The sequence below is a fragment of the Bombina bombina genome, chromosome 2, assembly GCF_027579735.1.
Source record: "Bombina bombina isolate aBomBom1 chromosome 2, aBomBom1.pri, whole genome shotgun sequence".
Classification (NCBI taxonomy): domain Eukaryota; kingdom Metazoa; phylum Chordata; class Amphibia; order Anura; family Bombinatoridae; genus Bombina; species Bombina bombina.
The window spans coordinates 469,369,812-469,441,900 of record NC_069500.1 but is presented as its reverse complement, the minus strand read 5'-3'; the positions used below and the strand labels follow the sequence as shown (position 1 = coordinate 469,441,900).

General features: G+C 37.9%; 1 protein-coding gene across 1 annotated transcript; it reads right to left on the bottom strand.

The window, feature by feature from the left end:
• Window positions 1-42,256: 42,256 nt before the first annotated feature.
• On the bottom strand, window positions 42,257-47,804 carry C2H12orf76 (chromosome 2 C12orf76 homolog). Its single transcript, XM_053700545.1, has 2 exons — window positions 47,646-47,804; window positions 42,257-44,407 (listed from the first exon to the last, which is right to left on the bottom strand). Exons 1-2 carry the CDS (start codon window positions 47,794-47,796, stop codon window positions 44,322-44,324), a joined length of 237 nt encoding a protein of 78 aa, XP_053556520.1. The 5' UTR covers window positions 47,797-47,804; the 3' UTR covers window positions 42,257-44,321.
• Between the last annotated feature and the right edge of the window lie 24,285 nt (window positions 47,805-72,089).

Here is a 72,089-nt window from a genome sequence, read left to right as displayed (position 1 = left end):
TGTATTTTCAAGCATCTCTCTCCTGTTACACCTCACTATGGCCTTCATACCATATGCATTGTATCCACAAGAGCCCATATGATATGGGATTCCTGCTTTAGAATATGCTCCATAGTTTCATAGCTTCATAATCTAAAATAACAGGTATCTGCTGCTATTAGTACTCCCTTATCTTATTATCATTGTTCTAATGGTGACATTGTGTATATCTAAAGGTCAGAGGGAGGCCTGCTATAAAGCTTTCTAGAACATAGTCACCCCAGTCACTAACTCACTTGTATGTATGTATTACTTATATAATCTTCTATAAACATATGACCTTTTATATATTCTATTTATATCAGTTACTAATTTTATTTAAATGTTTGCACTAGGGTCCAAAAGGGACCAATATAAATGTCTGATTACCTCTCCTTTGAGACATAAGCTCAACCTGGTCCGAGAGTGACCCCCTATGTGTTGAGAGGTATACTCTCTAGAAAAAATGAGGTTCAATATATGTATGTTTCACTGTACAGGGAGTGCAGAATTATTAGGCAAGTTGTATTTTTGAGGATTAATTTTATTATTGAACAACAACTATGTTCTCAATGAACCCAAAAAACTCATTAATATCAAAGCTGAATAGTTTTGGAAGTAGTTTTTAGTTTGTTTTTAGTTATAGCTATTTTAGGGGGATATCTGTGTGTGCAGGTGACTATTACTGTGCATAATTATTAGGCAACTTAACAAAAAACAAATATATACCCATTTCAATTATTTATTTTTACCAGTGAAACCAATATAACATCTCAACATTCACAAATATACATTTCTGACATTCAAAAACAAATCAGTGACCAATATAGCCACCTTTCTTTGCAAGGACACTCAAAAGCCTGCCATCCATGGATTCTGTCAGTGTTTTGATCTGTTCACCATCAACATTGCGTGCAGCAGCAACCACAGCCTCCCAGACACTGTTCAGAGAGGTGTACTGTTTTCCCTCCTTGTAAATCTCACATTTGATGATGGACCACAGGTTCTCAATGGGGTTCAGATCAGGTGAACAAGGAGGCCATGTCATTAGATTTTCTTCTTTTATACCTTTTCTTGCCAGCCACGCTGTGGAGTACTTGGACGCGTGTGATGGAGCATTGTCCTGCATGAAAATCATGTTTTTCTTGAAGGATGCAGACTTCTTCCTGTACCACTGCTTGAAGAAGGTGTCTTCCAGAAACTGGCAGTAGGACTGGGAGTTGAGCTTGACTCCATCCTCAACCTGAAAAGGCCCCACAAGCTCATCTTTGATGATACCAGCCCAAACCAGTACTCCACCTCCACCTTGCTGGCGTCTGAGTCGGACTGGAGCTCTCTGCCCTTTACCAATCCAGCCACGGGCCCATCCATCTGGCCCATCAAGACTCACTCTCATTTCATCAGTCCATAAAACCTTAGAAAAAGTCTTGAGATATTTCTTGGCCCAGTCTTGACGTTTCAGCTTGTGTGTCTTGTTCAGTGGTTGTCGTCTTTCAGCCTTTCTTACCTTGGCCATGTCTCTGAGTATTGCACACCTTGTGCTTTTGGGCACTCCAGTGATGTTGCAGCTCTGAAATATGGCCAAACTGGTGGCAAGTGGCATCTTGGCAGCTGCACGCTTGACTTTTCTCAGTTCATGGGCAGTTATTTTGCGCCTTGGTTTTTCCACACGCTTCTTGCGACCCTGTTGACTATTTTGAATGAAACGCTTGATTGTTCGATGATCACGCTTCAGAAGCTTTGCAATTTTAAGAGTGCTGCATCCCTCTGCAATATATCTCACTATTTTTGACTTTTCTGAGCCTGTCAAGTTCTTCTTTTGACCCATTTTGCCAAAGGAAAGGAAGTTGCCTAATAATTATGCACACCTGATATAGGGTGTTGATGTCATTAGACCACACCCCTTTTCATTACAGAGATGCACATTACCTAATATGCTTAATTGGTAGTAGGCTTTCGAGCCTATACAGCTTGGAGTAAGACAACATGCATAAAGAGGATGATGTGGTCAAAATACTAATTTGCCTAATAATTCTGCACACAGTGTATTCCTGACATAATTATCACTTTGTTATTGCACATATTCCTTTGTGTATCTACTGTTATGCATACATGCTTAGTTGTAAACAGTTATGTATTGTCTTATTCCATCTATTAACACCTCAATAGAAAAAAACAACTATGATTTAAAATGTTTGGCCAAAGCTGAATATGGATTGCCGTTTTCAGTACATGAGAGATGTTCACAAATACGTGTTCTGACATGTGTCATTGTCCTAATGTATTGTCTTCTAAATTGTAAACACTCAAATAAATGATTAATAAATGAATGAGTAGCATAGTTGACACAAACTCTGTCATGCTCATGATAGCAGGTTCAGGAGTTTGGAGCTCATGTGTGGAGGTGTCAGACTTAGGGCTTTCTTAGATGGACTTCTTAATGGGATTACCCCTTTTAGGCATAGCTAAAGAAACAGATAGTCAATGCAAGTTTATTGTACAGGACACTGAAGGATCGGATACTGGAAGCAGGATAGGTGAGCAGGTGCGCCCACTCCTGAGCTTGATAGGGTCAGGAACAGGAATGCCCACTCTAAGGCCAAGACAGGAATGCCCACTCTATGGCTGAGACTGTAGTGCCCACTTAAGGCCAAAGACAGGTATGCCTACTTGAGGACGAACAGGATACCGAAGCTGGGTGGACACCCACTGCAGAGTTTGAATACAATAAAAGGATACTGGTATGTGGCAGATACCCTCTGCAGAACTTGGAAGCAGGACCCGGAGACTGGCACTTGGCAGATACCTTCTAGAGTTAGGACACAAAAACTTGACAGACACCCTCTGCAGAGCTTGGGTGCAGTAGCTGAAGACTGGCACTTGGCAGATACCCTCTGCAGAGCTTGAGTGCAGTAGCTGTTGACAGGCACTTGTGCTAGTGTACAGGAACTGACAGACACCCTCTGCAGAGCTTGGGTACAGGAACTTGACAGACACTCTCTGCAGAGCTTGGATGCAGTAGCTGGAGACTAGCACTTGGTAGGTAGCCTCTATAGAGCTAGAGAACAGGAACTGGATACCGTAAATTGACAGACATCCTCTGCAGAGCTTAGGTGCAGTAGCTTGAGACTGGCACTTGGTAGATAACATCTGCAGAGCTTGAAGTCAGTAGATGGAGACTAGCACTTGCCAGATACCCTCTGCAGAATTGAGTGACAGGCAGGTGGAGCTAAAGAGCACAACCAGTGCAGGCAACAGGTCTCCCAAAGCATCAGCACAAGTTAAAGCCCTAGAGAAAGGACTACAGGCTGTAAATCAGAAATTCCAGGTTCTATCCCAGGCAGGGCCGTGACAACCTCTTAATTAAATATTTATCCTGTAATGTGATTTAAATGTTGTGACAAGGGTTGCTGCATCTGTAAGTACCTTTAAAGGGACAGTCAAGTCCAAAATAAACTTTCATGATTCAAATAGGGTATGTAATTTTAAAGAACTTTCCAATTTACTTTTATCACCAATTTTGCTTTGTTCTCTTGGTATTGTTAGTTGAAAGCTAACTCTAGGTAGGCTCATATGCTAATTTCTTAGACCTTGAAGGTCGCCTCTTATTTAAATGCATTTTGACAGTTTTTCACCACTAGAGGGTGTTAGTTCATGTGTGTCATATAGATAACACTGTGCTCCCACATTTGGAGTTCAGGTGAGCCAGCTCTGATTGGCTAAAATGCAAGTCTGTCAAAAGAACAGAAATAAAGGGGAAATTTGCAGAGGCATAGGTACAAGGTAATTACAGAGGTAAAACGTGTAATAAGATAACTGTGTTGGTTATGCAAAACTGGGGAATGGGTAATAAAGGGATTATTTATCTTTTTAAACAACAACAATTCTGGTGTTGACGGTTCCTTTAAGATTTAACCAGGCACTCCCCAAATTTTTAACCTTGAGTGTACGTGGAGATAGTATATCACCTAGTGTCTTGCCCTTACGGTATACAAACTTATATCCTTTTTTAATTACATTCTTTAGGCAGTTATCTCTATATTCTATAGGGAGATATTTCCTTATGATGTTACAAATCTTGACTGACTTTCTTAATTATTTTTTTAGAATAACTCAACATTCAAAAAACATATTTTTTTCTTTATGTCATTCATGCGTGAATTGAATTCCATACTTACTCTCATTCAGATATGCCAGAACTTATTTAGCAATATCTTCTGCTCTCCAAACAAACTTCAGATTGTCTATAAACCTTTTATATAAAATAATAGTAGTTTGCCCAGTGTACTGTAGTACCTACGTTCAGCACAGAGACGCATTTTGTAATCCCCGCTGTCAGCTTAGACAGCTAGAGCCGCAACCAGGGGGCAGAAGGCATCTGCCTTCATATGGTAAGTGAGCACTGATCATGCCTCCTTACAGTATGAAGCCAGATTGCTGATCGTTGCAGAGAGTGACAGTTTTTGTCACTCTCTGTAATGATCTTCTATTGGTGCCAGTGTGAGGGAAGTAGGGAGATGTGTGGGAAGCCAAGCACTGGAGGTGGAGGGAGGGGCAGGGTTCCCTACACTACACCAAATGCTTTGAAAGGGAGAGGGAGGGATGGGTCGCTAAACTTTAGAAAAATATTGGTTGGAGGGGGGACCCTACACTACAGAAAAAAGTAATCACTTATAAAGGGGAAGAGGGGATGGTAAGGGTGATCCCTACACTGCAGGAAAAACAAATATAATGAATAAATATATATATATATAAAAAATTGTTACTGGCAGACTGGCTGCCAGTAGCAAACACGGAGGGGAACAGGGAAGTGGGAATGTGAGGAGGGATCCCTACATTATAGAAATTAAAAAAATACATAAATATACATGCATACTGACAGACTGTCTGCCAGTACCTACCATAGTGACAATTGAGGGAAAAGAGAGAGCTCTTTGGGAGGGATCAGGTAGGGATTAGTGGATGGAAGTTGGGGGGTTAATCCCTATAGTACAGCAAAAATTAACCTTACAAACTGATTAATTTGCTGCCAGGAATTTCAGAAGTGTGGTGCTGAGCTGCAATTAGTGGCCTTCCAATGGCTAAAAAACAATGGCAAAGCCGTGCATGTCTGCTGTTTCTGAACAAAGGGGATCCCATAGAAACTTTTACAACCATTATGACTGCTGTAGTTATGTGTAAATAATTTCAGTGAGTAACCCAAGTCTGCGATTCTTTTTATATGATCGTATTTGGTGGCCAAATAGTGGCATCAAATATACCAAAATGGGCCTAGATTCGTTTTTTCTAACCAGTTCTCACTCCTCTTTAACAGATTTTTAGTAAACATGGTTATTAACCTGCTCACATCCAAGGTAATCCTGAAAATCTGTCCTGTTCAATACCTTGAGTTGTCTACTTTAATATATATAGTTTTCATAGGTGATTTAAAAAAAATAAATAAAAAAAAGGCTCTATTTCTGTGAAGTGATGACAAAAATGCTAATAATTCTCTGGTACTTTGGGAAAGGTTTTCTCTCAAATTCCCGGGTTAAAGGACAAATAATTTACTGATATTATTGAAAACAAGGGTTATTAGCACACATTCATATTTGTCCAACATTTCAGCATTTGTATTTCCTTTTGCCTGCTTAAAGGGGTGTAAACCCCCAAAAATTGTCTTTCATGATTCAGACTGAGCATACAATTTTAAATAACTTTCCAATTTACTTCTATTATCTAATTAGTTTTGTCCTCTTAGTATTCTTTGTTGAAAAGCATAACTAGGTAGGCTCAGGAGCTGGGAGCTAGCTGCTGATTGAGGGCTGCACCTATATACCTCTTATCATTGGCTTACTGACATGTTTAGCTAGCTTCCAGTAGTGCATTGCTGCTCCTTCAATAAAGGATACCAAGAGAATGAAGCAAAATTTATAATAGAAGTATAATGGAAAGTTGTTGAAAAATGTATGCTCTAACCGAATCAAATGACATGATAAAATCATGATCTTTTGGCATGCATAAAGACATACAAAGATTTTAAAGGGATACTAAAGTCAAAATTCAACTTTTATGACTCAGAGATTGCAACTAAAAAAATCTTTCCAATTTACTGCTATTATCAAATTTGCTTTGTTTTGTTGGTATCCTTTGTTTAAGAGTAAACTTACATCAGGAGTTTCCTCAAGCTCAAGTCTTTAGCATTCTATAGCTGCAGTGTTTGCAACAATTTAAAAAAAAAAATTGTAACACTGCAGCTATTGAGTGCTAAAGACATGTGAGCTCCTATGAGACAACTTATTTATAAATATATACATTTAAACGTTTTTAGCATTTCACGTGTTTGAATCATGAAAGTTTAATTTTGACTTTAGTGTGCCTTTAACAAAAAAGTATTTTTTCCTATTCTGTTTTATAGATGTGCTTTTTCAAAAGTATGTTATTTATAATTATTACTTTTGTAGATAAAATACCAAAGCTAAGATTCTTACAGATCTCTGTTATTAAAGACCAAGTGGATTTAAAAGCCTTAAAGGCTGACATTTTCCAATATAAAGCTCTTTAAAAAATGAGTGATTAAATAAAGTTTAATCTCTCTCTCTCTCTCTATATATATATAGACATGTACTGACATTTTTAAGCAGTTACCTGTTACATAACCCTTTAGATATACAAGTACTTATATTGGCTGCAATTGTATTACTGAAATATGAACATTTTGCTACTAACATTTTGTTACCGACCGACATCCAAAATAGAGATATTTCTATTGTCTTCTACAAGATAGTTCTATTAGATGGTATCACACATAAGTGCCAACGTGAACTTTAAGCTTTGCATTTCAATATATTGTTTTTAGAAAGAAAAAATATATAAATTAGCTTTTTAACATCTTTTATCCACAGCTTTAATAGCTGTAATTTTGATATTTAGTTAGTGTTGATAATAATTATAATTTTTCTTTCACATAGATCCATATTAGTATTGGTGGTGAATATACTCTAACCACCAGAATAGGTACCCCCCGTTGGTATGAAGCGCTTTATATAACTTTAAGGAAAAGCAATTTATACCATAAACGTGTTTGGCTGCTTAAGCAGGTGAATTAGGATATTCATTGTTTCTTAGATGCTCCAATATCCTGTATGTGTTTTTCAAAGACATTTTGTATGCCTTGTGTACTAATTCTTCCAGGTATGAATTGTATTAAAACGTTCCAAAAACAAAGCCATATGTATGAAAAACTAGAATCACTTTATTCCATAATAAAAATGTATGTACAGGAACATGTAGTTTAGTCTTAAAGGCAAAGCAAATTGTGACCGGTTTCGATCGTATTGACTGTAATCATATGATTCTCTGATTGGTTGGATCGAGCCACGTGGTAAGCCACACGAAAGCGAGCTGGAGGAGAAGGGGAAACCGCCTCTTTGTGAAAGCTGAACTTCGTCAAGACACCTACGATCACTGGCTACATGAAAAAGCTCTACCCTTCAAACAGACATCTGGTGATTGTTGATCTGCTGGCTCTTGTGTTGCATTTGTTCTCAGACTGACAGGTTGGGATTAACTGACAATACGGCAATCTTAAAACCGGATCATGTCATTTGGCATAATAGGCATTGATTCACTATAATAGTCACCCGTACTATCCGGTTTCCCAAACAATAGTTATTGCTTGCCAGTCTTTGGTTACTAATATGCACAGGTTTCTAAGTGCATTTATCAAGTGATTCTGCTTACAACACAGTATTGATGTATGGAAGTTTGGCCTTTTACACTACTCGTTCCACTATGACTTGTAAGTATATCACTTTTTTGACAACTAATGACTAAAATCATGAGTTTTGAATGTATATACTTTGTAAATGCAGCTCCACCATTAAGTTAAAAATAGCTGTCTTATACAACCAGTGGGGTCGTGGACTCACCATATCCGAAAATCAGATAAGCATAATTTTTGTTTTCTTTCCTAAGATATGGTGAGTTAACGACATCATCATATATTGTTGGGAATCAATACCCAAGCTAGAGGACACAGATGACTAGGGAGGGACAAGACAGGTAGACCTAAACAGAAGGCACCACCGATTGAAGAACCCTTCTCCCAAAAGAAACCTCAGCAGAGACAAAAGTATCACATTTTTAAAATTTGGAAAATTTATGTAGAGAGGACCAAATTGCAGCCTTGCAAATCTGATCCACGGAAGCTTCATTCTTGAAAGCCCAAGAAGAGGAAACAGCCCTTGAGAAAAGAGCCGTAATTCTCTCAGGAGGCTGCTAACCAGCAGTCTCATAAGCAAAATAATAATACTTCTCAACCAGATAAAAAGAGAAGTAGCAGAAGACTCTTGACCTTTACGTTTCCCAGAGAAACAAACAAGACAGAGGACTGGCGAAAATCCTTAGTCGCCTATAGGTAGAATTCTAGAGCACGCACAACATCTAGATTGTGCAACAAACGTTCCTTATGACAAAAAAGGATTAGGACATAGAGAAGGAACTATTTCCTGATTAATATTTCTGAATATTTTCAGTATATCAGAAACCACTTTAGGTAGAAAACCCAACTTCGTACGAAGAACCACCGTATCAGCATGAACAATAAGATAAGGCGAATCACAATGCAAAGCCGAGAGTTCCGAGACTCTCCGAGCAGAAAAAATTGCAATAAGAAACAAAACCTTCCGCCAGGATTCTTAGATAGAATCCAAACCCTCCTGGAACAATATATCTAGAAAGGTATTAAGCCAAGAGTGGCTAGGAGGTCCATCTATCTCCCAAGGGACAGAGGTGGGCTGGGGGTTCCTAATATCCCGGTGTATAAGCAGGCTATTACCTTACACAGGCTGCTAGACTGGTGCCAGAACGAACCCCACAAAGACTGGATCCACTTAGACTGCAACATCCTACACACTAACAACGCTGGCCCGACTGCATGGTTAGAAGCAAGACATAGGCCAGAGGCCGCAACGACTTACCCCATACTCTCTGACTTCTTCCACACATGGGATAAGATAATCAACACCTCCACAAACATATCTACCAGAATCTCCCCGCTTATACCTATACACAACAATCCCTCGCTCCCCTGGGATCTCAGGGACAAGAGATCACCTGGACATATACACATGTCAGACAGGATATGGTACATGCTGGTCGAGGGACACAAGCTGAAGGATCTGGCCAGGCTTGAGGAGGACACACCGCACATCCCCTTAACATGGTTCTCACACAACCAATTAAACCATTTCCACTCCACCCACCAACACAAACAACAACTCACAAGATCTCAGACCCCTTTCGAGACTCTGTGTATACAAAAATCCCCCACAAGACATGCAACATCTAGACTTTAAAAACTCCTGTTACTAGCCGACGCGCAAACACTCCCCTCCTACACTAAGGCGTGGGAGCAGGAATTAGATTCTGACATTTCCTACAAAGAGTGGCATAAGGCCTTCGCTTACACCAAACACTCCTCAATCTCAGCTAGGGTGCAAGAATCCAACTACAAGTTCCTATTCCGATGGTATCTTACACCAAACAGACTGCAGACCATATACAAGACTGCCTCTCAGAAATGCTGGAGGGAATGTGGAGGTGAGGATTCACTTTCCCACATCTGGTGGGGGTACCCCAAACTTGACTTGTACTGGGCAGGGATACTCACCCACATAAAAGACACAACAGGGTACACATTAACTAACGACCCTAAATCCTTACTTTATATATCCTTACCCAAAATGAGGAATAAAACGTCTAAGGCCCTGCTGATGATCATGCTGAAGAGCGCCAAGATGTTAGTCCCTAGGCACTGGAAATCCCAGAATGTCCCGAATTTAGAAGAGTGGAAGCAACAGGTTTCTACGCTTCTCCACCTGAAAAGATACCACCACCTCACACAGGGCACACTAGATGCACACGAGCATATGCTAGCCATGTGGCCGACGGCGAGGCCACCCGGACCGAATAGACAGGAACAATGATCCCGACCTCTCACAGAATCACTTAGGATCTGAACTGACAGAGCGGAGTAGACAACACAGGGAACCTGGAGTGGGGGCCTCCTTACCGACCGGGGGATCCCCACTACCTCCCTCCCCTTTATCCCTCCCTGCCCCCTCGGGGCTCAACATTATCTGTATTGTCTACACTATCTGTATTGTCACCATGTGTCCTACTGTTGTAACCTAAAGGGGTACACCCCATATGCATGTATACATCTCTGTCACATCTCAATCTGTTGTGCTGCCAAAGCGGCAGAATGCAAAGACATTCCATATCCCTCTCCCCCACTTATTTGACGTGGGTTGATTTAGCTATGGCCATCCTGAGGACAATGGGGCGTATTGCCACTATGAGACTGTGTAACGCAAATACTCCGGGTCTGGTGGACCAGTCACCCGTTGGGGACTTTTCCTCCTTTCTTTTCCCTTTTTCGTGCAGCCACTGGAGGCCGAGAGAGTGTACCTTTGCCATCCATTGTTCATCCCGTGATGCTTTAAGATGTTGTATTTTCTTTATTTCTTAATAAAGCTTTTGAAAACAAAAAATAAAAGAAACAAAAAAAAAAAAAAAGAAACAAAACCTTCCAAGATAACAATTTAATATCTATGGAATGCAATGGCTCAAACGGAGCCTGCTGCAAAACTATAAGAACAAAGTTAAGGCTCCAAGGTGGAGCAACAGACTGAAACACAGGCCTGATTCTGACCAAGGCCTGACAAAAGGATTGCACATCTGGCACGTCCACCAGACACTTGTGTAACAAAATAGAAAATGCAGAAAGCTGACTCTTCAGAGTACTGACTGACAAACCCTTCTCCAGACCTTCCTGGAGAAAAGACAAAATCCTAAGAATCCTGACCCTACTCCTAGAGTAGCCTTCGGATTCACACCACTAAAAGCATTTACGCCATATCATATGGTAATTCTTCTAGTAACAGGCTTGCGAGTCTGAATCATGGTCTCAATGACGACTCAGAAAAACCACGCTTAGACGGAACTGAGCGTTCAATCTCTAAGCAGTCAGCTTGTCCACCCCTGGAAAGTGGATGACAGACAGCAATTGTGAGCTTCCGCCCACTGACAATCCAAGTCACCTCCTCCATGGCTAAGGAATTCCAAGTTCCTCCCTGGTGGTTGATGTAAGCCATTGAGGTGATCTTGTCCGACTGGAACCAAGCTAAGGACGACTGACGCCAAGCCATCAGAGCATTGTAAATCGCTCTCAACTCCAAGATGTTAAAGAGGAGAGCAGATACTTCTGTGCCTCAAAAAAGTCCCAGACTGCTTCCTAGCCCAGCAGGCTGGCATCTGTGGTCACATCCCCCAGGAATGAAAGGAAAAACCACCACGTGAGAGTCTCTTGTTGACCGATCTAGATCTATCCTCTGAGACAGATCCGAACGTTCTCCATTTTATGGAAAAAAGCAAAGGGAATGATGTCCATGGTAACCATCAGATCAATTCCCTCCATACATTGAGTCACTGAAAAGTGAAGAAAAATCAACTGCAGCTATATGCAAACTCCCAACCCTCTGGTTGCAAGATGACAAATCTATCTACCAGACCACTAGAACTTGCTGTTGGCCGGACAGTAGACTTCAGAGAGAGGAAAATGAATAAATCCTGGATTATCTGAACTCTGTTAGAACTCTTCTCCTAGATAGAGAATCTATATTAAGGTCCCCCAAAAAAAGAAAAGTAGATTGGACAAGATCTCTTGAAAGAGAATTTGCTTGAAGGAAGGATGACACCTGAACCATATATTGTCCAGAAAAGCACCCTTGCAATACCTCAAGACCTAAAAGTCTTTCTAGGATGATGAAACTCAGAAACTTGAGATCCCGAATCATGGGAACAATAAATACACATCCTTCAGGTCTATGTTTGTTATGAACAGGCCCTCTTGAACCAAAGGAGAATGGATACTATTTTGAAGGTCAGAACCTGAGAAACTTGAGGTAAATACCTAGATCCCGTTTCCAGACTGGGACTGGAACTATCACTTCCAAAGAGGAAGGTCCTGAACCCGGTTCAAGGAATGCCTCTCATCATACCTGGATTGCAGATACTCTAGAAGGAGAAATCTGACCCTGGGAGGAAATCTTAGATTGAACTAAGTTTGGTTGGATTCCAAAAGACATGACTGACCCTGCAGAAAGAGGAAAAGGAAAACTTTCCTTTAGTCTTACTCTCTTGACGTGTGGTAGAAAAACCTTTTTTCTTAAAGTCAGAGGATAATTCTGCAAGACCAAGTCCAAACAAGGTCTCATCCTTAAAAGGAAACCTATTGAACCTGCAACTGCAGAACTATAAAGCCTAGGCTGTACCACTAAGCCACAGGTAGGTTTAATTTCCAAGATTTCAGCCACAATGAACGGCAGGCTAGCACAGCAAGTCTAATAAGACAAGGCATTGCACTAAAAGAACAACTAAAGCTCCAGCTTCTTATCCATGGATCCGTAAAGGAGCAGCTACCCTCCATAAGGATCGAAGTTCTCTGAGCCATAGTTGAAAAGCTCCCTTCTACTTAAGGCACCGTGCATTTTAATAAAGTCAGCGACAGGAAAATCCTTTAAAGGACAGGAGACAGGGAAAAAGGTATCCATAGCTTCTCCTGTTCCTGTGAAAATATCCAAGGCACGTCTAGAAAAACACTTCCTCATAGAACATTATAGAAATGATAACGTTTACAAAACTTCCAAGGGTTGACAATGACAGGGGTATTAATGTCGTCCAAGTAGCTAAAACCTCCTTTAACAGTACACGAGATGTGCAAGCATACATCTGAAGTAGATCACTTCAGCATCAGATGAAGGAATTATACTGTCCGAGTCTGAGATTTCACCTTCAAAAGCTACCGGCGAATCCTCACCAGATTTAGGAGAAAAGGCAACCTATGTAGCAGAAAGTGGAGCAGAAACCTTACTACCTGAATCTTTAAGTGTCCTCTTGCGCTTTCCATGTAGGATAGAAAAGGCAGATAAAGCCGCAGATATCGCAGAGTATACCTGAGCTTTAAAATCTGCAAGTAAATGCACTCCTTCAGGAGATTGAGAGGAACGCCAGGGCACTGTGACGCTATTAAGGCTTGGGACGTATAGGAGAAAGCTGTGGCAATATCTGAACAGCATCATCCTGGGAGACATGAGGCTCAGAGGGCAACAGCCTATCTGTACACACAATAGCTTCACATTTTGCCCATCCAGTATAGGGAATCAGACCAGTAACTCTCAGTTACTAAACTGCTTACTTAGCCATCTATGCTATTCAAGCAGAACGAAATGAATATACAATAATTCTCTAAAATGTATCTAAATTTTATCCAGAGAAAACGAGACATTTCAAAGAAAATCTTTATTATATAAAAATTCATATTAATTTATACTTAGGAACAGACCCTTGTTCCGTCAAGTACATTTGCCCCAACATTCAGTCTTGTTTAAAGACGAGATTAATCATACAGTTTGCTTACCACAACAGTGGTATGTACCTTTAATAGAGGATTTAAAATATTGACTCCCCTCCATTTGTGCATTCACATAATTCTTTGTATGTTTATTGTGACATAAATTTTTTATGTTCTAAATAAGAGTAATAATAGATCCATAGTAAAATGTCTCCTAGTCGCTATGACTTTTCAAGCTATTGAACGAGGCGAGGCTACAAGCTGAATCTACTATAGCCCAAAATGGCGCTGCTTCGCTTTCTGAGAAGAAGGAGGCGGGAACATGTAAACATGTAGACATGAAGATGAAGCTTGCATACATTGCGCTTCATCCTGCCGTGAATACAATATGCAATACTCGCACTGAGTTCCCTGCAATTGTCTCTACAGGATGAGGAATTAAAATATTGCACCTCTCCGCTTAAACTAAAAGAAAAACGACACCTACTCTCATAGAAAAGGCATAAAAAAGGAAGAGCTCGCTCTCCTACTAGTCACTAATGGCACAATAATATGCGTTGGCATAACATCAAATATGTATTTCCGTGAATATAATATGCAATACTCGCACTGAGTTCCCTGCAATTGCCTCTACAGGATGAGGAATTAAAATATTGCACCTCTCCGCTAAAACTAAAAGCGGAAGAAAAACAACACCTACTCTCATAGAAAAGGCATAAAAAAGGAAGAGCACGCTCTCCTACTAGTCACTAATGGCACAATAATTTGCGTTGGCATAACAACAAATATGTATTTCCAAAATTTTTCCTGTCCTTTCTAATAAACAGATCCTGTTGAAGTATTAGTATATAGCCAAGAGAGGGATACAAATAATTCTGAGCCCCAAATTAGGATTAACACCTTCTACCATGAAAGAGATTAACCCTTAAGTCTCCACAATCGCATCAGAAGTGCCAGCCCACTGCCAGAAAATATGGTTTATAAGGATTTTTTGTCCCAAAATAAGTAGAGAGAGGCCTGAACTCCTTTAGGGCCAGCCTCCTAGCCCCAGAAGACATAAGGCACTTATCTGCACATCCAGCTGTCCGTCAGGACAGCACACCCAGTATGAGAGGACGCCACTCCTCACAGAGACCTGTAGAAAAAAAGAAAGAACAGAGTAAACCTACACTGGCTTTCTACATTTAAGGCAGCAAATATGTTAGGAAAATGCAGGACGGCCCACCTCACAAGTTCCTAACTGCTTTAAAGCCATCACTGAATTACTGAAGAGACTAACGTTGAGTACGGCTAGACGCAATCTTGAAAGGAAAGATCAGAGTATCCCAGGTTGAACGCTTCTCTTTTTGTTTATGCAAATTATGACACTTTGGGAAGTCTCCCTAAGTGTGATGCGGGAATCCAGATGTGGACCCGTTGCTCAGTGTGCCTAGAGGGATATAGCTGCACCTCAGTGACAAGGCCCACAATAGGCCGAAACTTACGTCTGGGGTTTTGCTGTTTCTCTCGTTCAGAGAGGGATTGCCTAGTATTTCGGCACTGGACTGTACTGTGAAGTCAGGATCAGACTGATATGCTTCTGGAAAGTTCTATGTGAAAGGCACATGTTGAGCAAAAAGAGGCTGCTTCTTGGGTGGTAACTAGCCCTAGAACAAGCTATTATGCCATTGTTCATTCCCAGGTTGAACGCTTCTCTCTTTTTATTTATGCAAAGATCAGAGTAAACCTACTCTGGTTTTCAAACTAATAAAATCTTGCTTGAAGTAAAAGAACTCCAATTATCTTCATTAAAAATGAAATGGTAAAAAACAAGTCAATCTGCAGCTCATCCTATAAGGAACTAGTAGACATATGAATAGACATTGATAGAAAATCTAAGAGCATTTCAAAATGGCACACGACTACTAACCAATCACTATTCATTTTTAGTCCGGTCATGAAACCTGTTTAGAACCAATAAGATTCCTTAAAAAAAGAAAGTTGAAACTTTCATATAAGTTACAGGGCAAATACAAAACTTGTGCATTTCAGATATTTTTAGCAAGATTCATGCATGTAATTAAGATAAAATAATACTATATATTGTATTTTTTAATCACTTTTTTTAATTAATGCCTTGTATTAGCAACTGACTATGTATAAACAATGTGTACAAATGTCACCATAGTAACCACATGATTATATGTATATATGGTGCCATATTTTCACTGTTTTTAGATGCCTGAGGAAACAGCTTGAAGCTGAGAAACCCATTGCATATATTAATCTGTTTTTATTGTTATACTTTGTATTTTATTATTACATTTATTCTAGTAGTATCTGCCTTGTACTAATTTGGTTTCTACATTGCTATTGGAAACATTGGAACCTAGGAATCGCAGTATACCATCCTGGGAGATCAAATAAGTCTAGTCAGCTGGTGACTACAATACCCAGCCTGCCTTTACAGTACTACCTGACAGTGCTTTCTCACATGTGAGTACCACATTTATACTTTACATCCTTTTGGCATTAAGAAGTTTATCTGCACCATTGGGTGGTCTCTTTATTTTTTATTTACAAGTATCCAAATCATCTGTCAATACTGACTAAAAAGCACACAGAATATTTACAGCGCTATCTAAACTTGAACTAGGGGGAATAGAGGATATATCTGTAACATTAAATATTGAAAAGTGGTATAACTCAAAGACAAGGGATAATTTGAGTCACAAGCATCCAATGGGATATTACATTTGATTACTAGTGCCCAAATCTTTACTCGATGTAAACACAGTCAATACAAGAGAGTTGTAACGAAGCCAGTCTCCAGTTGATATACTCTTTTGCCTAATGGATTCCCTTCAGCATTAAAAAGTTCCCACTGTTGTAATCCAACATGTGTTGTTAACTGTGTCCTGGGTCACCGTGTGCCGCTCCTCTAACCGAGGTTCCCTTTGTTCGGATAAAAGGTCAATCTGTAGTAGAAGAAAAAGAACAGAGTGCAAACTCCAACTCAAATGTAATTTATTAAAACACACGGTAAGCGCTACAACATATGCACTTACTAAAATCAATTTGATTAAAAGCGTGTCCAACAGACTCCTGCAGATTCCCTTAGATGCCTCTTTTGGTTCTGTGATCATCACTATTTAGTCTCAGTGATCTTGCGACAACATCGTGGCTCGGGTTAATCTCACCGCTATCGGGGTCAGGACATGTATTCCCTTAACGCGTTTCCCCCGACTCTGTCGGGCTTTCTCAAGAGGATAATCGGATTACTGGTAGTGAAGGAATATGTACAGCGCCAATAAAGGCTAAGGGATAAATATAAACAATAAAAAACTAAAAAACGAAATATATACCTGCTAAGGCTGAAAAAGGATTTATTACAATTAAATAGTAATGGTACCAATGGATAAAATGAGTAAAAACAGTTAATAAAAACAATGGTAAGGTAGAGTGATGTGCTAATACACTCACAAAGTGCAAATGGCAATTGGATCCAAGGGTTGGAAAACTAAAATGGTGAAATCCACGTGTGGGTGTGGACACACAAATAAACCAAAATGTGTATGCAACATAAATGTGTATACAACTTAAATGTGCAACATAATAGTGCAAATGTTTTACAACATGAGTGAGAGTAATTTGGTCACTGGGTATATAATAAAAAGAAAAATCGATTCACATCAAAAATTCACAAAAAATCACAATAAAATATATTGAAAAGTTCTGATGACACTGCAGTGCAAAAAATGAATCACAGGTGAGTTAATGCCATTGAGTGGCAAATGTGGAAGAAGGGTGGTTTGACACAAAGCAAAAAAAAAAGGAAATCCAGTGAAAAAACAAAAATAAAAATCAAAAAACAAAAATGATGTTCAACAAAAGATCAAAAAAGAACAAAAAGAAGTGTTGTAATCCAAATAACAGTAAATTGAAAGGCAATCATATGAAGGAACCCTGAATCCTGAGGGGAAGAGTTCCCAGGCGAATCCTAACAACGGTCAGCTCTTTGTCCAATGTCCTAGAGATGTCCCTGTAAAAAAAGGAGTACCATAGCGTAACAAGTCCTCAAAGTGGTTAAAAAACTTGGAATAATGCTTACCAACAGGTCTACGCGTTTCGGCCCCAAAATAAGGCCTTTATCAAGACGGCAGTCTTGATAAAGGCCTTATTTTGGGGCCGAAACGCGTAGACCTGTTGGTAAGCATTATTCCAAGTTTTTTAACCACTTTGAGGACTTGTTACGCTATGGTACTCCTTTTTTTACAGGGACATCTCTAGGACATTGGACAAAGAGCTGACCGTTGTTAGGATTCGCCTGGGAACTCTTCCCCTCAGGATTCAGGGTTCCTTCATATGATTGCCTTTCAATTTACTGTTATTTGGATTACAACACTTCTTTTTGTTCTTTTTTGATCTTTTGTTGAACATCATTTTTGTTTTTGATTTTTGTTTTTTGATTTTTATTTTTGTTTTTTCACTGGATTTCCTTTTTTTTTTTGCTTTGTGTCAAACCACCCTTCTTCCACATTTGCCACTCAATGGCATTAACTCACCTGTGATTCATTTTTTGCACTGCAGTGTCATCAGAACTTTTCAATATATTTTATTGTGATTTTTTGTGAATTTTTGATGTGAATCGATTTTTCTTTTTATTATATACCCAGTGACCAAATTACTCTCACTCATGTTGTAAAACATTTGCACTATTATGTTGCACATTTAAGTTGTATACACATTTATGTTGCATACACATTTTGGTTTATTTGTGTGTCCACACCCACACGTGGATTTCACCATTTTAGTTTTCCAACCCTTGGATCCAATTGCCATTTGCACTTTGTGAGTGTATTAGCACATCACTCTACCTTACCATTGTTTTTATTAACTGTTTTTACTCATTTTATCCATTGGTACCATTACTATTTAATTGTAATAAATCCTTTTTCAGCCTTAGCAGGTATATATTTCGTTTTTTAGTTTTTTATTGTTTATATTTATCCCTTAGCCTTTATTGGCGCTGTACATATTCCTTCACTACCTGTTCTTTCCCTTGGGGGTTGGTTAGACCCTTCATTTGTATTCAGCTTAAGGGATTATCTTAGCGCTTGGCTACCACACCTCATTTTTCGATAATCGGATTACTGACAAACTGCGTGGGCCTTTTAAACATTGTCCGTTATTAAGAACCGCCCATAGGCATGTTTTTAGTAATAATGACCATCTTGCAACAGTATGTCAGCATGAATGTTACAATCGATTTTGTATACATATCACATTGTCTCGCAAAAAAAAATCATGAAAAGCACAATTACAATAAAAACTTAGACTAATTCAGAATAACCATATACATAAAATATGTCATTTCTACATGTATGCCTGAATGTCAATATCGACATTTAGACCATTTGGATATGTACTTTCTAATTTAAAAATCCAGTATGTTTCATGTCTCCTTAATTTGAGTAACCTATTATGTTCTGTTGGCGCAATCCAATCTATTACCTGTATTTTAAGGGTTTTGGGATCAATATTGTGGACTTCTAAAGGTTTCTTCCTTTCTTGTATGTTATACACGGTTTGTCTCCTAGGATTGGACCCAAAATAGGGTCCGCTTTTAGTATTGCCCAATGTTTGTTTAGGGTTAAAGGTATAAAGTTTATTTTACATCTTAACTATTTCTGGTTCGAACACAAATGTTATTTTGCCGTATCCTATCTGTACATGAATAGTTATGAACACAAATACTTATGGAACAGCAATCCATTTAACAAAAATATAACAAAATATAATCATTATATAGACAATATAATAATTCTCTGGAAATGGACCCTACAGGGTAAAATAGGATTTTATTAATATATCAATAATAATTTGTATAATTTAACATTTACAGGAAAACACTCACAGATCAAAATGGAGTTCTTAGGTTTTCTTCATCTTCAAATAAAATCTAATCTAATATCAGTGACTAACTACAGAAAATCAACAGAAAAAAACAGCTTTATAGATGCCAAGAGTGCTCATAAACGAAACTGGGTGGAAAATGTGCCATATAGTCAATATCTGAGATTGAGAAGGAACTGTACGAAAGTTAGTGATTTTGAAAAAGAATCAGCAATCTTGAAGAAAAAAAAATCTAGAAGAGGGCTATGAGCAGGTATTAAAATCAGCTAAAGAAAAAGGTTGCATACAACATAGAACAAAATTACTTGAGTATAAAAATAAAAAGAGACAATTATAGTCAAAACGAAAGACCAAATAAGGAAAGCTAGGTTTGTTACCACCTATAATGAGGGTTCCTCTCTAATACAAAAGCCCTACAAACATTGGGCAATACTAAAAGCGGACCCTATATTGGGTCCAACCCTAGGAGACAAACCGTGTATAACATACAAGAAAGGAAGAAACCTAAAAAAATATATTGGCTCCAAGTAAGTTGAAAGAGCAGTCTGTAAGATCAGAAAATACTAATTCATTATCCAACCTTAAAAGGTACAAAGAAATGTGGAAAATCAAGATGTAATATGTGTAATCACATCGAGCGATCTACCAATTTTTATAATTTTAATGATTCCCAATGCTTTGAAATTAAGAATAAAACTGTGAGGCAACATGTTGTTTATCTTTTAACCTGTGGGTGTGGCCTAAAACACGTAGGTTGCACGAAAAGGAAAATCAGAAGGCGGTTTAGCGAACATTTATATGTCCTTAAAACCAAGTTGCTAAAACACAGCGTACGCTAACATATTTTAAAAGTCCACAATAGTGATCGCAAAACCCTTAAAATACAGGTAATAGATTGGATTGTACCAACAGAACATAATAGGTTACTCAAATTAAGGAGACAGGAAACATATTGGATTTTTAAATTAGAAAGTACAGATCAAAATGGTCTAAATGTCGATATTGACATTCAGGTGTACATATAGAAATTACTTATTTTCTGTATATGGTTATTCAGAATTAGTATGTAAGTTTTTATTGTAATTGTGTTATTCATTAATTTTATACGAGAAAATGTGATATTATGTATACAGAAGCAATTCTAACACTCATGCTGACACACTGTTGCAAGATGGTAATTATTACTAAAAACATGCCTATGGGTGGTTCTTAATAACGGACAATGTTTAAAAGGCCCACGCAGGAGGTGGAGTTTGGCCGCACTGGAAGATGGCCGCATTTTAGGAAGGCTCCTAATCCCCATGTCAGGAAAATAAGCTAAAAAGACATAAAAACCCCTTTCCCTTCCCCAACCTAAGGGCCACAAGTCTTGGGATTCCTACCCGATCACTTAAAACTGAGGACCATCTCAAAAACTTGCGAGAGAGTGCCGGACAACAATTGTGGCCTGCAGATCCTGAAACGCAACCTCATTTAAGATGGGAGACAAATCGGAGAGAGCAAGACAACAAGGCTACCGCAGAAGAACAGATCGCCAGCACTAACACTCTTCAAAGAAATAAAGGCACAGAGCACCACAGCGTGACTCCTGAACGAAGCTAACCAGGACGAAACACCTAAGGACCCCCACCAGGTTAGAGCGGTACACGCCATGACATAAAGGGGTTACATACTGCTCCATGACATAGACCATCGGTAAAGCCCAAATCAAGCAGGGAAATATCATACGGCAACCATCCATAATTGTATGTTAAAATATCTGGCCTGTATATGAAGTTTACCAGTAATATATACAGAAACTGCTTAGAAGAGTTAAACAGTCAAAGAGCACACATCTATCAGCCTAAACCATTTAGGCACCCAGGACAATAACTGGATAATTTACATAGGCATAGGATAGGATGAAGACTTCTGCGGCTCCGGATGTCTTCTTTTGGTCCATCGGTGCCCGGCTGGGTGAACACGGCTCAAGGTAGGGAGATCTTCAGGGGGGTAGTGTTAGGTTTATTTAAGGGGGGTTTGGGTTAGAGTAGGGGTATGTGGGTGGTGGTATTGTGGGTTTTTTTTACATGCAAAAGAGCCGATTTCTTTGGGGCAAGCCCCGCAAAAAGCCCTTTTAAGCGCTGGTAAGGTAATAGAGCTGTTAACTTTTTAAATTTAGATTAGGGTAGGGAATTTTTTTTATTTTGGGGGGCTTAGAGTAGGTGTAATTAGCTTAACATTCTTGTTATTTTTTGTAATTTAGTTTAGTTTATTTAAATGTATGTAATTGTAGTTAATTTATTTAATTAATTTATTGATAGTGTAGTGTTAGGTTTAATTGTAACTTAGGTTAGGATTTATTTTACAGGTAATTTTGTAATTATTTTAACTAGGTAGCTATTAAATAGTAAATAATTATTTAATAGCTATTGTACCAAGTTAAAATAAATACAAAGTTGCCTGTAAAATAAATATAAATCCTAAAATAGCTACAATATAATTATTTGTTATATTGTAGCTATATTAGGGTTTATTTTACAGGTAAGTATTTAGCTTTAAATAGGAATACTTTATTTAATAAGAGTTAATTTATTTTGTTAGCATAAAATTATATTTAACTTAGGGGGTGTTAGGGTTAGACTTAGCTTTAGGGGTTCATACATTTATTATAGTAGTGGCGAGGTCCGGTCGGCAGATTAGGGGTTAATACTTGAAGTTAGGTGGCAGCGATGTTAGGGAGGGCAGATTAGGGGTTAATACTATTTATTATAGGGTTTGCGAGGCGGGAGTGCGGCGGTTTAGGGGTTAATACATTTATTAGAGTGGCGGCGAGGTCCGGTCGGCAGATTAGGGGTTAATAAGTGGAAATAAGGTAGCAGCGAAGTTGGGGGGGCAGATTAGGGGTTAATAAATATTATGTAGGTGTCGGCGATGTTAGGGGCAGCAGATTAGGGGTACATAGGTATAATGTAGGTTGCGGCGGTGTCCGGAGCGGCAGATTAGGGGTTAATAGTGTAATGCAGGGGTCAGTGATAGGGGGGGCGGCAGATTAGGGGTTAATAAGTGTAAGGTTAGGTGTGTTTAGACTCGGGGTACATGTTAGGATGTTAGGTGCAGACTTAGAAAGTGTTTCCCCATAGGAAACAATGGGGCTGCGTTAGGAGCTTAACGCTGCTTTTTTGCCGGTGTTAGGTTTTTTTTCTGCCCAAACTGCCCCATTGTTTCCTATGGGGGAATCGTGCACGAGCACATTTTTCCAGCTATAATATGTTTAGGAGGCGATTGACCCCCACCAAGTAAGCCTTGTCTTGTCTCAGAGGAAGTCGCCATGGAGACGTTGATGACATCTGTACTAGGTACGCACACCATGTCCTACGAGGCCAGTTTGATCAGAGCAATGACTCTCGGCAGAAGAACAAGCAGAGGAATCAGGTATGCCAGATAGAGTTCCCATGGACATACAAAGGCGTCTACCATGTGAGTCCTTGGATCTCTTGTTCTTGCACAGTACTTTGAAAGTTTGTAATTTAAGTGTGAAGCCATCAGATCTGGTATGTGTATCACTGATAGGGAGCACTGATTCCTCTCTGCCAGGACAGAATCTGAGAGACTTCGTGCATGGCCAGTAGACTGTAGGTACCTCCTTAATGATTGATATAGGTCACCGATGTGATACTGTCTGACTGGTAGCGGATACATTTTTCCTCCTTCAACAGAGGCCAGGTCTGAAGAGTTTGAAGAATCGCTCGAAGTTACAGAATGTTAATAGGTAACCTTGCCTCTAAAGGAGACCAAACTCCTTGTGATCTTCAAGAATTCCAGATTGCCCTCCAGCCTAAAAGAGTGGCATCCATCGTGACAATAGCCATGACGGACGAAGAAAAGATGCCCTAAGGGAGTTTTTGTCCACCAAGAAAGAGATTGACAGATGAATCTAGAGAGATTTGTTGCTCCAAATGTAGATAATTTTTTGACCACTGCCTGAGCATGGATAGTTGAAGGTGACATAAGTGAAAGTAGGAAAAGGAACAGCATCTGAAGGGGCTACCATAAGACCCACTACCTCAATGCACTGAGCTACAGACGGCAATGAAGTTTTCTGCAGGGAGAGTTTTAACCTGCGCGGTTCCAACAGGAACAGACGCATACGAATTGAATCTATTATGAATCCTAAAAATGTTACCCTTGTGGCAGGATATGAGCTTTGGGGGAACATTGATCTTCCAACCATAGTCTTGGAGAAATAATAGAAGCTTGTGAGTATGAGTGATCGCTAATGACAAAGGAGCTTGCACCAGTATGTCATCCCCTGAGCTCTGATCACAGCTAATACAGCGCCTAACACCTTTGTAAAGATGCATAGAACTGTAGCCAGACCAAACAGAAGAGCGACAAACTGGTAGTGTTTTTCCATATAAGAAAACATGGTGAATTGAAAGTGGTCCATGTGGCTGCAAATGTGTATTGTAGTCATAAATTGACCCTATTGAATTAAGGGCAAGATTGTGTGAATGGTTTCCATCTTGAAAAATGGGAACCCTGACAAACATGTTTTAAGTATTTAGGTCTAAGACAGGTCTTTAGGTCCATTCATTCTTTGGGACAATGAATAGATTGGAGTAAAACCCTTGACCCTGTTGAGATACAGGTACTGGGATAATTTACACCCATATCCTCTAATTCCCAAACACACTGTCGAAAGGCAGTAGCTTTTGACTGAAGTTTGGGAACATGTGACAGAAAGAATTTCCCTTGAGGAGGTCTGGACTGGAAGCCTATCCGATAATGTTTTGAACCCAGGGGTCCTGGGATGACCTGCACCAGACCTCCTGAAAGAGACTCAGTCTTCCCCCTACCGGAACAGAATCTAGTTCGGGGGCCGCACCTTCATGCTGATTTAGTTGTGTTTTGTTGTAATTTTTGGATTGCTCTTTTTTTGACCAAAGAACCAGGCTTCTAGGTTGATTTGGAGGGCTCAGGTTTTCTGATCTCCTGAGGAGTGAAATTTATTTCCTTTTCTGTTCTTTCCTTTGTTTTTTTTATCCTGAGGAAGAAAAGCTCATTTACCACCAGTAACTGTCTTAATAATGGAGTCTAAGGGGTATATTTATGAAGCAGTGGATGCTGCTTATTCCGTGCGAGCCTTCTGGCTCGCTGGAAATGTAAGTTAAGAAGCTGCAGTTTTAAGACCGCTGCTCCTTAACTTGTCCGCCACCTCTGAGGTGGCAGACAGCAATCATCACGAATGGATACGTTCAGGATGACTGACACCCCCTGCTAGCAGCCGAATGGCCATGAATGTGCAGGGGGGCGGCATTGCACAAGCATTTCACCAAAAATGCTTGTTCAATGTTAAATGCTGACAGCTTATGCTGTCGGCATTTAGCGATGTTGGGGGCAAATTTTCGCCATATCGAATATTGTCTGTCCGACATGTGATAAATCGGCCCCTAAGTCTGTACCTGATAGAATCTTCCCATGAAAACAAAGTCATAAGTCCATTTTTAGAAAATGTCTGCTCGCAAGCACTGCCATAGACATATTTTTGACATTGATCTTAGTAATGTCCATTACTGCATCACACAAATGCTTGAGCCAGTTTAAATGCTTTAATGCAGTTTTGTAAATCCTCTGTAGAGGAATTGTCCACCACCATTTTGACTAGGGAGTCACAGGCAGTCTAAGCAAAAGACCGGTTTGAAGAGTTTCCTTAAAAAATTGTGGTCCATTGGGTCTCTAAACATTTCCTTAATTTGCGGTCCATTGGGTCTCTAAACAAAGTGCTATCCTCCATAGGTATAGTCGTACCTTTGGCAAGAGTGGAAATAGCACCATCAACCTTAGAGATTGTTTCCCCCACTTCCACATTCTGTTCTGGAATCAGGTACATTTGCCTAAATCTTGTGGAAGAGGCGAAATCAGGGACCTGAAACACCTGTGGAATTTTTGGTGCAGCTTTAAAAAGAATATTTAAGTGATTAACAGGCTTGTTTTCAGCAAGTTTTTCCTCAGAAATGTCTAGAGTATTTAATACCTTCTGCAATAAGTTGTGGAAATGCTCCACCTTAAAGCTAAAGGCATTGTAATATTCAGGATCAAGCACAGGCTCCTGTTCACCTGACAACACTTCCCAATCAGAACTAGAAATATTTGCATCCTCAGTAGGAGAGCTCTGTAAGAGAGAAGGAATTTGGGGTTGAGGGGAATGATTTTGCACATTAACCTCATGAGACTGAGATAAATCCCCAGATGTGCGCTTACTTGGTTTGGGGATTGACACCAAACAATCTGTCGCAATTTTATACATACTTTTAAATTCAGGACTGAAATCAGTAGAGTCCCCCTGAGTGACAAGTACTGGGCAAACTTCCCTCTGAGAAGTGGAAGGTTGTGTTTGGTTTGATTGCAAAATCTGAAGTACACTATTCTAACAGATTTGGTTGACTTGGCATACTAAAACAGATTTGCAAAATAATATAATTAAGATATCTTACAGCGCTCAACCTACTTCCTTAAAGCTCCTGGATAATAGGGTATCTAGCTTACCCTAATGAGAGATGCAAATACAGAAAATAATAATCCAAGAGCGCCTATGAAGAGGCGAAGGAAGAATCTAACAGATTGGATTAAAAATAATAATCAAACATTTAATAACAAATCATAAATATTATGTTACATGGATCCATGTATTATATACTAGACATACATATGAGAACTAAGTTAAAAGTTACATATAATTATATAATGTCAGTATATTTATGAAAATCTTAGTAGTGCTATCCAAATAATATATATAAGTTTATGGCAGGGTTATAAACACAATACAAAGAAATAGAAACCCTTATCAACCATGCACCTACTAGACCATACAATTAATATAAATATCTGAATACTTTTATTTAGTTAATATCCATAAACATATTGAACTATATTTGCAGTAAAAGGAAACTAAATAAAAGTTTATATGCGTTAAAACCAACTCTTAAGATATGCTATCCTTCTTACAAAACCCAGAAAAATATAACTTCACAATTCAGCCTTTTATTTATTTAACACAATGGGACTAAAAACCTTTAACATCCAAGCAATACAATTCTAAGCAGTGTTTATAAAACAATAGGATAATATATATATTCTGCTATTTAACTGCAATTTATCCTAATACAAAATTAACTGACAATATCAGAACTTGCATAGATGAGTTACTTGGTCAATCAGACGCAGATTTAAACAATATATATATAGGCTGTGAAATGCTAATTAAAACACACTGTTTCTTTAAATCTATTAAATACAAATTGACTATGCATATAACTTATCTTACAAAACCTTGAATACGTTACCAAAGTAAAAAGCAGTCGATATCCAATATTTCTTGGTAGGAATTATTTTACCTCAGATCACCAATAAGTGTATATCGCAATCAATGAGAAGGGTAGATTCGCTTTGCTCAAGTAAAGTGGTATCTCACACCAGCGGGAACCAGTTACAAGTTTTAGCTTCAGCAGAAAATCTGTCCCTTTCTCTCCATTGCATTCACTTTTTATTTGGTTTTCCCATCACTGGTAAATTGTGGGTGGCCCTGCGGGAGCTGACCTTCCCATTGGTTATCTGGGAAGTCTAAATCGGATTGGCCCTTGGAAATTTCATTTTTAACAACCAGAGAGAACCTTCTGGCTGTAGTTCTCGCAACATAACACCAGGTGGCAGCAGACGTACAAACAAACAAATACAACAAGACCATCTCTAACATTTTTAAGCAAGTTAAAAAAAAAATTTCTTTCATAAAATGGTTATTTAATCAGATCACACTCTCTGCATTAATCATATATAACCCCAATTACAGATGGTTAATATTAGGTTATTTTTTCTGATTATTCTGATACCAAATATGTTATATTATTAATATTTTATTTTATTTAGGTAATTTAATACTGCTAATTATTAGTTTAAAATGCATTACAATGTTATCGGTATCCTGGCATTTATATGTGAATAATAGCTTATTTTTAATTCAGTATTGTACTGTATTCCAAGTGAATCCTGTCTATGTAGATCTGAAATAAAAATAAATGTTAATAATCACTTCTCTTCAGGTCCATAAACATCTATTCATGTTCTTAAACACACAGAGGCTAAGATATTCATGCTTTCAAAACATACACATATATATACACACATATATATATATATATATATATATATATATATATATATATATATATATATATATATACACACATCTCATATCCATTAAAATATATACAGTTGTTTTGAAATCATAATGTAAGTCATGGGCCTTCACTGTATTATCCTAACATTCTAACTTTTCAGTAACTTCAGTTGCCAGACTTTTTGTCTCATACTCACCACATGGGGTCAATCCACGAGTAGTTGTAAAAGTCTTAATGCAGCATATTTCCTGTTTAGCTAGTAGTGCAGATGTGTATTTGATGTTTAAGGATGATTAACACCTATGTGTATAAAAGCGGTTTCTCTATGATTTTGATCAGTTCCAAGATGGGTATTTCAGACATTTCGTCTCCATATATTTTGTGTGGTGTTACCTATCTGACAATCTATCCTCTTAATTTGCCTTTTATGACTCATCCTGTTCTCTTTCAAAATTACTTCCCCCAACATTCCTCTAAGTGACTGTTCTGAAATTTGGCAGGCCAAATGTTCCATTGTCTCCCCCTGTGTGTTCAGCATAATTTTACATAATGAATGTGGGAGATCTCTTAGGAACAAACCTTTGTCTACAGACCATGTTCATATCCACAGATCTATTAAATAAAGACAAATATACCTCTATATATTATTTAATAATATTTCAAATACCTTGACATAAATCCCCCTTTCCAATTCAAAAATATGTAGGACACATGTATTTGAATTGGATCAAAGTTAGTGGTATTTGGTGAGGATGTTGACCGTACATCTCCTAGACAGTCTCTTATGTAGAAAGTTTGTTATTTTGAGCCTTCATGTTTATCAGTTGGGCACCTTTAAACTACAGTATGTCTTTAGTTCATTTGGGGATGTGACACTTCATTCTCCCTCTATGACTTGTAGTTGGGATCTGGGATGACACGCTCGCAATTGATTGATATGGACCCATTTATCTATGAAACCTTCATTTTTGGGGATCCGTATTTTATAGGCCACTGGAGATATTTTGTCAGTAATGACGAAAGGACCTTTCCATGAGGGAAGAAATTTCTTCTTCCTAACCTGATCTCTTCCAAAGTTATAAAGATAAACTTTATCATTTATTTCATATTCCTTTTTGGATGTTTTGAGATCATAATAGGTCTTAGTGGCAGTTGCGGCTCTTTCTAAATTCCTTTGAGCAAATGCAAAGGCATATTGCAGGTGCTTTCTTAAGTTTTCCACATATTGATGTGTATTGGTAGCGTTTATCAAATTTTGGTCTGATGTACGGTACAGCAGATGCTGAGGTAGAACCATTCTTCTACCAGTCATCAGCTCAAAAGGTGACATCTTGGTAGCACTACTTGGAGTTGCTCTTAATGCCATTAAGACTAGAGGTAGTTTTATATCCCAGTCTTTACCTGTTTCACTCACAAACTTTTTGAGGATTTTAACAATGGACTGGTTGTAACGCTCTACACCACCACTTGAGGCAGCTCTATAAGCAATATGGAGCTTTCTTTTAACCCCTAGTATTTTCCACATTTTTGTCATCACTTCGCTAGTGAAGTGGGTCCCCCGATCTGACTCGATTCTTTGGGGCAGACCAAATCTGGAAAATACATGGTTGATGAGCAATGCTGCACATGTTTCAGCACTATTGTTAGGTGCACTAATGCACTCTACCCATTTAGTGAACAGGCATGTTACGGTTAACATGTATTTGTTACCTCTTGATGATCTTGTTACTGGACCGATAAAATCAATTTGTATATCTGACCATGGCATTACCATCCCCCTCTTCTGCAATGGCGCTCTATGCGTTGGTGCAGTGGGTTGGAACTGTGGACAGATTAAACACCCTTGACAGTAGGTTTGAACATCTTTCAACATGTGTGGCCAAAAAGCATAATCACGTAATATTTCATACGTGAGTTTGGCACCACGATGACCAGATGTGGGAGCATCATGGGCATGTTGAAGCATTAGACCTCTGAACTTGGTGGGTACTACCCACTGCTGGATGCCAGTTTTGGAGGTTCTAATTAACAAACCATCCTGTAATTTGAATTGTGATTTAGATTTTATTAAGATTCTCAGATCTTCTTTGCCAATACAATCATCTTTTGAGATGGGGTTGCTTTCAGGATCTTCTATGTGTTCATAGAAGATGCCTACAATGGGGTCTTCTTTTTGACTAGTGATCAGGTCCTCACTAGGAGAATCCTGACTCCATTGTACCAAGTTAGGCTCACTCTGTTGTTTTGCCTGGTTTCTAGTAATGGCTTCTACCTGAATTGCACCCATTAAATGGTCAATATTAAGGGGTTCTCCAGTTATGGCTCCTTGTTTGGCTAATGAGTCCGCAAGGTCATTTCCTTCCTTATCAGGACCTAGAATTCTGGAATGACCCTTGGTCTTTTTCCAGTGTATGGTTAAATCATTGGATACTACCAGATTATCAATCTCGCAGAACAATTTGCCATGCTTGACTGGTTTGTGATTGCTTTTCTGCATGCCATTTCTTTTCCAAGTTGGCAGGTATTCAACAAAACTGTCACGCACATAATTTGAGTCAGTTATGATCACAAATTCATGAATACCATGTTCAATAGCCATTCCAATGGTTTTGAAAACAGCAGTTAGTTCAGCAACTTGACTGGATCTTGGTCCAATGTTGAAACCTATAGATATATTTGGGAATCCATTTGCCCCCGTTATACCAATGCCAGCGACTAATCTGCGCTCATTATCAATAGTGGCATGGTAAGAACAACCATCAACATATACCCAAGGTAATGTTTGACAATGGTCCTCATTGTACATTTTATATGGGGAAAGCAATTGTTCTTCCAGAAAATCATCTTCTGATAATTCTTCCCCAGGATCTCTAGCAGTACAGTCGTGGAGCTCAGCAAGCCCTTCTGCGACTGGATTCTTTTTATTCTGCTTGTAGCGAATTTCTAAGGGCCAGCCTTGTAAGGAAAGAGTCCACGCTGTTATGCGGCTATTAGACAAATTCCCATCTCTTATTCTCTCACTTTGCAAATATAGCAAAGGCTGGTGGGCCGTTTCCACAATAATTTTCTCGCCCTGTATATAGCTGCGGAAATTTTGTAGAGCCCATACAGTAGATAAGAGGGCTTTTTCGCAATCGCTAAATTTTATTTCTACTGGGGATAGATTTTTGCTCGCATAAGCAATGGCTTTGTTCAAATTATCATGCTTTTGGTATAACACAGCACTCATGCTTATATCTGTGTAACCTGTCTCTAAGAAGAAAGGTTTGCCACCTTCAGGGTATGCTAAGCAAGGTGCTTGAGTGAGTTTTCTCTTCAGCTCTCTGATGGCTGTCTCTTGAGACTCACTCCAGTGCCATTTCACATCTTTCTTCAGAAGAAGTAGTAGTGGTTTAGTTAATTCCGCATAATTATCAATGAATTTGCGAGAATAATTCGTCATACCCAGGAATGATCTCAATTCCTTTAAGTTAGTCGGGTTTTTAGAATTCACTATAGCTTCCACCTTTTTCTTCTGGGGATTTAATCCGTCAGAGGTAACTTCATGTCCCAAGAAGTTTACACGAGTGCGGCACCATTGAGCTTTTTGCAGGGATAATTTGACACCTGCCCTTTTAAGTTGGCTGAGGACGTGTTTAAGCTCTGCAATGTGTTTTTCAAAGTCTGTGCTTTTGATTAAAACATCATCCACATAAGATAAGGTCCCCCTTTCCAGTGCGTCAGGCATAGCCTTATGCATGAATACAGCAAATTCATGTCCAGAATTTATGTATCCAAATGGAAGTCTCTGGAATGCATACTGAATCTTTTGGAAGGAGAATGCTAGCTTATATTGGTCCTCTTCATGTACCTTTATGGTCCAATATCCCTGTGCACAATCAATGGCAGTGAATATTTTGGATCCCTGCATTTGTGCTAGGCACTGGTCAATGTATGGTACAGGCCAGCCAGACATGTATACTCGTTTGTTTAGCTGTCTTAAGTCAGCACACAAACGCCATTGTCCATTGGGCTTAAGGACACCTAGAATAGGATTATTATAAGAGCTGTGCACCTGTCTGATAATACCTCTTTCTTCCAAATTCCTTATGATCTCTGCAAGAGAATCATATGAGGCTAAGGGAAGTCTGTATTGTTTGACAAATACAGGTGGCGCATTAGGATCTGTTTGTATTCTTGCAATGTGCAAGTCTGTGGTACCACAGTCATAAGAGTCCTTAGCGAAAATATCCTTGTATTCCATTAGGAGTTCTCGCAGCTGTTGGCGTTCATCATCGCTGGAACAGCCATTAGCTAAGGATATTTGCTCTTCGACTATTTGCTGAAATCCTGGAAAGATTTCAGGCTGTCCTATTTCATAGGCTTCTTCCAGTCTAGAGGTGAGATCCCCTTGATTATAATTTACATTGCTCCCATGACTCTGGGTATTGGGGTAATCTTGCTGTTTGATTGGCTGATCAAACACTAGAGAGGCTTCTTCAATTTTACAGATGCCTTCCTCTGAGCTGAAGGGATAAATAGACTGAATATTAAATAGACCCTCTGGCATAGATGCAAAGGATTGTTCTATTAATTGTTCTTCAGTTAGGTATCCTTCAGGTATTAGCCCAATTACATTATTCTGGAATCCAAAAGTGTAATAACTTGATTCCAGTGCATATCCTATGGTAGTTCCCTTGGATAATGTTATATCCTGTGGGGTCATGTTATGCACAATAATATTTATTGGAACAGTTCCAATATTCACCATAGGAGTGTAGGTTACTGAGACACCCAGATTTTGTATTCTATGGGAGAGGCAAATCAGTGTTTCAGAAGTTTTTAATTTCTGACCTCTCTTTACCTGTAAGGGTAAAAGAAATTTATCAGCCCCAGCAGGAATTATGACATCGCTAGATACCTGCATATTCACAGCATATGGCAATTGCTGGTTTGATTTCAGGGCTGCATCTTCATCCTGAAATACTTCAGGGTCCCCCTTTAACCTGCTCCAGAGGCAAGAATTAATCAGATCTATTTGTATGGCATATCTATGTAAGATATCATTGCCAATGTATATTTGATTATGGGGAGTATTTAAAACTAAAAACAGGTGCTTCACTGACTTATTACCAAGAGAGATAGATAATAAGCACTTAGCTGTGATGTTATAGCTTTCAGACCTGTCATCCAGGCCGTTGACACAGTGGTCTTGGGGAGAAAGATATTTAATCACTTTAGGTTCAGCTATTTGCTCTAATAAACCTTCGCTTATATAGCTAGCTTCCTGTTTTAAGTTTATTTTAGCATACTTGGTTTTACCAAGGTCATGTACTTGTATAGGGATAAATAGATCCTCTTTAACTCTCTCAATCCCTGTGAGGTATTGAGTGTGGCCTCCCCCCTTAGGGATTTTATGATCCCCCTTGTGGAGTGATATGGTTAATACATCGCCATCTAGGGAAATATTCGCTATCTTTCCAGGCGAAATTTTAAAAGTATTACCATCAGAACCACTAAAAGGAGTCTGATCGTCTATTTGTAGAATAGTGATTTCAGGTGCAGAGTTATTCCTGAAATGAATCTCCACAGCATCTGGTTTCTCTTCCACCACGTGACAGCTATGTCGGGCGTGAGATATACCAGATTTTTCATAATTGATAGGCCGTTTAACTTGCGACCAAATTACATTATTTATGCAATCAATTATGGTGCTTAATCGTTTCAGGAGATCACTACCAATAATTAAACGATCAGTTGGCAGATCCACTATAATGACAGGGTGTCTTATGACCCTGTTCCCCAATTTAAATTTTAACCAGGCAGTACCGTAAACTTTTAGGGAGTCACCCCCAACACCTATTAGAGAACCGTCAAATTCTTTTATTTTAGGTTTGTGGGGTGTTAGCTCATTTAGCTGTGTGTAGTATCTGTGGGATAAGATAGTTGCCTGTGACCCAGTGTCAATTAATCCCCTGATAGGGTTGGAGACTGAATCTTGCAGCTCAACTAGAACATAATATCTTCCTGCAGTTTCTATCATTTCACACATAAAATTTGCATTCTCATACATTTGTGGGCTTCGCCACGTATTACCTGAGTTTGCCATGCTTTCCGATGCAGAAGAAGCTTCATACCTACCTGTTTCCTCTATGACAGGGTCGGCTGGATTCTTTTGTACTGCATCTGTGGAAACAAGGTTAAGAGAGAGCTGCAAAGGAAGAGATTTGTTAACTTTTTCCGGCTGATGTCGCTCATTGTCACAGCTAATTTGTCCGTTTCCGGTCTGTGGGGAGATAACATGATTAGTATCATTGATATTTATTATTACAGTTTGTATATCTCTACCCTCCCCTTCAGGTGATACTGCAGTATTTATGACTGTGCCTGTGGTCCACTGCTGACCACTGGCTGTACCCCTAAAAAAGTATTGTTCGGTTGCTGAGCCGTAGATTTTTGACTCATATTAGCGATTTGTTCGCTCAACCGATTTAATTGGGTAAACAGCATATCTACCTGATTGTACAAGTTACCTCTACCCCTGGGCCTATCTCTTGGTGCCCCATTGTACTGATTCCTGGACCATTGCATTCCCTCAGAATCAGGGCCACTATTTCTATTCTGGCGTGGTTGCCCCTGGGGTTCAGCTTGTTCAGTATTAATATTTTGGGGAGCATTATATACCTGGGGTGTCTGGTTACCCTGAGAATATCTTCGCCGTTTATTGTATCTACCCTTGCGCGGATACCAATTATTTGGTGAGTATTCTCTTTGTGAGTAATTATTCACCTGATTATGTCCCCCACTTTGGTTATAGTCTCCCTGCGCCTCAACCTGTGTAGGGGGAGGGGCAGAATTAAACCTCTGTGGAGATGGCCTGTTTTGACTGGCCACCTCTGCATAAGTCCTCTTGTTAGACTCCAAATTGAGGGGGCTAGGTGATACCCTAGTTTCTGCCACAATTTTGGGTTTTGACTCCTTTTTAACCCCCTGTTCACTGGATTGCTGAATAGAGTATAATTTTGTACTCTCTTTGATCAGCCATTCCAATGAGCAGTCCTCATCAAAATCTCTAGCTAAGTTAATTTTGATGGGTGTAGGTAGTGCTTCAAAAAATAAATTTACAAATTCTGAGCCGTCAAATTTGGGATTATCTTCAGCCATACTGTACGCATTTTTCAATACAGAAAGGAATTCGATTGGACTCTGATTCGCACGACACTTTAAACCATATACCGCTATCTTTGCGGCAGTTTTAGTGCGATATTGCCCGAATTCTTTTCTGCATTGTCGTTTTACCCCATTCCAGGAATGAATATTCATATCCTTTAGTGAGGCAAAGAATTTGTGATGCTTACTGTCAAATACCCAAGGTAGAAATTCAATTTTCAATTTCTCACTTGTAACATTCATTATAGCTAACGCATTTTCAAAAGCCTGTAAATGATCAATTACAGATGTTGTTCCCTTATTGGAGAATATAGGTACTGCGCGTTGTACAAAAGTGATTATTTTATGGGAATCATAGACTTTATCAGACTTATTTTGGGATTCTCTGTTAGAGTTTCCCTCCCCCGCATCAGCTGCGCTACAGCTGTCCTCTGGATTTACATCCTGAGGGGATTGTCTATTTGGGAAATCTACTTCTGACCCGTTAGGGGTCATTTGTCTATGTTGTTCTATATATTTTCGTACCTCGTCCCTGACGCGTTCGCTAAAGGAGTTAGCATTATCTGTATTATTCTCATTGCTAATATAGGGGTTTTCATTATGGCGATATGACCTTTTTAAATCGCTTAATTCTCTCTGGCTTTGCGCAAGCTGTTTATTTAAATCTTGTATCTGCGCGATTAAGTCCATATTGTGCTTATCTAAGGTGGCTAGGTTTTGGGCAAATTCATCCATTTTATTTTTGGCTGTTTTTAAACCCTCTTCGCGTCTGCGCGAGGAACGAATACTATTTTCTAGCTCCTGTATTTGCAATCGTTTGTCTGTGACACAAAACGACATTTCGTCAATTATGCATATTAAAAGGGGCCAGGATTTTAGTATTAGTTCGTCTCGCTTTATGGGAGCTTTGCATTGATTAATCATTAATAATTCCTGGAAGAATTCATTCTCTTCATTCCACATATTATTATTAACGGTAATATTTTTAGCCCTAGTTTCAAGCATATCCATAAAATCATTTAATTCACCCGCAATATTAAACTTCCCTTTAAGGTAACTTAAGATATCTTTCTTAAGGACCTGACCTTTAGTAATAGGTATGGTTATGGGACCAATTTCATTGCTATGTATAGAATTAAATGAGTCGCTTCTGGCTACAGACATTATTATATTGGTTTAGTACTTAGTTAAACTAAAACGCTAATACAATTTTTGCCAATAAAAAGAGAGAAGGAAAAATTTTATATTTCAAAAAAATATTATTAATTTTGAAATATGAAAAATTAATATTCCGAAATATGAAAAAATTAATATTTTTGATTTATTTTGAAAATATGAAAAATTAATATTTTTGACCAATTTTGAAATATGAAAAATTAATATTTTTATTAATTTTTCAAAATTAATCTTTAATAATATTTCAAGATGTTAATGTCAATCTCGAAATATGAAAATTAATATTTCAACTTTTCAAAAAAAAATATATCTTCAAAATATTAATATCGAAATATGAATTTTTTCTCTTTTATAATAATTTCTATTTACTTACAAATATATTATATCAATTATGATGGATATTAATAAATCTCATGCAATGCCTCCAATTATTATGTCAGTATATTTATGAAAATCTTAGTAGTGCTATCCAAATAATATATATAAGTTTATGGCAGGGTTATAAACACAATACAAAGAAATAGAAACCCTTATCAACCATGCACCTACTAGACCATACAATTAATATAAATATCTGAATTCTTTTATTTAGTTAATATCCATAAACATATTGAACTATATTTGCAGTAAAAGGAAACTAAATAAAAGTTTATATGCGTTAAAACCAACTCTTAAGATATGCTATCCTTCTTACAAAACCCAGAAAAATATACCTTCACAATTCAGCCTTTTATTTATTTAACACAATGGGACTAAAAACCTTTAACATCCAAGCAATACAATTCTAAGCAGTGTTTATAAAACAATAGGATAATATATATATTCTGCTATTTAACTGCAATTTATCCTAATACAAAATTAACTGACAATATCAGAACTTGCATAGATGAGTTACTTGGTCAATCAGACGCAGATTTAAACAATATATATATAGGCTGTGAAATGCTAATTAAAACACACTGTTTCTTTAAATCTATTAAATACAAATTGACTATGCATATAACTTATCTTACAAAACCTTGAATACGTTACCAAAGTAAAAAGCAGTCGATATCCAATATTTCTTGGTAGGAATTATTTTACCTCAGATCACCAATAAGTGTATATCGCAATCAATGAGAAGGGTAGATTCGCTTTGCTCAAGTAAAGTGGTATCTCACACCAGCGGGAACCAGTTACAAGTTTTAGCTTCAGCAGAAAATCTGTCCCTTTCTCTCCATTGCATTCACTTTTTATTTGGTTTTCCCATCACTGGTAAATTGTGGGTGGCCCTGCGGGAGCTGACCTTCCCATTGGTTATCTGGGAAGTCTAAATCGGATTGGCCCTTGGAAATTTCATTTTTAACAACCAGAGAGAACCTTCTGGCTGTAGTTCTCGCAACATAACACCAGGTGGCAGCAGACGTACAAACAAACAAATACAACAAGACCATCTCTAACATTTTTAAGCAAGTTAAAAAAAAATTTCTTTCATAAAATGGTTATTTAATCAGATCACACTCTCTGCATTAATCATATATAACCCCAATTACAGATGGTTAATATTAGGTTATTTTTTCTGATTATTCTGATACCAAATATGTTATATTATTAATATTTTATTTTATTTAGGTAATTTAATACTGCTAATTATTAGTTTAAAATGCATTACAATGTTATCGGTATCCTGGCATTTATATGTGAATAATAGCTTATTTTTAATTCAGTATTGTACTGTATTCCAAGTGAATCCTGTCTATGTAGATCTGAAATAAAAATAAATGTTAATAATCACTTCTCTTCAGGTCCATAAACATCTATTCATGTTCTTAAACACACAGAGGCTAAGATATTCATGCTTTCAAAACATACACATATATATACACACATATATATATATATATATATATATATATATATACACATCTCATATCCATTAAAATATATACAGTTGTTTTGAAATCATAATGTAAGTCATGGGCCTTCACTGTATTATCCTAACATTCTAACTTTTCAGTAACTTCAGTTGCCAGACTTTTTGTCTCATACTCACCACATGGGGTCAATCCACGAGTAGTTGTAAAAGTCTTAATGCAGCATATTTCCTGTTTAGCTAGTAGTGCAGATGTGTATTTGATGTTTAAGGATGATTAACACCTATGTGTATAAAAGCGGTTTCTCTATGATTTTGATCAGTTCCAAGATGGGTATTTCAGACATTTCGTCTCCATATATTTTGTGTGGTGTTACCTATCTGACAATCTATCCTCTTAATTTGCCTTTTATGACTCATCCTGTTCTCTTTCAAAATTACTTCCCCCAACATTCCTCTAAGTGACTGTTCTGAAATTTGGCAGGCCAAATGTTCCATTGTCTCCCCCTGTGTGTTCAGCATAATTTTACATAATGAATGTGGGAGATCTCTTAGGAACAAACCTTTGTCTACAGACCATGTTCATATCCACAGATCTATTAAATAAAGACAAATATACCTCTATATATTATTTAATAATATTTCAAATACCTTGACAATAAAAACAGTGGTTAAAAAACAGGGATATGAAAACAATTTAAAAGCGGTTGCCAATCGTGACAATAAGTATAAATGTTCCTATGAGGTATCGCCAATTAGGGAGATAAACAAATGGGAGTCACATTAAGTGATCTCTAAATAATAATAATGATGTTTCCAATGGATGTGTTCTAATAAATGGAAATTCCAGTGAGAACGTCCGGTGAAAAAAATCCAGTGATATAACTTGTGCTATTGAAACAAAATTTATATAAATCCTGTGATAAAAATATATATAAAAACTGTGAAAAAATATGTGAAAAAATTATATGACCCCAAAAGATGAAAAATATATTGCTAAATATTTTATAAAAATATGTTAAATTGTGCAAAAATGAATGATGTTAAAAATAGATTATTATAAAAGCCAAAAGTAAAAATATAGATGTGTTCAAAAAGTTAAGTGAATGGTTTTGTGGGGTTAAAGATGTATATAATCAAATAAGATGTCAGTTACTGAATGTTAGTGAATGATCCTCCTTGTGAGTGTTTCCATGTGAGTGATTTTCCATGTGAATGATGATAGTTTTTCCTTTTAGTTAGATAACTGTGCTTTTCCTTTCAATGATACCTTTAGTAGTTCCTGTAAATTAAAAAATAACATAGTGCAATAACATCTCAAAATATAAACAATATTGAAATAATGCTCACCAATTTGTCAACGCATTTCGGCCTCTTTAATAGGCCTTTCTCAAGACTATCTTGTGGTGAGTAATGGTGGCTCTATTTATGTGTGTTGAAAACCAATAGATTTAGCACCAAAATTACGATAATCTATTGGTTTTCAACACACATAAATAGAGCCACCATTACTCACCACAAGATAGTCTTGAGAAAGGCCTATTAAAGAGGCCGAAACGCGTTGACAAATTGGTGAGCATTATTTCAATATTGTTTATATTTTGAGATGTTATTGCACTGTTATTTTTTAATTTACAGGAACTACTAAAGGTATCATTGAAAGGAAAAGCACAGTTATCCAACTAAAAGGAAAAACTATCATCATTCACACGGAAACACACGGAAAATCACTCACAAGGAGGATCATTCACTAACATTCAGTAACTGACATCTTATTTGATTATATACATCTTTAACCCCACAAAACCACTTAACTTTTTGAACACATCTATATTTTTACTTTTGGCTTTTATAATAATCTATTTTTAACATCATTCATTTTTGCACAATTTAACATATTTTTATAAAATATTTAACAATATATTTTTCATCTTTTGGGGTCCCACATATTAATTTTTTCCAAATTTTTTCATATAATTTTTTCACAGTTTTTATATATATTTTTATCACAGGATTTATATAAATTTTGTTTCAATAGCACAAGTTATATCACTGGATTTTTTTCACCAGACTTTCTCACTGGACTTTCCATTTATTAGAACACGTCCATTGGAAACATCATTATTATTTAGAGATCACTTAATGTGACTCCCATTTGTTTATCTCCCTAATTGGCGATACCTCATAGGAACATTTATACTTATTGTCACGATTGGCAACCGCTTTTAAATTGTTTTCATATCCCTGTTTTTTAACCACTGTTTTTATATAATTATATGTAACTTTTAACTTAGTTCTCATATGTATGTCTAGTATATAATACATGGATCCATGTAACATAATATTTATGATTTGTTATTAAATGTTTGATTATTATTTTTAATCCAATCTGTTAGATTCTTCCTTCACCTCTTCATAGGCGCTCTTGGATTATTATTTTCTAGATTTGCAAAATAAACACATATTTGTAGCTAGAGGGATATCAGAAACTGACTCCTCTAAAGAAATATCAGTGGGGACAGAAACAATTTTGTTCAATGTTTGTACTTAAATAACAGTATACAATGACACAGTACAGAGAAAACCTGGTAGAGAGCCCTCTACACTATAAAAACACTCCCTGCTTAAAAAGCCCCATGAAATAAGAAAAAGCCCTTAAGAACACCTTGGCAGCTCCTGTATGGGTAGTCACCCCCTTCCTGGGACTGGCAGGCACTAAATATCAGATTAGAGTCTGTTAAAAATCAGGCCCTGCGACGCCTGAGGGTAGTTATGGCTCAAGTCCTGTTAAAAAAATGCTGTGCACATAACAGGGTATATTCCTGTGTCTCTGTATCATTAATCTGTTGTGAAGAATATATTCCGTCTTCTTTGTAAATGATACTCCCTCCAGGGACTCTGGGGCTCACATAGGTCTGAGCTCCCAATTTGTAATCCAAGTAAGTAGATGGAATAACCTCTAATTTCAACCATCTCCTACGAGGCCAAGAACAAAATTAAGAGAGAGAGGGAAGGCGGCAAATCCATTAAATGGCAACATTTAACAAGAGAAAATGCCTCTTGTAATAGCTGGTGATTACAAAAAGCATTACTTCTGCATTATTAATCAGATCCAAAAGTTTAAGATGTCACATCACTCACGGTTATATATTTTTTTTATATGTTGTAAAAGGAAACATTATTACCCCGACTATTCTGCTACATTCTTACAGGTCTGCAGAAGGTTTGATTCCCTCCAATCAACATATTTATATTAAAAAAAAATAATTAAGAGAACATCATTAATTGAATAATGTTACTTTATTGTTGCAAATAAATAACAATATTGTTGATATTTAATAAAAATAAAACTTAGGGTACAATTAAAAATCAAGTAAAAAGAGTAAACATTGTTTTTAAGTTTCAAAAGTAGTCAATTCATTACTTTTTACTGGTTAGTTATATATTACACAAATAAACAAATTACTTTGAAAACCATAGAAACTACAGGTCTGACTGTAAACAGAAAATTTGCTTTCATACCCGTGCTGCATGAAAACAAGACATTAGCAACTTGCATACTCTGTGTAACAATGATCAGCGCAGCAACATTAATCCTTAATTTCCAGTAGTTAACTTTGCCGTGAACTGTAATAATAAACAGCAAAAGGATTGTAACTTTTTGAGCAAACAAAAATAATGAAGCCGAATAGCTTGAACGTTTTTTAAATAGGTTACTTTTTTAAAGGCCAGCTGAGATTGTGTTTTTGTTGTTCTGTTTTATGATTTTTTTAAGTGAAACCAACTTTTTAAACATTTTCAAATCTAAAGAGTAGTTATGATTATACAGAATCCTTACATAAGAGTTATAATATGTCTCGGGGAAAAAAAAATGTCCCAAAATGTATTTTTGTACCCAGCTTGTCTAAGGCATCTCTGGTATGCTAGTGAAACAATTTATTAGAGCGTGGCCAGAAATATTAATGTTTTACCAAACTTTGGGCTAGATTACGAGTGGTGTGCTGTTGCGCGCAAGTGTTAAGGGGTATATTGCGGCTCTTTGAACTCGTCAGAAAGTAGCATGCGTATTACGAGGTGAAAGTAAAGGCGTTCACTTCAGCACAATTTAATTTTACGCACATCCGGTTAGCGTGATTTCAGAGCTCTGGTTAACCGTTACGCAAGACAAAAAACCCCATCTAAAATACTTTTAAAAGTACAGTTACACTCATAACACTGATAATTTTTTTTTTATTATTGCATTCAAAAGTTATAAGGGCTAAAAAAAAAAAAAAAAAAAAAAAAAAAAAAAAAAGAGGCGTGCAAAGGGCTTTAACAGACATACATACACATGTATAAAGATGTATATATATATATATATATATATATATATATATATATATATCTGCGTTGGGGCTCTTTGCAGTCAAGTAGCTGAAAACATGAAAAATCATATTTATGCAAGATTCATATTTCCTAAAGTGTTTAACAGTGTATGTACTTTAAATATTTCACATTCCAATTCTCTTCACATATATACTGTATATATATATATATATATATATATATATATATATATATATATATATATATATATATATATATATATATATATGTGTATGTATATATATTTAAATAAATAAATATTTTACCACAAATCCATCAGATAATATTTAGAAATATTTAAGAATAAAATAGAACATATGGAATGTGAAATATTCATATTTCATGCCAGGATGAGCGCACTTGGTTAAACGCGATTGGGTTTGTTTTCATGTTTCACTCTCCATTAAAGTCTATGGGGTAATAAGTTAACGCATAGGCAATATTCTAACTGTAACGTTGGCGCTCGAGCGCAAACGTTTTACTTTCAACTTGTAATACAAGCGCAACTTGACACGTGCAAAAATCTTACATCTAGCAAAGTTTATGCTCTATTGAAAGTGCAAATTTGCCGCCCCATTTGAAAAAACTTTATTAGTTTGAATTCAGATAAGCAATCAAAACAAAGTGCCTTGTCTTAATTATGGAAAACTTAATTTAACAAAGCAGGCAATTAATACTTTATTAAGTTCTAAAATATATTATACTCATGTATGTTTTACAGCTGGAAATATGTGATTAGAAATTTCAGAAAACTTAAACTGCTAATCTAATGGAGAAGAAAAAAAGTTTCTGAACGTCACATCACTAAAAGCAATGTTAAATACCTAATGAATTATATGTGTTTATTTGACGTATATAATTCAATATGGCAACATCAATGTCTAAAGCATCATGATGTGACCCCAAAACCAAGGCAAAGTTTTAAAAAGATTTTTTCCTTTACAGGCAAACTAAAGCAGTAACGCAACAATTTGTTAAATAAATAAATAGTCTTTGCAGATGATTACGCAGCTTACATGTTTACTGCAGCCCTAGGGTATTATTTCAAAGTATTTTGAGGTTTATTAAAATTGTTATCACATAAAACTCATACCCGCCAGTGTTGATTCATGAAGTAGTTATTGAAAGTCACTGCGACAGAAAAAGCAGATACATAAATAATTTGGCCTACTGATCAATATACATTTCACCATAAAATAAAAAAATTCTAATATCTAATGCCTTAAAAATCCAAAATTGAGCTTTACAGAAGAATCTGAATAAACTAGTATCTAGAGACAAGAAATTATGCATACATATATTTATAGTGCCACTTAAAGGGCCAAATGACATGCTCTAATTTGTAAAAGCGTGTCATTTTAGCACTAGTGACCCTGCAACTCTGTGTTTACCTCCCCAAAGGAGTTAAACACATAGTGAAAGTACCGCTCAGTTGACCTCTTGCAGGGGTTAAGCACATACAGTTACAGGGTCACTAGTGATAAAATTACATGGTTTAATGAATTAGAGGATGTCATTTTTTGCACTATGATGGCCCTTTAAGCCAAAAATATTAAGTATATCAAAAATAGAGGAGGTAAGAAATTAGGGTTTTGGATATCATTAACACTGAATGGATTGGGTGATACTATTAATTGCATTAACAATACATATCAAAAGACACGTTTGGTGAGCTTACATTCTCTGTCTGGCCTGAAGTAATACTGATCAGTTTAATGTACATTCATTTTTAACCAAAAATACAGAGCATGTATTAAAAACACAAAAGAGAGGCATGATAGTAAAGCAAGAATAACAGAGTTGTAAATGCAGAAACTAAACAGAGAGTAAAAATAAGATACATACAATAATATGCAGACAGATATTACAGGTATAATATCAATGATCACTAGTCTGCATTTTATACTGTTCTCAGTTACAAATGTCAGTATTTATTTTAACATGGTAATAAATAACAGAATCAGGAGTCTATTTTTTGACCCAGAATGGCTGGTGGGGGGGGGGGGGGGGGGGTATGGTTTGATGACAGATTTAAAATTTTATTATATACAAATTACATTCAAATTATCTGCCACTTGTTAGCACATAACCAACCACATGAAAAAAATATATTATGAAATGCTTTGAAGCATTTGTAAAGTAAAGATAGAAAAAGTATTTGTGACAAACATACTGGGGCAAAAGTTAAATAATTCTCAATGGCAACTTAATTTTCAGTAGAATAAGGATTCCAAATGTCTGTGCAGTATGCGCACCGTAAGACTTTACAACGCTTGATCGTCTTGGTTCATGTGAGTTCCAGTCTATATCTCCATTACCGTCGCCTGATGGGTTTGTATACACACACAGCCAGGACAATCATAGCAACAAAGAGGACGGTCAGAATGCTCCCTAGCAAAACTGGAAAAGGAAAAAATAAAATTTTGAAAATTCAAAATAAATCCCAAGGTTTTTTTTGTATGATGAGTTTAATTAGCTCTGCTTTGGCTCATCTAATTTGCATGCAGATCTTAACATGCAGCCTTTCTTTTTAATTGTGTTTGCCAAAGGTGTATCAATGATCAGTAACAGTGTCCTTTTTTACCATTAGATTATATATTTTAGTTGAATTTCTGTTCCTACATGTCTCCCCATTCACCAGCTCTTTGGCAGTGCTTGTTCCTCCTACCTAGCTACAACTATATTCCTTCCTCATAATGCCTATAAGAAAGGAAGAGGTAGTAATTCTGCTAACTTATCACATAAAAAAAGCATTTATTTTATACTAGAATAGAGTCAAACAAAATTACATTTCCTCTCTTCCTACTAACCAGCAATATAGGTCAATGCTATAGATTCAGTAAGGTTTTGTTTTAAAGACAGGATAATTGAGTAGGTAAAGCTACTGCGTGTATAAAACTTTGCTAATTCGATTAACTGCATATTTTTCTTATTTTTGTAATAAACATCTTGGCTTAATTTAGATCTATGACATCTCAGTCCCTACATGTGTGTCATTAAACACATCCTTATATAGCAAATGCTTCTAATCTCTGTCCCTCAGAAGTAACTTGTGTTTCTGCTAGGCTCTCTTAAAGGGACACTGAACCCAATTTTTTTTTCTTTCGAGATTCAGATAGAGCATGCAATTTTAAGCAACTTTCTAATTTACTCCTATTATCAATTTTTCTTTATTCTCTTGCTATCTTTATTTGAAAAATAAGGCATCTAAGCTAAGGAGCCAGTGAATTTTTGGTTCAGACCTGGACAGCACTTGTTTATTGATGGGTGAATTTATCCACCAATCAGCAAGAACAACCCAGGTTGTTCACCAAAAATTGGCTGGCATCTAAACTTACATTCTTGCTTTTCAAATAAAGATACCAAGATAATGAAGAAAATTATTTGATAATAGGAGTAAATTACAAAGTTGCTTAAAATTGCATGCTCTATCTGAATAGCGAAAGAAAAAAAAAATTGGGTTCAGCGTCCCTTTAATATTTTTCCAGTACTTAAGAACACGTTTTTGAATCTAGTCCAAAATGTAACCTGATGGGTTTTTTTTGTGTCCAGTTAGAACAAAGGTCAAATAATGTTTTTTTTCACTATGCTCTTAGAATTTTGTCCTGCAAAATGTTAATAAAAAAAAAAAAACTATGCCAATACCACTCCTGCTACTATTTATCTAAAGCAACTATTTTCCAAAATGGTTTCCTTCGCAACCAATAAAAAATGCCAGACATACACAGAATTTTTTTTTTTTTTAAATCTGCCAATCACCACTCACATTTCAAATAGCTTGGCAAATACACAGAGCCATGCTATCATAGAGACATTACAATTTGACTTGGCAGCTAGAATATGAGCTCCCTACATTGAAATAGATATATAACCATACCGCCCTTTGCTCAGTGTACTGCCTGGTTTTCAGAAATTGTATTTGTTTATGGAAGCTGCCCAAGTTCCCTCTGCAGATGTGTCAGAGTGGATAAGTGTTTTAGTGGCAGAATGACAACTTGCTTGAGGTGGTATTTAAACTTGTCAGACAGAAAAGTGCCATAGAAATATATCCTATGTAACCCCCTCACAAAGATTTTGACCATGATAGTACATTACACATAATAAGGTGTTGAAAATGGAAAGAAATCCAGTAATCATACACCAAACCAGGGTGGATAAAAATCAATGATTTTTTTAAAAATAAATAAAAAAAATATTTTTCAATTTATTTAAATCTAAAGATAGTTTCTATTTAAAGTGAAAATAATCCTAGTGTTTTACAAATGCTATGATTGACTTTTGAAACAAATGAAGGGGACTTTCATTCATGAAGTATAAGACACTTCATGTAGAAAGCTCCTTTATTTGTTTTAACCGATCGCCGTTTTTAGCTGCTACAGCAGCCAACGGCTAAAAATTTTTTTTGCTAAGAGGTGACGTTTTCACCTCTTAGCCAATAGCCGTGCGGTAAATCCGGTTCACAAGAACTGCTTGTGCAATGATAAACGCCGACAGCTTATGCTGTTGGCATTCAGCGATGCCTGTCGGACATGATCCACTGAGCAAATCATGTTGGACAGACCAATGATAAAACGGCCCCAAAACGTCTTATAAAATGAATATCTATTTGTTATTGCTTTCACTGATCATAAATTTAAAATGCTGATCTATGCATGAAAATACAGGCAAATTGTAACCATCGTCAAACTGTATGTCTCATAAAATGAACTACACTGCAATTATATACCGGTATTTAACAGAATTATAGGTTAGTTAAAGGGACATAAAACAAGTTAGGATAGAGACAAAATATAATAGTATGTACTTTAATTACTTTACCTGCAAATTTATACTGCAGTGCCTTGCCATTAACCCTTTCTTTTTTTTTTTAAGTTTCAGAATTGTAAAGCTCCAATTCCCCCCACACATTTCCTTCTATGGCTGTGTCTATATCTATCGTTGCTTTGGTGGAATGCAAAAATGCATAGGGATTATCTGCTGGAGCATGCCTAGAAGCTGTGAACTCAGTTGAAATACAATGCCTGTGTTTAAACACTGATAAGAGGGGGTGGAGCAGACTGCTCCAGACAGCATGGCTATTTAAGTATTTTGCTTATTTTTGAAAATGATTTTGAAATACTTGCCAGCAATTTGTAAACAATTTTTTATGCATTTTTTTTACTTAATTGGCCCTTTTAGGATATGCACAGATCTCAACAAGTTTTGTAGCACTTTAAGGGTAAAATCCTATTTTAGCGTTCTAAATTATTTTCTCAGCCATACAACATAAGTATTGGTATTGATTTTATCTAGATCAATCTAATTATTAAAATGTATTTTACTGATGTTACTATAGTTTCCACACCATGAACACGCCTAATTAATTTACTGTTTAAAAATGCCACAAATTCCTCTGCCTCTCAATCCCAACATCAAGTTTCCGCTCTCTCTCTCTGCACCCAATCTCGCCACATACAAAGACCAAATCCAATTTCCTGCTTGTAAAACTATAACCCCAACATCACGCAGTCTCTCTATTTCTAAAATATTCCATCAGTATTGTTGTTTCCTTCCACACCTGCCCTGCTTCTAGCTCACCATTACCCTGCACCACCACTCTATTAGCCATGCTCTGTCTTAGGCCGGTGGCTCGTCTCACCCAGGTTTTGTTTGAGCAGCACGGCGTATGGCCTGCTTTGCTCCGGTGTGCTGTCAGTTTGCGCCTCGCCGCCCGAAACACTCAGGCAAAGCAGCACCAGGAGCAACGGTGTACATGTCCCAGGGCCCTTCTCCATCTTCCAGACCTGCATCCTGTGTGTTTACGGGGCGGGGTTAGGAGGAGGAGGAAGCCTGAGTCATCAGTGTCACTGGGAGGTGATAATAGTCGTGATTTCAAGCACTGGGTAATGGGAACAAGGGGGATTACGTCACGTTTTTGAATATGCGAGTGAGAAGTTTTGATAATGGCTTAGTTAGTAATCAAAGCTAATTCTACGTGTACATTATATAATGGAGGAAATGGGGTACCCATTTCAATTCGGGTAGGTACAAGCATTGTGCAATGAGGAACAGTAAACGCTGAGACTGTAAAGATGTTTTTAGTTACGTGAAGTAAAACAGTTTAGCAATATAGTCTAATTTGTTTTGCCACCTTTTGGTGTAATTTAGCTCTGAGTCTGAAAGTTGTGGCCTTTTTAATTACAAATGTATCATAGCTAAACATGCTACATATATCTGTACCTAATTGACTTTCAACAGATAAGAACTGCAAAACAGTGACGTTTATACTAGCAATATGATAATGGCTAGCCTTCTTTTCTGCAGAATAAAGCCTGGATTCACTCCTCCAGATAACTAAGGCAAATAGTGGGTAGAATTTGGCTATTAAAAAATGCAGCAAACATAATTTGATTTAAAAATGTTTAGACTTGGCTATATTATTCTATAGCTAGAAAACAGAAATGTTTTGTAACTGCAAAGTGTTTGCTGTCCCTTTAAAGGGTACCACTTTTTGTTATAAAACTCCTATTTGAGCAATATGCAGATTATCATGCAGTATTTTCAGGAAAATAACTTTGGTCTTAAAAACAATATAAACATTTCACAAGTAGGTAGCAGATAAAACCCAAGAGCTACCACCCATCACGTCAGGAGGGCATTGACAACAAAGTACAGAACATAACTCAGATTTAGAGAATATTCATCAATGATTCGAAAATTATTATTGGCAAATCATCCCATTCCACACAGATTAGCCTGCCTATTTCTCTCACCTAGCAAATTAAGCTAAATTATAGTCATTTGCTTGAAATAGTGATATCCCAAGAGGGAATGGGCAATAGAAATGGATGAAATATCAATCAATATATTATCAACAAATACAAGTGGTAGATTTACCAAGCAGCGGATGCTGCTATCTACCCCTGTACTTTCCAGATCACTGGAAATGTAAGTTAAGAAGCAGCGGTCATAAGACCGCTGCTCCTTAACTCGTCCGCCACCTCTGAGGCAGCGGACAGCAATCAGCCCGATCGTTGATTGACACCCCCTGCTAGCGGCCCCCTGCTAGTGAATGTGCAGGGGGCAGTATTGCACAAGCATTTATTGATGTCGGGCGGAGATGATCCGCTACAGCAGATCATGTCCGTCCGACAATTGATAAATCGGCCCCCAAGTGCCAACAATTGAGATACAATATTCCCCAAGTGGCTGCGGGTCAGAAAAAAAGATGCTGGTATATTCGGCAAGCTCCTCTTGTGTTCCACGGTGTGATGGTTAGACTGTATAAAAAACATTAAAAAGACAAGGGGCTCCTCATAGTGCAACTTGATTGCAAATAGTGTCTTAAACCAGGAGAGGTATGAAAACTTCTCACAAGACAGGTGGCACCTTGGGTAAGTAAGGTGCATAAGGGCAGGCTGACCTTCAACAGCAGTCGGCGAGCTGTAAATACGACCACCTCCGGCCTCAGGTACACGGCTCCGAACTGCGATCCCCACAGGTCCTAAGACTTTGTGTTCCTCCGCACACTGTTTCAGCGTGAGTATCAGGAAATATACACAGGATCCTCGCGGAGACTTCCCGAGCCACAGGTGTAGAACGTTTACACCACAGCACAAAATAATTCAACACACGCGGGCAGCCAGTGCTCTATAACATACTGCGCATAACATGAAGTGCTTCCTGTCATGCGCAATAAGTTATAGAGCACTGGCTGCCCGCATGTGTTAAAATACTTTGCGCTGTGGCTTGGGAAGTCTCCGCTTTCAGGCACTATTTGCAAGCAAGTTGCACTATGAGGTGCCCCTTGTCTTTTTTAAGTTTTTATATAGTCATTTGCTTGCCTTTGAGATTTCTCTTTCACATTGGTTTATTGTCTCCTTCCATGTATATCCTTGAAATATCTGCAAGTAGGCCTTTTGTGTCCTGTTTTGCACATTTCAGATAGTTTCCTTTGAGATATGTTGCAGAAATAAAAATGCAATGAATTTTTCAAAGATTCAAAAACAATTTTTAATAATGCAATTATATTGATTGGATGTGGATCATAAATACCCTCCTTAAAAGCTTTATAAAAGCTTGGTAATTGCAATATCTGTATAATTCACTGTCACCTATCTATGACATTGACATGATACTGCTTATTAAAGAGGTTTCCCTCATCTTTTGAAATTAAACTTTTCTTGGTCCTGTTTGTGATGTATTGGTGAGATAGCAGCTTTGACAGTTGCCCTTCCCCAATTATAAACTATTCTGATGGCTAGTGATGTTGCTTATCACAGTTATTATGGTGCTTCCAAGCATGTTAGAGGGGAATGTAACTTTCCATTTTGGAATGTAACTTTCCATTTTAAAAATAACTTCATAAAAAAGGTACAGTTTCAGGGCCCTCATACATTTAGTACCCTATACTCGATGTCTGCTAGGTTAGGAAATCACCATTTTCACACCTGCTATATGATAAACAGATGGAAATGTGACACCACATTTGAAAGCAGAGATCCTCAACCACTTAAAGGGATTCAGGTAGAACATACAATTTTAAGCAACGTCCTAGTTTGCTTCTATTATTTAATTTGCTTCATTCTGTTGGTATGCTTTGTTGAAGGAGCAGTAATGCACTACTAGCAGGTAGCTGAAAACCAATGACAAAATATGTCATATATGTGCAGCCACCAATCAGCAGCTTCTGAGCCTACCTATGTATACTTTTCAACTAAGAATACAAAGAGAACAAAACAAATTAAATAATAGAAAAATAAATTGGAAAGTTATTTAAAATTGTATGCTCTATCGCAAGGTTCTTCAAACCACAGGTCGGGACCCATTACTGGGTGCAACACCATGAATACTGGGTCTTGTTTGTATGTTGTAGGATAGTGTGTGTGTGTTATATGAGTGGGGTGTGTGTGTGTTATATGAGAGTGTGTGGGTGTGTGTGGGTGTGTGTTGTATGAGTGAGTGTGTGTTGTATGAGCGTGTGTGTTGTATGAGAGTGTTTGCGGTGTATGAGTGTGTGTGTGTGGGATTTTTATGAGAGTGTGTGTGGTATGTGTGTTGTAGGAGAGTGTGTGTGGTGTGTGTTGTACGAGAGTGTGTGTGGTGTGTGTTGTATTAGAGTATGTGTGGTGTGTGTGTTGTATGAGTGTATGTGTTACCTTTTATAACACTTTCAAGTTTGACTACAATCAATTGTATGCTCTATCGCAGGGTTCTTCAAACCACAGGTCGGGACCCATTACTGGGTGCAACACCATGAATACTAGGTCTTCTGTGTATGTTGTAGGATAGTGTGTGTGTGTTATATGAGTGGGGTGTGTGTGTGTTATATGAGAGTGTGTGGGTGTGTGTTGTATGAGTGTGTGTGTTGTATGAGCGTGTGTGTTGAATAGAGTGTTTGCGGTGTATGAGTGTGTGTGTGTGTGATTTTTATGAGAGTGTGTGTGGTATGTGTGTTGTAGGAGAGTGTGTGTGGTATGTGTGTTGTAGGAGAGTGTGTGTGGTGTGTGTGTTGTACGAGAGTGTGTGTGGTGTGTGTTGTACGAGAGTGTGTGTGGTGTGTGTTGTATATAGGGTTGCCACCCGCCCCGGTTTCACCGGGACAGTCTCGGTCTGAGGCTCTTTGTCCCGTATCTCGGAACTAGCCTCAAATGCCCCGGGCTAAGCGCTCCCCTGGCGCAGCAAGCAGCAGTAAGCACAGACTTTACAAAAAATAAGCTGCCCAGAGGAGCGCTTAGCTCGGGGGTTACTAAAAAAAATGTGTAGGTGGAGTCTGCAGGAGAGACAGACGATGATGTGGGAGGGACAGTGGGAGGAGGGGGAAGAGGGTCCTTACGGCCGCCATGTTGGGGTGAGGTTGTGTAAGTCACTGCTGTTACTGTACGAATCACGCAATGCATTCTGGCGCTTGTAGTTTTATAACAGACTCATAATGTAACTAAATAACCGACTACAGTTCCAGAATACACAGCTGCAGCCAATCAGCTGAGGTTACGGTATAGGCGCTCGGTGGTCTACTATAGGATGCTACCCATTGTGTATTTGAGTTGTGTGGAGGGGAGTCATCACATCCTGCAGCAGAGCTGCAGAGAGAGGCAGTACATCGCGGGCGCGCGCGCCCGCCCTCCCCACCACCAGTTACACTAGTCCGGTGGAGATCAGCAGACTGTGCAGAGCTCTATGTCTCCTGTCTGTGAGGCTGGCTGGCTGGGTGGCAGGAAGGATGGGCTGAAGAAAATGCACCTGCTGCGGGGTCCGGGGATCATAAGGTGAAGTGCAAAACCAGATGCTATGTAAAATTAGTAAATGTGTATTCAAGGAGGCAATTTAAATGTATAATGTAGCTTTATTAAAGAAGGGGAAGTCTGCCACATAAAGCTGGTAGTGAGTACTGGTGTCCTGTATACAGTGTCAATTATATTTTCTGTTAAGCTTGTTTATATATTATATATATATTATATAAATTATATATATATATATATATTATATATATAATATATATATTATATATATATATATATAAATTGATTTTATAATGAATTTGAAGCAGCGAGAAGCCACGCCACAAGCCACGCCCTCTCCACGCCCACTTAAAAAGTGTCCAGGAATTTTCTGGGAAAAGGTGGCAACCCTAGTTGTATGAGAGTATGTGTGATGTGTGTGTTGTATGAGTGTATGTGTTACCTTTTACAACACTTTCAAGTTTGACTACAATCAGGAATAAAGTGCAGCTATCTCGTTGTTTATTACTTTAGGGATTTTAAGACCAAGCATAAAAATAGGGTCTCAAAGGTATGTGGTATTATGGCACTGGGCCTTGGGAAAAAAAGTTGGAAAAACTCTGCTCTATCTGAATCATGAAAGAAAATAAAATGGGTTTCATGTCACTTTAAGTTTTAGGATTTTTATTTATTGCCTATACCCAGGAACACATATCAGATGCCCATGGTACATGGAGGATTTATTCTACTCTAAACACACAAAAAATAAATGTCTTGATAAGTTTATCAATGTCTGATAATATAAGCAGTCCATTAATGATTTTTGCCTTGGTGTTTTTCACCAATATGCATCTAGCTGAACATGTCCTAGAGTAGATCTTTTTAAGGGTTAAATAATTTTAAGCCTTTTAGTTCACAGAACATATTTTGTATTATGGATAAATTAAACATTATGTTGTTATATTTTTTTTTCTGAAAAATGTGTCATATACCAACCAGGGTATTCTCTTTGAACTCAATTTGCTTGACTATGTATTTTTCCTTCCATATAACCTCTAGGCATCCCTTGATTTCAAGAAAGCGATGTATTTTGGGACTTTGAAACTGAAAATGTTTAACATTTATTAACACTCTTTTTTTATATTACCATATATTTATTTCAATACCACTTTAGAAAAGTGGATCTTGTTGAAATATTATCCCTCGTAATTCTTATATATGTCTGTATTTAAAGGGACATAAAACCCATTTTTTTCTTTTATGATTTAGTTAGAACATAACATTTTAAACAACTTTGTAATTTACTTCTATTATCAAATTTTCTTAGTTTTCTTGTTATCCTTTGTGGAAAAGCAGAAATGTAAGCTCAACAGGCCCATTTATCAAGCTCCGTATGGAGCTTGAAGGGCCGTGTTTCTGGCGAGTCTTCAGACTCGCCAGAAACACAAGTTATGAAGCAGCGGTCTAAAGACCGCTGCTTCATAACCCTGTCCGCCTGCTCTGAGCAGGCGGACAGGAACCGCCGGAAATCAACCCGATCGAATACGATCGGGTTGATTGACAGCTCCCTGCTGGCGGCCGATTGGCCGCGAGTCAGCAGGGGGCGGCGTTGCACCAGCAGCTCTTGTGAGCTGCTGGTGCAATGTTAAATGTGGAGAGCGTATTGCTCTCCGCATTTAGCGAGGTCTTGCGGACCTGATCCGCAGTGTCGGATCAGGTCCGCAAGCCCTTTGATAAATGGGCCCCCAAGAGTGTGCACATGTCTGCAGCACTATATAGCAGCAGTTTTGCAGCAATGTTATACATTAGCAGGGGCACTAGATGGCAGCACTATTTCCTGTTGTGTAGTGCTTCAGGCATGTGCACGCTACCTACCTAAGTTTCCCTTCAACAAAGAAAAACATGAGAATGAAAAAAAATTAATAATGGAAGTAAATTGGAAACTTTTTAAAAATTGTGTCCTCTATCTGAATCATGAAATAATTTTTTGGGGTTTAATGTCCCTTTAATGGCAGTTTCATATTTTTATTCATCATTTTCTAGCATATAAGATAGAAATCTGTTTGCAGATAATACTTTGCAAATTACACAAACATTTGTAATAGACTTAAAGTGAATGTAAACTTGAGCATAGTCGCTCAAATCATAGGAAAGAATTTAAAAAATGAATGAGACTTTCATTCACAAAATGTGTAGGATATACTTATCCTCTGAGAATTTCACCTTGTAATGTCAGAACGATAAGCGCCGTTCCTCCGCACACCATATTCGTTAAATGATTGACAGATGACTCATCTGCAATCCACTAATCGTTGTTGTCCCCCCCCCCCCCCCGGGGTGTTCAGCCCCTTTGCACAAACGTCACGCCCGGGGGGGAAACAATGATTAGTGGATTGCAGATGAGTCATCTGTCAATCAATTGACAAATATGGCAGGCAGAGGAACGGCGCTTACCGTTCTGGCATTACAAGGTGAAAATCTCAGAAGATAAGTATATCCTACACATTTGATGAATGAAAGTCTCATTCATATTTTATATTTTTTCCTATGACTTGAGCGACTATGCTCAAGTTTACATTCACTTTAATGTTCTGGGAAGGGAGGTGGATCAAATGAGAAGTCATGTAAAAAAAAATTGAAGATTGGACAAATTACTGGAATTTAAAGTTCAACATCACAAAGTGCAAAATTATGCATTTAGGAAAGAAAAAAAAACGAAAAATGTGCAAAATGTTTTTTTAAGAAATGCTCGAAAACAAGCTGACATGAATGACGAAAGCAGATGCAACTGGCATAAAAAAAATGAGGCAATGGGGGCATGTCCAGGCTATGGCTTAATATGGCCGCTAAACTGGAGGCTATGCTCAGGATTCCACATTCTGCTTTGTAATCCAGCTTTTTCTGCAACATCAAGAGCAGGATTTTGTCTTATGGAAAAGTGGCATTTTCTCTCACTAACAACTCATAAACAAGGACTTGTGAACCCTCTATACTTTATTTGCTGGATTTGAATGTAAGATTTTTTAAGAGATTAGATGCCCTTGCAGATATAGTGGATAATGTTGCTATTAAGAGTGGAACCAGACGGGCTGGGGCCTACTGCTACGGTTCAGAATCGGAAGCAGGTTGATACAGTGCCGTCTAGGCGGCCTTTGATAGAGACATCTCAGGTATGCAGTGATTTTGAATTGGAGGAGAGCTGCGCTCAAACCCTATCAGTGTCCAAGGGAAGGTTGCCTCAGTCAGACCTGCCTCAGCATCCTCCTGACGCACAAGAGTCAACTACTTACATTGGGAGGTTGCCAGCAGCCTTTCAGCATTGTCTTGAGCAACTGTCTATTATCTGCTACTCAGACCCTAATACCTTCGAGAGGACCCTTGCTATATCTCCTTCTGTTTATTGGATCGACGAGACCAGCTATTTGGGGCAAGATGTGGACCATCTTCTAGAGCACTGCTCTGTTGATATCAGCAGGTTGCATCTGAGTGTTTTTATGAAGCATGGTGCATGTGTCTCGGCTATTGCAGAGCTATATGCACGACAGAGATACTGTGCGTTTGCATCGCTCTGTAGAAGAGGAGTGGGCTGACATGCACCTAGGGGACACCTAATTGTGAAATGGGAGGTACTTGCTTGGTCATAGATCACTGTACATTGTATTCATGGTGACCAGTATTTAAGGACATCTTAATATATAGTTACAGGTTAATTTTGATGTGCCTATTTGCTTCTTTATGATGACTGCCCTCAGTCTTAGTTTCTTATAGCAATGAATTGGACTTTCTTCTTATCCTAGGACACAGGGACATTGTTTGTAATTTTCTCTTGTTTGGGACGCAATAAGCTTTTCCTCTATGTTCTTATCATATTTGTTCCCACATCTAATTTTGTTGGATATGATCATTGAAGTAATTCTATGTTAACTAATAATCTTCACTTCTAAGTTTTATACTTGTACATTAGATTATGTTTTCCCTTTTTGATATATGAGGGGTAACTGATATGTATGCATAACTCTAGACTTTAATATGCATCTGACACTAGCTATCTGTGCATTTATCTCGTAGTTATGTGGGGAGACGGCAAGAGCATAGATAGTCTACTTAGGGCTAGATTGCTAGTGGTGCCCAAGCAATATAAGAATATCATGGGCATGTTAATTACAAGTTAAAAAAACCCGTCCACTTGAGCACATTTTAATTTAACGCTCGTCAGGTTAGCAAGACTGAAGACTTTGCTTTAGGGTGTTAGGGTTAAAAAATAAAAGTTACATCAAACACAACATATATACATTAAAATAAACTGCTGCACTTATATAAACACAATCTCAAAAAAAAAAATTGGTCCTATAAATATTCCTATTTTTTTTTTATAAGGGTTCAAAGATTTAAGGTATATGGCCATGTATTTGACTGAAAATGGCTATGATATATATGTCTAAATAATAATTCTATAATAGTATTTAATAATGTGCTAACACCACAAAGCAAATAATCCACTCCCTTGTTATTTCCCGACTTGACTACTGCAATAACCTACTTATTAGCCTTCCTCTCTTCCGCCTCTCCCCTCTTCAATCCATCCTAAATGCCTCTTCATCTGCAAAGCTAATCCACCTTTCCCATCGCTTTGTATCTGCTGCACCTCTATGCGAGTCCCTTCATTGGCTCCCCATTCACAGCAGAATTACATTCAAAATTCTCACCCTTACATACAAAGATCTCACCAATGCCGCTCCCCACTACCTATCCTCTCTAGTCAACAAGTATTCTCCAGCCTGCTCACTAAGATCCAACAATGACCTGCTCCTTGCATCTTCAACTATCACCTCTTCTTATGCTAGAATGCAGGACTTCTGTCGTGCAGCAACTACCCTCTGGGACACTCTCCCTCATGCTGTCAGGCTTTCCCCTAATCTTTCTTCTTTTAAATGCTCCCTGAAGACTTTTTAATTCCGAGAAGCCTACCACCTAACTCAGTAATATATAAATTTCACTCACCTAATATTTCCCTCATCTAACTCTGTATTAGCATCTTTCTCACTCTTGCAGTCCTCACCCCCTGTTTCTCAACCTCCTATCCTTCTAGATTGTAAATTCCCAAATGTTGTCCTGTCTCTTACAAGTTTTGATTATTGTTTTATTTAAATGAATTGTACCCATAGACAGCGCTGCGGAATATGTTGGCACTTTATAAATAAAGTATAATAATAGTAATAATATTTACTGTTAATATTTTATTTTCCAATGTTCTTCACATACAGAACCCATATATATATATATATATATATATATATATATATATATATATATATATATTTAATAATAAAAATAAAAACAAAATTCTATGTGAAGATCATAGGAATGTAAAATATGGTGTCGGGTTAGTGCACATGAAAACTTAGTTGTCTTAACGTGTGTTATTGAAATATTTGATATAAAATATTAAAAAATATTAATAGCAATTATTACAAATTATTATAGACTAGTCCTAAAGCCCGTTCACATGGGCCATTTTTTGCAGTACAGTGGTCCCACCCCTCTCTCTCTCTCCCCTCTCTCTCTCACCCCTCTCTCTCTCCTCTCTCTATCTCTCCCCTCTCTCTCTCCTTCCCCTCTCTCTCTCTTTCCCCTCTCTCTTTCCCCTCTCTCTCTCTCCTCTCTCTATCTCCCCCCTCTGTCTCTCTCTCTCCCCCCTCTCTCTCTCTCCTCTCTCTCTCTCCTCTCTCTCTCCCCTCTCCTCTCTCTCTCCCCTCTCTCGCTGCTCTCTCTCCCTCTCTCTTCCTGCTCTCTCTCTCTCTCCCTCTCTCTCTCTCTCTCTCTCTCCTCTCTCTTCCCCCCTCTGTCTCTCTCTCTCCCCCCTCTCTCTCTCCCCCCCTCTCTTTCTCCCCCCCTCTGTCTCTCTGTCTCTCTCCCCCCTCTCTCTCTCTACCCCCCTCTCTCTCTCTCTCCCCCCCCTCCCTCTCTCTCTCCCCCCCTCCCTCTCTCTCTCTCCCCCCCTCTCTCTCCCCCCTCTCTCTCCCCCCCCTCTCTCTCTCCCCCCCCCCCTCTCTCTCTCCCCCCCTCTCTCCCCTCTTTCTCTCCCCTCTCTCTCCCCCCTCTCTCTCTCTCTCTCTCTCTCTCTCTCTCCTTTTATAATATAGGATAGGAAGCTGAGGCAGAGATATCTAATTGTTAACTCACACTGCAACACATTCCCAGCACAGTGTAAGGGGACAGGTAACAAAGTGAAAATGTGCATTATAATGCACAAAGTATGTTGGGCAGGCCGCCATGTGTATTTGTTTACATTTCAATGCCTCCTAAAACAGAGGCACACTCTATCCCATTTCCCAGTCCAGCCAGTATCCAATCCACCATGGTGGATGGCAGTGAGTCCGCCTCTAAATGTCTCTTCAGTCATTGCATTTATTATTATAACGTTACGCCCTCTTCAGTACCAAAAGGTTTAACCTTTCCGAATCTGCACTAAATTGTCCCTACCGGACACCGTAGCATAATACAAACTGTCATGGTGAACGCCACACACAGCATGCGATCTTCTGAATCGCTTCGCTATGCTGAGTATATGCCGGGGACCGTAACTGGCAGTTCAGGAACAGCTACGCTTTCATCTCGCGCTGCGATGGTGCGAGGGTGCGCGTGCGGTCAAGTTTGTGGAGGGTGCGCATGCGCGTGCGGGCAAGTTTGTGGAGGGTGCGCATGCGCGTGCGGCCAAGTTAGGTGTGTATTCATCTCGCGCTGTGATGGTGCGAGGGTGCGCTTGCGCGTGCGGGCATGTTTGTGGAGGGTGCGCATGCGCGTGCAGGCAAGTTTGTTAATGTTAAGTTTGTGGGTATTATAGGCTGTGTGTGGGTGCGAGGGTGCGCGTGCGCGTGCGGCCAAGTTAGGCTAAATGTTAAGTTTGTGGGTATAATAGGCTGTGTGTGGGTGCGGGTTTGTCTGTTAAGGGTTTGTGGGTATAATAGGCTGTGTGTGGGTGCGAGGGTGCGCGTGCGGCCAAGTTTGTGGGTGTGTGGATGTGTGAGCTGTCAGCTGTGCGCGTGCGAGGTGTCTGGGATCTAAGGCCAAGTGTGTTTGTCTCTACTGCGCATGACGGCTTCAGACAAACACACTTGGCCTTTTATAATATAGGATATTGTAATATATAAATAAATACTGTGAGGGAATGTTTTTATTGATCCCTTGCTGATTTTGTATGTTTGCTCACTGACAAAGAAATGATCAGTCTATAATTTTAATGGTAGGTTTATTTGAACAGTGAGAGACAGAATAATAACAAAAAAAATCCATAAAAACGCATTTAAAAAAGTTATAAATTGATTTGTATTTTAATGAGTAAAATAAGTATTTGACCCCTTTGCAAAACATGACTTAGTACTTGGTGGCAAAACCCTTGTTGGCAATCACAGAGGTCAGATGTTTCTAGTAGTTGGCTACCAGGTTTGCACACATCTCAGGAGGGATTTTGTCCCACTCCTCTTTGCAGATCATTAAGGTTTCGAGGCTGACGTTTGGCAACTTGAACCTTCAGCTCCCTCCACAGATTTTCTATGGGATTAAAGTCTGAACTGGCTAGGCCACTCCAGGACTTTAATGTGCTTCTTCTTGAGCCACTCCCTTGTTGCCTTGGTCGTGTGTTTTGGGTCATTGTGATGTTGGAATACCCATCCACGACCCATTTGAGGGAAGGAGGTTCTCACCCAAGATTTGACTTTACATGGCCCTGTCCATCGTCCCTTTGATGCAGTGAAGTTGTCCTTTCCCCTTAGCATAAAAACACCCCCAAAGCATAATGTTTCCACCTCCATGTTTGACGGGGGGGATGGTGTTCTTGGGGTCATAGGCAGCATTCCTCCTCCTCCAAACACAGTGAGTTGAGTTGATGCCAAAGAGCTCAATTTTGGTCTCATCTGACCACAACACTTTCACCTAGTTCTCCTCTGAATAATTCAGATGTTCATTGGCAAACTTCAGACGGTCCTGTACATGTGCTTTCTTGAGCAGAGGGACCTTGTGGGCACTGCAGGATTTCAGTCCTTCATGGCGTAGTGTGTTACCAATTGTTTTCTTGGTAACTATGGTCCCATGCTGCCTTGCGATCGTTGAGAAGATCCTCCCGTGTAGTTCTGGACTGATTCCTCACCATTCTCATGATCATTGAAACTTCACGAGGTGAGATCTTGCATGGAGCCCCAGACCGAGGGAGAATGACAGTTATTTTGTGTTTCTTCCATTTGCGAATAATGGCACCAACTGTTGTCACCTCACCAAGCATGGTCTTGTAGCCCATTCCAGCTTGTTTAGGTCTACAATCTTGTCCCTGACATCCTTGGACAGCTCTTTGGTCTTGGCCATGATGGAGCGTTTGGAATCTGTTTGATTGATTGCTTCTGAGGACAGGTGTCTTTTAAACAGGTAACAAGCTGAGATTAGGAGCACTCCCATTAAGAGAGTGCTCCTAATCTCAGCTCGTTACCTGTATAAAATACACCTGGGAGCCAGAAATCTTGCTGATTGATAGGGGATCAAATATTTATTTTACTCATTAAAATGCAAATCAATTTATAACTTTTTTGAAATGCGTTTTTCTGGATTTTTTTTTGAAAATATTTTTTTTTATTGAGGATTAAGCAATACAACAGATGTCACAACGCAGGTGACTAAAAAAAATGCACATATATGCAAACATATTGTTGTAATGACATAGTAAATATAGCTGTTGATGGAAATGCAGATCATATAAATCAAGCATATCAAGCATGAAATAAAATATCTACCGTATAAACCTCATTTTTAACTATTTTGAATAAGAATATAAACCTCATTTTTAAATAGTGTGAACAGACTGAAAACACAGGGGCAAACTAGTACTTCAGTGCTATCAATTAACTCAACTTTCTAGGGACTTCATAAAGTCAGTTTAGGAATCATCTCCTATAAGGATTTCAATTTTCACCTAGAGGATGATGAGAAAAGCAGATATTGAACAGATGAACAAAGAAAAATCAGAATAAAACACTAAAGACCAACTATTCAGTTCAGACAGTATAGTAGGTGTCTTATAGGTTTGAACCAAGTGTGTCAGTATTAATCAGGTGAGGTTTTTAAATACTTTACCAGTTATGGTGAACCGCAGGATCACCAAGAGGAGAAGTGTATCTAAAAACGGACTGACTTCTCCAGTCCCCGTAAAAGGGGATTAGCTTAATAAATAAGCTCAAAAGGGGGGGGGGGGGAGCCTAGTAGTGTAGAACCATACTAGAAGAGAGAGAATTAACAACTAACCTAATTAAGTAAGCTGATGGGAGCTTAGGCATAAACGATTAAGGGCTATCAGTTTTGCTCTTGGGAAAGATGACTAGTTATAAAGGGTCTGCTGTATCATATTATACAAAGTACAGTATAAGCATATTCATAAGTGTTTGAAACATACCTTAGATTCAATGGATATGCATTACCATGTCCAGTAACAACAGAGGTATGCTATTATGTTAACCACAATCCTAGAAGTTTTAAAAGGGTCATATATAGACTAGGGGCATAGCTCCTATTAGTGCATATGACCAATAGGACATAATGACTCATTGGTTAGACAATGTGCCTGGGGTAGTGTCTATAAAATAGAGTTATGGGAAAGTTCTAGGGCGCAGAAAAATGAAGTGTAAGCATAGCGCTTATTATGTCTCAAAAGGAGCTCACTGTACCTAAACATGGACTAGTACAAATTATAGTCTATAATGTCATGGAACTGTGAAGCTAGCTATCGTGCGAACCAACATATACATGGAGATCATTCAACCTATAGTATATCATCTGTCTTATTGAAACACGATCTTTAACCTATAACGAAGACAAGCAGACTGAACTCAGTCATTATTAAAGCTGCGAATTGGGTGCTAGTGTGATTTTTTAGCTTTTCATAGCAAATATATAAACTTATTTCAACAGGTCATCCTAAGCCTTAATATAAGTCTAACAGGGCTAATGAGGTATTAACTAAGAAGAACAAACAAAACCACTTTAACAAATCAGTGCAAACAGTAGGCAACAATCTATATATATAAACAGTATACATGTTTCTGACACATACAGTATGTTTCTCGTAGAAAGCAGAACTATTAAGTAACATAAATCCAATGCATAGCCGCTCTAGAAATTCTCACAGAAGAAATTCTAATATCACCTAAAGCAGGATGACAGATAGTAATGTGTACATATGGCAATACAGAACAGTGTCAAAATAAAAGTTGGTAACTCCAGTTCGTCTATAGACCCACAAATTTACACAATAGTATAAGGTAGATTGAAACATAGGAGATCACTTTTAGACCTCTAACGGCTTATCTTTTTTTTTTTCTTTTTTTTTTTCCCATAACAGTAGTAGCTTTAAGTTATAAAACACTATTGATGCCACGCTGTCTCGGCCGCTGACAGCACAGCAGAGCACTATGAATCAAGAAAGCAAAGAAGTCATCCATAAAGGTGGATGTCATATAATAATTAAATATTCACCATAAGTAAGGTACTCCTATGTAATTCAAACTCATAAAAGTGGGCATATTATTTTGTTATTCCAGTCTCCTGGAGAGTAAAATATAAACAATCAGATAAGTGGAGTCTATTATATAATTATACCCTGTGTATACTCTCATTCAATATATGGGCATAGATGTATACAGAACCAGAGTTAAACTACACAGATTGTTATAAATAGTCTTATTTAAGACCAGTACCCTTCAGGATAAGCCTTAGGCCAATCTTGGAAAATAATTTTCTGCAGAACTATAACATTACAAACATGTTTATAACTAGTATGTCTAATAAAATAGCGGTATTATAGGTATGGGTGAAGTTCAGAATACAATATACTTGGCTAGATCACCAAATAGACTAGGGATATATATTCACCATTGTTGGGCACCACTGCGGCTAAATATTATCACATTAAGTATAGAATAACCAGGGCATAAAAAAAAGAAGGTATAAGTCCTATAACAGAATGCAGAAGTAATAACATAATGTGTATAACAATACTACCATCCCTCTAGGAGAGGTATAAGATGATTAGTATCACATTCTATGTAAAAAAAAATTTTTTTGAAGCCTTAATCCATAACTAGGGGTAATTATAGAATAACTGCATAAGGGAAGAACTAAGGTCCTCATATGAAAGTCAGAAGTAAGTCAAGACTCTGTCTCAAAGAGGCGTCATGTTAAGTGTAGGCATATGAGTCTTGCACATGTTGTTTTAGTCTATTTACAAAGACTTGGTAGGTAGCCATGTTACCTATGCCCCTACGATAAAAATTGCGCAGAGAGATGAAGTCCCCAAACTCTTTAGCATCAGTCTGCATTCGGCCTCTGCAAGGGGACCTATCCCACGTCAACTGACCACATTGCATACATATAAAACCTAGATTAAAGGCCATGCAGTATGAAAGCATACAAGTCATGGCCAGGGGACCAGCTAACAGTGCGCTAATATTAGCTCAATGTTTTACTACAAGGCTAACCGCATGATATAATGGGGTATATGTAAAAAAGCAAGCGCAATGAGTAATATGGCTTATGCCGGCTTCATGAAACTAAGTATTAACAAATATGGATACTTGTAATTTATACTTACATGCCAGTAAGCATGTCTTTCCGGCTTGCCCTCTAGGTTATTGCCAGGTTTGTGGACCAAACAGAACAATGTAAGTAGAATGGCTAACTACTTTAAAGAGTAAAGTCTGAAAATACTCGGGCGCCATTTCCCAGACAACAAATCTTGTAAGATGTATGTTAATGTCTGAGGATCTGGTCAGTTAGTGTGGGTGATCTACATTATCTAGTATGCAATAACAAATGTATAACAAGAACAAGTATCTCCTAAGAGACAATATGCAAAATAAATCAAATAAGACAGGAAACTGCTACAGTTTATGTGGTTATTCAGACCTCTAGGAATAGAGAGCTAGTCTGCAAGTAAAAACATATAACTTTCAGGCTATATTAGTGAGAGCTAAGACCTCTGCAGCAGGTACCCTTCCTTAGTAACATTAAAAATACATAAAGGCAAAACATGGTCATCCGCCTTAGAAGAATGCTTGGCATCCAAAACTACTCTTATAGAATACTACTTATTTAACATCAATATGAGACAGTAACAGAGGTAATAAAGTCAACAATAAAGAAAAAAACTTTGGTGAGAGCGTCTCTGACCAGCCAGGGTCTATTCTGCAGTACTTGCTTCAATCATGATATGTGCAGCAGGTTTCCCCTTTTTTTTTTTCCCTCTTTAGGGGCGATAGATTGTGTGGTACTGCCAAAGGAACATATGTTTAATGTATCAGTCTTTGGAAGAACATAAAGGAAAAAAATCTAGTAAAGCTGCAAGTTCTTTCTGCGTGTTCTATGTATAGTGAGAACGCTACTCAGTTTGCAACAAGCCTAATTTAAGTTCAGGAAGGTTCCGGAGATCATAACAAAATCCTCTCTAGTAAAGTATGAGACAGAGAACAGCTTCAGTTTAGCCTATACCTCTTCTGAGGGAATAAAAGATAACTTGGTTCGCCGGTCGCCTCAACCCCCCACGAGGGCTTATTTTCCCGGGTTCCATGACCGCAACTTCCAGGCTGTCAAGCTTCAGTGCGGTGTAGCCTGCCGCTGGTTTAATTGATTCTGCCCTAAGTTCTAATGTAGATCTCCGGGTGTTAGGGCTGTTGGTCTCCGTTAGAGCTGGAGAGGATTGTGGAGCATTAAGTGTGTCATCATCGGCCCTAGTTAAGACACTGCCGTCGCTTATTGCCTCATTACCTGTGGAGCGGGGCGGATCAAGAAGTCTCTGCTTTGAAGTGGGGTCAGGGCATCGTTGTATCCAGATTGCTGCTCCCTCCACATCCCAGCATTGTGTAGGGGTCTGCATGGGTATCATTTCGGCTACGGCACGGCTCTCCTGAGCCTTCAGTATGACCATAGATAGGCAGTGTCTGAGCTCTGAAAAATGGCGGTTTAGTAGTTGGAGCATGGCCTCCTCCCATCTCTCTACTAAATCCATCATTCTGTCTTGTCAGCGAAAGCTTCTCACTTGATCAGGGATCTCCATAGGGATAAATAACAGCAGACTAGTTCCATAAAAGTGTGTGTTTGTCAGTTAATCTCCTAGAATTAGATCATGAAACCAGGAGCCACAGAGAGACACGTCCAGCCATTTCAGTAGTTGGCTCCGCCCCCCCGTTTTTCTGGATTTTTGTTGTTATTATTCTGTCTCTCACTGTTCAAACGTACAAAATCAGCAGGGGATCAAATAATTTCCCCCCTCACTGTATAAAATATATATATATATATATATATATATATATATATATATATATATATATATATATATATATATTCACAGTAAACATACAGTTTACAGTGAGTGCTAGACCTGGAGGTGTTTGTGTTGAAGTTGCTTGCCTAGAGCACCCAGCTAAGAAATTTGATCTTTCTCTATACTGACCTCAGATATCATGTCACAGCAGGATGAAATATCTGACAGGGTGATTAATAATACTGCAATACCAGGGGCCAGCGTCTTCAATTTCTCTGAGGATGACACCAGCTACTCACATTGTGGCACATTTGCTTAAGCTAACCAAAAAAGAAAAAGACCTGGAACTACACGGCAAGTATTTTTCTAAGTATCACAGGAAACAATATATCCCTAAGAGATTTAGGGTAAGAAACGTTCCTACTATTGGTAAAAATAATCCTCTGTTTTGTGAGAAGTGGTGTAGCATTTTAAACAAGTGCTCACTGGACCTTATATTACTTGTTATTCAAGATGTGAGAAGGCTATTAGCCCTCAGCAAAACAGAGATAGAAGGTTAAAAAGAGGAGCACTTACCAACCCTTATTGAGAAAGAGGAAACTGACTGGGAGAATAACATTAAAAATAGAAAATACGAGGCAGTCCTTGAGGATTACCGGGAAAGGAGAGTTTACAAGTGGCTTTTTAAAACTGAGAAGAGACTGTTATGTAAAATGTGAGATATTATTGGAAGGTATGTGCATAGATTAATTCATCTATATATGTGTAATTTCTATACGGTAAGTTACATTAAATTTTGAAATCAGAAATTAATTTCAGACTAGCGGCTATGCAAAATTACACTTCACAGACAGAATAACCTTATTTCAAAGGACCTTTGTTATAGCCACTGACCCCCCTTGCTGCTCAAGACATCTAAGAAAACAAAAGGGATGATACAATTGTTCAGTTAGTGAAGATAGATAATTAAATCTTTAAAGCTAAAAGCTTAACAGAGGATCTTTCTTCTAGGTAATACAATTACCAGGTAATGAACACCTGGGGGAAGGAGCCCAAAAGTTTAAAAACTGACCTTTGAAGCTCAGGAACATAGCAATTAACACTTGGCAATCAAAAACAGCCTCTTGGAGATTCTCAATACACATCTTGCTCGGGAACAAAGAAAGTTACTTACAGACATGTGGAAATTCTGTGAATTAATCTTCATATAAGTAAATCTTCTCTATACTCAGATCATATTGAATATATATATATATATATATATATATATATATATATATTCACTGTATATACAGGGAGTGCAGAATTATTAGGCAAATTTAGTATTTTGACCACATCATCCTCTTTATGCATGTTGTCTTACTCCAAGCTGTATAGGCTCGAAAGACTACTACCAATTAAGCATATTAGGTGATGTGCATCTCTGTAATGAGAAGGGGTGTGGTCTAATGACATCAACACCCTATATCAGGTGTGCATAATTATTAGGCAACTTCCTTTCCTTTGGCAAAATGGGTCAAAAGAAGGACTTGACAGGCTCAGAAAAGTCAAAATAGTGTGATATCTTGCAGAGGGATGCAGCACTCTTAAAATTGCAAAGCTTCTGAAGCGTGATCATCGAACAATCAAGCATTTCATTCAAAATAGTCAACAGGGTCGCAAGAAGCGTGTGGAAAAACCAAGGCGCAAAATAACTGCCCATGAACTGAGAAAAGTCAAGCGTGCAGCTGCCAAGATGCCACTTGCCACCAGTTTGGCCATATTTCAGAGCTGCAACATCACTGGAGTGCCCAAAATGTGCAATACTCAGAGACATGGCCTAGGTAAAAAAGGCTGAAAGACGACCACCACTGAACAAGACACACAAGCTGAAACGTCAAGACTGGGCCAAGAAATATCTCAAGACTGATTTTTCTAAGGTTTTATGGACTGATGAAATGAGAGTGAGTCTTGATGGGCCAGATGGATGGGCCCGTGGCTGGATTGGTAAAGGGCAGAGAGCTCCAGTCTGACTCAGACGCCAGCAAGGTGGAGATGGAGTACTGGTTTGGGCTGGTATCATCAAAGATGAGCTTGTGGGGCCTTTTCGGGTTGAGGATGGAGTCAAGCTCAACTCCCAGTCCTACTGCCAGTTTCTGGAAGACACCTTCTTCAAGCAGTGGTACAGGAAGAAGTCTGCATCCTTCAAGAAAAACATGATTTTCATGCAGGACAATGGTCCATCACATGCGTCCAAGTACTCCACAGCGTGGCTGGCAAGAAAGGGTATAAAAGAAGAAAATCTAATGACATGGCCTCCTTGTTCACCTGATCTGAACCCCATTGAGAACCTGTGGTCCATCATCAAATGTGAGATTTACAAGGAGGGAAAACAGTACACCTGTCTGAACAGTATTTGGGAGGCTGTGGTTGCTACTGCACGCAATGATGATGGTGAACAGATCAAAACACTGACAGAATCCATGGATGGCAGGCTTTTGAGTGTCCTTGCAAAGAAAGGTGGCTATATTGGTCACTGATTTGTTTTTGTTTTGTTTTTGAATGTCAGAAATGTATATTTGTGAATGTTGAGATGTTATATTGGTTTCACTGGTAAAAATAAATAATTGAAATGGGTATATATTTGTTTTTTGTTAAGTTGCCTAATAATTATGCACAGTAATAGTCACCTGCACACACAGATATCCCCCTAAAATAGCTATAACTAAAAACAAACTAAAAACTACTTCCAAAACTATTCAGCTTTGATATTAATGAGTTTTTTGGGTTCATTGAGAACATGGTTGTTGTTCAATAATAAAATTAATCCTCAAAAATACAACTTGCCTAATAATTCTGCACTCCCTGTATATATATGCATTGATCTGAAAATTATACTATATTGGATAAATTTCCTATATTAAATGAATGGCTGTATTCATGAATTCAAAATGTTTTGCAAACCTTCAGGAAAAAAAATAAATGAATAATGCTTTTCTTTATTTTTCAGAGCCTGGCCTGACAGTTAAATTCCAAATAAGACTGATACATACTAAATACGCTGTCCTATGAATATTTGTCCTAAACATAAGTCCATGCACTCAAAAATTATTAGAAATATGGAATATATTGTGTTTATATTAAGATACAATATAATGCCAGGATGTTGAATGCTATGATTCTATGAAGAGCAAATAATTTACAGTATAATTGCTTACTAATATGATACTAGAAGTATACTCATGTTTAGTCTCTATAAATACATGCTAAATTATATTAGATGGGACATATATGTTGGCCAGATACGTTTATTAATATCAGGAAATAGTGAGTATATTAAATATACAATTAAAGTATATCAGAATATAGATATTTAACTGTAGCATTTTAATGATGAAACTGTTTTTCTTTGTCTGCTGCCCCCAATGGAATAAAAATGGTATTGCAACCAAAAGGTATTTGGCTGCTCAGGGAGGCATTTCCCAAATAACCTATGAGATGTTCAGCACCGGTGGGCGTATCCAAATTTCTGTGGGAATAATTAAAGAGCAGAAGGAGGGGTTATATCTTTGATAAAACACCCACACACTAGAGACAAAGGGACGGACTCAAACAAGTAGGATAACTTTTGACTGAGAGAGAAACACACAGATTTGTGCTAAGTACCTTTGCAATTTTGGGACACTTTCTTAGAATAGAAAGATAACAATTTTGAGGCCTGTACCCTTGCGAATAGTGGATAAAACCTTATATGACCTACAAGAAACCCCAGAAGCTGAATTCTCATACTGGTTATGTGGTAATGTGTATGGTTATAATTTTAATATTTTAAAGCAAATACATTCATTGTTGCTACAGTTTAATTGAAACTGGTGATTTAAAGGAATATTTGGTATTTTAAATTTATATTCATAGTCCTGTGTAGTTTAGAACTAGTCATATTGATGCCAAGTAATTTTATTTGCTAGAAAGGATTTCTCATCCCATATTTATAAGTCAGTTTTACTAATGTGAAATTTCATATAAATTGGTTATTGTAGTTAAATCTCTCTGGTGTTTATTAAGTATTTGTAGCTGTTGTGATATATTTGAAATTTTGTTTTATTGTAGCTAAATAAGAGGTTATTTCAGCTCAGATGAATTGGCATATAAATTGGCTGTTGCATTAATAATATATACAGTTCCTGGTGGTTTTAATTGGAATTATATAGAACCATTTGTGGTATTGTAATAAGCGTGTGTAATTGATTCATAATCTAGTTTCTACATAAATATAATTCAAGGTGTCTATAAGGACAACTAATCTAGAACTAAGGAATAAATATTGATTCTAATAAATATATTGTTACATATATATACATTTTATTGGTTGGCAACTGCTTAGATAAAATAAATTATATTGTAACCCTGGTATATACCGAGAAGACAAAGGTGGAAAGAATATCGTCCTAGATATGATTTAGACTGAGGAGACTACAGAATCTGACCACTATTGACAAGTCAGAGTCTGGAACCGACTCTGATTATCCCCAACCCATTCAGAACCCGAGTTCATCATACAAGAAAAGCTGTATTATCACTCGCTCAAAATACGGGGTAGGAGAGTCCACATCCGAGGAGAGGCAACCATAAGAGGCAGACAACCACATCAGAGAAGGTGAAAATGAAGAACAATATAGAAATTTATATCAGTAGTAAGGTGCTTACTCCAGAAGAAATTACACTATTACAAAAATGACTCTCATTTGTGCCCACCCACTACACTGATAGAATTGATCTGCATATAGATATACTAAGATTCCAACATACACTGAAATTAAATTAATACTTCTGTGCTAACACAGGAAAGTTTAATAAGTTCAGGAAGAAAGGGAAATTTGACCCCAACAGCTTAAATATCACTATTAAAAGACTCTCGCAAAAGCTTGAAAAAGAGCTGCTAGAAACTACATCTGAACAGAAGCAGTACGCCAGACATAATCTCACGAAAAAGGAAAGAGAAGCTCTGGACAGGCTGACTAAAGATGACACCATAGTGATGAGGAGAGCGAATAAAGGCAGAGCAGTGGTCATTTTAGACTACTACTACTATCAATAGGAAATTATTAAACAGCTTAATGACCACACCACATATCAGAAACTGACAAGTAACCCTACATAAAGTAGCAGAAAAACAGCAGCACCTTCTTAATGCAGAAAAGATTCCTTTATTGATGGGACATCATAGCAGGCAAAAAGATACAACGTTTCGGTCACAAACTGACCTTAATCATGTTCTAGACAACATCATCCCTGTATACACTTTATACCATTAACAAGAGGGGAGGGGCCCAATTACCTGACTCAGGTGTATTCAAGCATAGTCCCAAACTACACACCCCATCTAGTGGATTTTAACAGAGAGATCTCTTCTTTAACCATTTGAGACCTGAAAAAACATACAATCTTAATTAAAAACAATACATTATTACTCATATTTATTACTTAAAACCAAAAACTTTAAACTAAAGATATATTTAATTAAAAATACATATTTTCAAAATTGGATATATTTCATAGTATAAGTATATTTTAACATGTTACCAACATAGTACGTGCATAAAATTGTCAGATAGACTTGTATTACAGAGTGACTTATATTACAGGGTAACCCCCCCCCCCAGTCTATTTCTTTATTCATTCCTACTGGTACCATAGATTGAAGGGTATAAATCCAGAAAGTTTCTCTGGATTTCAACAACTTAACCCTATCACCTCCTCGCCTAGGTCTTTTAATGTGTTCAATAATTTGAAACCTAAAAAACAAGATAGAACACAGAGCGCAACCCACTCTAAGTGTAAAATCATTTAATATCAGACAATAAAAAACGTGTAAATCGCACGTACAGTGTAACAAAGTAAAAAGGCACAATAGACAAATCCCAGATTATATCACCAAATGTCAGGGGTGTGATGTCCGTCACCTCGAAGCTCAAAATCCCCAAAACGGCTTCCGGATCGCCGTGTGCGAATTCAGCTTATGCCGAGGGATACTCCAAATGGCATTGGTAACAAAAAAGCTGGGAGAAGTTCCTTTTGTGCCGCCTCGACGCGTTTCCTCAGGCTACGACCTGACTTTCTCAAGAGGATGTTTGGAGTGACGTCACTTCAGTCTTTTGAGCAGTCCCGGTAAGGCGTGCCTCTCAAAGGAGTCATATCATTGGTTATGACTCATCAATGATGTTTAGGTAAGTCTTGCACGTTAATAATAAACACAAAGTCCTTTCTGAGTAGGCTATATAAAAAAATATAAAAAGACGAAGTATCAATGCAATAACACTTGACAATATAGTTATTAAATAAAAAATGCTATACTTAAAATCATGTATTAATACCTTTTGAAACGAGTGATAGAAAAACTACTAAAATATACCATGTTAAAGTGTAAAAAGTAGCGAATAATGTAGATTCTTTCAAACTAAATAGAATCCTAGTGGAGCCTTACGATTTAGACTGAATGACCAAAAGTTTTTTGACAGAATTTTTTTGGCTAATAAGGACACAATGTGAATTTAACATTTGCCTCAGTAAGAATGGACAATAAATCCTTAACAAAAGTATTGGTAGG

Bases quoted from the DNA above. Each gene is read 5' to 3' on its own strand.
- C2H12orf76 (XM_053700545.1), bottom strand. From the start codon at position 47,796: ATGCAGGTCTGGAAGATGGAGAAGGGCCCTGGGACATGTACACCGTTG. The intron at 44,408-47,645 runs GTGAGACGAGCC...TTCCTTTTCCAG, and splicing joins GCTGCTCAAACAAAACCTGG to TTTTGCTAGGGAGCATTCTG.